This window comes from Natrix helvetica (genome assembly GCF_964273705.1).
Source record: "Natrix helvetica genome assembly, chromosome: 1".
NCBI lineage: Eukaryota > Metazoa > Chordata > Lepidosauria > Squamata > Natricidae > Natrix > Natrix helvetica.
The window spans coordinates 121,952,146-122,023,602 of NC_138548.1; the positions used below are offsets into that span (position 1 = coordinate 121,952,146).

Below are 71,457 nucleotides of genomic sequence, written 5' to 3' on the forward strand. Positions count from 1 at the left end.
TCTAGAGTGAGCTTCTCTTATCTCCCTGCTGCAAACACCCATAGCTGCTCAGTTTTGGTAAGGCTGAGTTGGAAACAAAATTGTGACAGCTTCACTTACAATACGATACAATATAATACAATACAATACAATACAATAGTAGAGTTGGAAGGGACCTTGGAGGTCTTCTAGTCCAACCCCCTGCCTAGGCAGGAAACCCTATACACTATACTTGGCTGGCCTTTGGACAAGAGCATAGTAATGATACTGAGCCCAATTGCCATATGACCTCACCCAGTGGAGTTTCATATAGATGTTGAAAAAGCGGCAGCAACAATAGGGCAGTGGTGACAACCCTTTTTCTTACGGCATGCCACAATTGTGTACGTGCACGCTATCACACACACACACGTGTGTCCACACCAATTCAATCCTCCCCACCCACCTGTCCATATGTGTATGACCCCCACCCCGAGCATGTGCACATGTTCCCTCCGGGACTCCGGAGGCTTTCCTGAAACCTGGGGACGGTGAAAACAGGAGGGGAACAGACAAGTAACATAAATGAGCAAGAAGTTAACAAGGTAGAAAAAGTAATGGAAAACAAAACTCAATGGGGCAATACTAGTGAGATTTATATAGAGGCACAAAGAGAGTAGAGAGGAAAAAAGGGAGATGGTATCTGAAAAAGAATTTAGCCCAAAATAAAGAAATAATGGGAGATGGAAAAGAAAAACTTGGGGGAGAAATATCCAATCTATCGAAAAGCGCTAGAAAAAATTCAGAAGAAAAGATATAAGATATATAAAAAGAAGAAAAAGAGAAAAGAAAATTTAGGACTAGATTAGTAGAATGATGATTTAGTACAATGAAATGAAATATTATAAACAAGGTAATAGTATGTTTTAATTAGGTGTGTGAGCTATACTAATACTTCTAAATGTGTAAAGTAATTATGTTAAATGCTGACTATATAAAAATTGAATTTGAAGATATATGTTGCTAATAGAAAAGATGGAAAAGAAATGATAAGTTGATTTATTTCTAAAGAAAAGAAAAAATGATGTTTATATATGTAAAAAATTAGAAATTGGAAAATATAAGAAAAGTAATATGGCTAAAATTGGAAATAATGTAGAATGAATTATGTGTTTGTGGAAATGTTCACAGAAGAATTTTTTATTATGTAACAAAAATAAAATAAAATAAACTTTTTTTTTAAAAAGCTGCAGAGAAGGAAGAATCATGAGGATGAATGACCATCTCCAACTCAGTTCTGCTACTCCATCAAAAACATCTGATAATCTATGACAAAGACTTCCTGAGGGTACAAGAGTTGCCAAGAATTCTCACGTATCCATCAAAGGCAGCACATTCGTGATAGCGATTTACCAATAATAGTTTGGGAATTTTCACTGTAGTGTTTTCCCTCAGCACCAATTCTTGAAAGCTTTTTGCATCATCAATTCAAGTTTATATTACTCGCTGTTCAAATTTTATACAGGAAGGTTTGCATTCAATAATGTTAAATTGTCGTCTTTGATTTTTCTAAACCCAAATGCTTGCCCAAACTATACTTTGATAGATCTTGTTGCCACCAGCTAGTATTTGCAGCAAATTACAAAACACACAATGCCGTCTCATTGGTTTCCTGGTTTAAAGTTTCTTATGAATATTAAGTTGCAAGAAACAGAAATGGAAACAATGCAATGGCTTGAGGAATCCAAAATCATTTATTGATTACATACCATGATAGAATAAGGAAATAATAAGTCGTAAATATTAAATATAAGATCAAAGTCAGGAAATTACAGTTAGACACGTAGCATGGGCCTAAGCAACTTGGAAACTATTAGAGAACCACACAATCCCTCTAGAATAGATGCTGATTGCAGATCCCATAATCAAAATGATGTCAACATAGTTGGGAACTGCAATTCAACATTTAGACTACAGTGTTCTCACCGAAGAACTATTAAATTTAAACTATACAAGACAGTAAAGTTGTGACTTTTAGTAATCTAACCCACCCACCCCTTCACTTAGCAATTTGGCTAATCAGATTTATCAATCGTTTTGAAATAAGCCAGCAAAATACTTTAGTGTATAGAATAAGCAGTTTGTCAACTGAGGGTGGCATATGGCTCCATTTCTGAGATATCTGAAGTCATTCAAGATTGGGCTGATTAAATTTTGAAGCAAAACTTCCTGAGAGCAGTTAACAACCTATCCTGCAATAAAACTCGTTGCCCTTACAGGTGAAATTTATCCCAACTGGAAAAGTTGCCAATCACTGGTGTAGATTGGTATTTAGATCATGCTTTGACCAGAATAACCTGTAAAAGTCCTTTTCCAATCCCCGTGTCAGGAACACATATGATTTACCCACTTTCACTTTCCAGATTCCAAACTGTCACAGCTTATTTCTATTTTTTCCTGAAGGTTTTAGGCAGCCTTACTGGTAACTTTGGGTCTTTTCCTAATTGCACCTAATTATGGCACCATGTCCTGGCATCATCATCATCTTTTTTCTTGAAATAGCCTTCTTCTCAGTCTCAGTCGCTTACTCACAAGTAGGGTAATGTTGAAGTCATCCTTAGCTGCATTTCTTCCCTTATTCAAACACCATCAAAGTGCAGCTTCAACACTGTAAAATCTAAGACTGTTACCTTGAAGAGAAGGCAAGCAACTGATTCTGACTGAAAGGAAAGGCAAGAAGTAAAATAAGATGGCAATTCAATTTTCTCCCAATTTAATACAATACAATAGCAGAGTTGGAAGGGACCTTGGAGGTCTTCTAGTCCAACCCCCTGCCTAGGCAGGAAACCCTATACCATTTCAGGCAAATGGCTATCCAACATCTTCTTAAAGACTTCCAGTGTTGGGGCATTCACAACTTCTGGAGGCAAGCTGTTCCACTGATTAATTGTTCTGTCAGGAAATTTCTCCTCAGTTCTAAGTTGCTTCTGTCCTTGATTAGTTTCCACCCATTGCTTCTTGTTCTTGTCCTCAGGTTCTTTGGAGGATAGTTTGACTCTCTCTTCTCTGTGGCAACCACTGAGATATTGGAACACTGCTATCATGTCTCCCCTAGTCCTTCTTTTCATTAAACTAGACATACCCATTTCCTGCAACCATTCCTCATGTTTTAGTCTCCGGTCCCCTAATCATCTTTGTTGCTCTTCTCTGCACTCTTTCTAGAGACTCCACATCTTTTCTACATCGTAGCAACCAAAACTGAATGCAGTATTCCAAGTGTGGCCTTACCAAGGCATTATAAAGTGGTATTAACACTTCACGTGATCTTGATTCTATCCCTCTATTTATGCAGCCTAGAACTGTGTTGGCTTTTTTGGCTGCTGCTGCACACTGCTGGCTCATATTTAAATGGTTGTCCACTAGGATTCCAAGATCCCTCTCACAGTTAATACTATTGAGCAAGGTATCACCTATACTGTACCTGTGCATTTTGTTTTTCTTGCCTATATGTAGCTTACTCTTTTCACCATTGAATTTCATTTTATTAGATAGTGCCCAATGTTCAAGTTTGTCAAGATCCTTCTGTATCTTAAGCCTATCTTCTGGAGTGTTGGCTATTCCTGACATCTTGGTGTCATCTGTAAATTTGATGAGTTCCCCATTTATCCCCTCATCCAAATCATTGATGAAGATGTTGATGAATACTGGGCCCAAAACAGAGCCTTGGGGTACTCCGCTGCATACTTCCCTCCATATAGATGCAGTTCCATTGAGGACTACACATTGAGTGCGGTTGGTCAGCCAGTTACGAATCCATCTGGTAGTGATACTGTCTAACCCACATTTTTCTACTTTATCTAGTAGTAGGTTATGGTCTACTTTATCAAATGCCTTGCTGAAGTCCAAGTAAATTATATCGACAGCATTCCTCTGGTCCACGAATTTTGTCAAAGAATGCAGTAATATTAGTCGAGCATGATCAGTTTTTGACAAACCCATTTTGGCTTTTGGCTATTACTTTGTTGAATTCCAAGTGTTCGCTAATTCGTTGCTTATCTTTTCCAGAATCTTCCCTCGTATCGAGGTCAGGCTGATAGGTCTCTAGTTTCCTGGATCTATTTTTTTTCCTTTTTTGAAGATGGGAATTACATCAGCTCTCTTCCAGTCCTTTGACAGTTCCCTGGTGCTCCAGGATCTCTGAAAGATATAGTTCAGTGGTTCTGAGATCTCATCTGCCAGTTCCTTCAGAACCCTGGGGTGTAATCCATCCGGTTCTGGTGATATGAACTCATCTAGAGTAGACAGGTGCTCACTTACCTTTTTCTTCCCTATTTCAACTTGTGTTCCTAATCTGATTTTTGTGGTGCTGTTTTTGATAGGTTGGACTGTTTTTTCTCTTTGTTTAAGGACAGATGCAAAAAAAGAGTTAAATAGTTCTACTTTCTCCCTGTTGTTTGTTACCTTCTTGCCACTTTCTCCCAGCAATGGACCAATTGTTTCCTTAATTTTTTTCTTATTTTTAACATGTTGGAAGAAGCTTTTTTGTTATTTTTTACTTTTGTGGCAAACCTTTCAACATTGTGAGCCTTAGCTTTCCTCACTTCCATCTTTACAGGCTCGGGCTATTTGCTGATATTCTGCCTTAGTTATGATCCCCTCTGTCCACTTTTTATACTTATCCTTTTTGTCTTTCAATTTTATGAAAGGATAGGTGGATAATGCCCTGACTCAGCAGTGAGGATCATACCTTTCTGTTGTAGCCCAGCAGGATCAAATTCAGCTGATGCTGGACTCAGATAGTGAGGGATCATTTCAGTCTGCCCTGGATGATGTGGAAGACCCTGTGCAGGTTGCAGATTCAGAGCAGGGACCAGAGGGGCTGGTTGGCCACCAGGAGGCACCTGAGGCATGGAGCAGTGGGGAAGATAAAAAGCAGTCAGTCCCCGATGTAAGAGTAAGACAGGCTGAGAAACAGAAGCAGCAGCTTCATAGGCAGGCTTACAGACGATAATAAGCACAGGTGGTTGTGCATTGGCCCCTCCCAAGAGAGCTTATAGGTGAGGTGTTGGGAGGGAACATTTGCAGGAATCAACCGTTCGAAATTAGCAGTGAAGAAAGCCGATGTCTTAGAGCCGTGTTTGAAGATCTGGTTTGTTTTGTTGTATTTTGAATTATCTGGGCCTTCGGCCAAAGGGTTTGTTATCTTGCAATTAAACAGTGGCAAACAGCCAAGTCTGTGTTTTGGCTTGTTCACAGGTGTGGAGAGAGGGCGGTCAGAACACCTTTCTTCCTTCAGCTTAGGATACAAGTGCAGGATCCGCAATTCGAAGTCCTGCTGCTGATTTCTTTCAGAAGTACTGAGCTGTCCCTACTCACAATCCGGCTCTGGCTTTTGTTTTTTAGAAGTACTGAGCTGTCCCTGCTCAAAGTCCGGCTCTGGCTGTTGTCTTTTAGAAGTACTGAGCTGTCCCTGCTCAAAGTCCGGCTTTGGGTGTTGTCTTTTAGAAGCACTGAGCTGTCCCTCCTCAAAGTCCGGCCGTGGCTTTGGCTTTTCAAGAGTACTAAGCTGTCTCTCCCCGAAATCTGAATCATTCTGTTTCTTGTTTAGATCACCACTATATCTGGCAATCTCGTTCTTAAGCTCCACCCCAATATTATAAACCTGACCTGATAAGTTGTCAACTGGAAAATTGTTACCTATGATTGTTGCACCTTCCTCCAGCGTCCAATTCTCTTCTTTCAGGAATGGCGTAAAGCGGCCATCATTGCACAGGGCATCTTTTATGGATTCTCCTTTAGGGGCACAGATACAAAGTATGCAATATTCTTTAAGTAGGCGGCGGCTTTTGATTAACCTAATTCTCTGTGCTCTACGGCTTTTAATTTTAGAAACTCTTTTATGGACATAGAACACTATACATTCTTCTTTTACATCATCATATTGGCGATACCATATTTCATTAGTTAGCTGGTAGGACTTCAATTCAAATTGTGAGCGATCAGGTACATACTTTAAAGGCATTCCCATATTGACACAGACATTCCAAGGCTTTTTCTTCTCTATTAAGTGGAACTCTTCCCCCTTCTTTCTCTCCATCCAGTCACAAATATACGTACTAGACTTGAGAGTACTAAGCAGACTGTCGGTAAGTCTGCCTCTCACTTCATGCTTCCCCTCATCTCCACTTAATGTCACCAGGAATGTCCGTTTTTCTTCGCTTGCATCTTTGCAACTTGTTGGATTTTTTTCAGGAAAATCATATTCATTGTTAACTTTTTCTTTGATCTAATAAAAGGGAACAGTTAAATATGCATTTGGTTTGATATTTTGTTTTCACTAAAACAACAGTAAAAAGACCATGTAGTGCCTAGCACCTTAACTTAACAGTAACAGAGTTGAATGTGAAACAAAATTTTGTATGGCATATTTTCATAGGTGCTTTTAGCCCAATTCAGGCATTTCCTGAATTGAATATAATTAAGCTACTTAAGAAAGAAAGAACATAATTAAGGCCGTGAGCACAAAGCTTGGCTCAATGTGTCTACAATACCAGATAGGTTTTCCTCTTGAACACAATAACCTTAAGGGCTATTGTCTATATATATATTCAAGCTGAAGAGACTTACAATCTCAATTATGGATTACCGTATTTTTCGGAATATAAGATGGACCTTTTTTCCTAAAAAAAAAAAAGGCTGAAAATCTGGGTGCGTCTTATACACTGAATACAGCATTTTTTGCCTCCCGAAGCCCCTCCCCCTTCACCAAAATGGCCATTCCCCCCCCCCCCCCGAACCCACAGCAGCACTATATAAACCTCCATAAGGCTATGCATGCAATTGTTTTGACAAAAAAACGGGCCATTTTTTGCTCATTTTTGGTCCCCCTACCCCCAGGAGCACTCTGCAAGCCCCCCCCCAAGGCTACTCGTGCCTTTTATTTGAAAAAAAACGGACCCGTTTTCATGATAAACGGGCCGTTTTGGGGAGGTTTGCAGAGTGCAAAAACTTTTTTTTTCTTTTGGAAAGCTCTTTAACTGATGGATTACATTGATTAAGTGCTGTGCCAGCAGAAACACCTACCTATCGGCTCTATTTCTCTCCCTCTCTCTCTCTCTCTTTTTATTTCTCTCTCTCTATCCCTCTATCTACCAACCTACCTACTCTCTCTCTCTTCCTACCTACCTACTGTATTTATCTCTCTGTCCCTCTACCTACCTACTTTTTTAAAAAAATTGCTTCTTCAAAATCTTGGTGCGTCTTATACTCCTGTGTGTCTTATACGCCGAAAAATACGGCAATTTAAAATATGTTCTGCTCTATCCATATCTCCAGGTGCATGTGATTCCATAATGTACTAAGAAAAGGTATGGAGATTGTGGGGAAATTAGACCATGACATCCCAACAGGAAAAGAATTAAAGGAAAGTTAGCTTGATCCATCACTCCCAGTAATAGCAGAGTCAACTAACACTTTCAAAAACCAAGCACCAAGGATCCAATCAGGAGAACTGGCTTCTCTTATGTCACATTTAAAAATAGGAAGAGGACAGACTCTATGTTTGTCTTTCAGGGGTTCAGTTTCTTCCTGTGGAGCAGGTGAAAGCCAAGTTAGGAGGGAGCCCTTAGCCAGCAGCAATGTAATTAAATGTTCTATACCGGGGTGTCAAACTCACATCATCATGGCAGCATCACGTGACGTATCGGGACTTTTTTCCTCTTTGCTAAACCAGATGTGGACATGGCCAGCATGTGATGCATCCGGCCCATGGGACGGGAGTTTGACAGCCCTGCTTTGTACCGAATTTGGATAGAATGCTAGATCAGTGGCTACTTGTGGGATGGACCAGGATTTTCAAACTGTATTCTACAGAGAACTTGAGGAGGAGCCCTCAAAGACTAAGGACAAAAAACAATAGACTCAAACTTAGCCAACTTTCTATTACTAGAGTATGATTTGACCCAGGGTCTAGAGGCTGTTCAGCTACAGCCATGGCTGTGGGTGTTTAGCCCCCTCCCATTACCCAGGTTGGTGAAGTTTTCATTGTCCCTCTTGGCTAGGGTAATACTTCCCCATTTGATACTGGAATAGCAATAGCACTTAGACTTATATACCACTTTTCAGTGCTTTCCAGCCTCTCTAAGTGGTTTACAGAATCAGCATATTGCCCCCAGCTATCTAGGTCCTCATTTTACTCCCCTCAGACAGATGGAAGGCTGAATCAACCTTGAGCCTGGTGGGATTTGAACTGCCAAATTGCAGGGAGCCGGCAGTCAGCAGAAATAGCCTCAGTACTGTACTCTAACCACTGTGTCACTGCTGCCAGATGTGCTGCGTTCGCTGCCAGTTGGTTTCCATCTGCCTTTCAAGTGCTGATTGTCACCAATAAAGCCCTGTATGGCATAGGGCTGTGATGGCTAACCTATGGCACTTGTGCCAGGGTGGCATGTGGAGCCCTCTGTGGGGGAAGGTGAGCCATTGCTCCAGCTCAGCTCCACTGCGCAGGCACCTCCCATCGGCCAGCTGGTTTTTGGGTCTCTGCAGCGCATGCAGGAGACACGAACACATGTGCGGGGGGCAGGGGGAGTTGCGCATGCATGCATGCACGGGGGTGCAGGAAAGTGTATGGGATCACACATGCATGCACACGAGTGCGGGGTGCACAAGGGGCATTGCATTATGGGTGCGGGCGCACTTTCAGCACATGAGCACAAAACGGTTAGCTATCACTGGCACAGGACCTGGTTATCTAAGGAACTGCCTATCTCCATTTTTTTTTCTGCCCTTCCAATAGATAAGCAGAACAACTAGGACCTCTCTATTAAACATTGCCATCTTAGAAAGCCAAGGAAGTGGGCTTTCTGAAATGGTCCCCCACGTTCTGAACTAGCATCCCATCAGAGATAAGGACAGCACCTTCTATGCTGGGATACAGGAAAGCTCTCAAGACCTCACTATGATTCAAAGGATGGGCTTAATGTATCTATGATGTCTGTCACTTACAAAACACTTGGATCCTCACATCTATTATGCTGATACTTTAGCAAATGAGGAGAAACTCACTTAACTGCCTCACTTATCAATGGAAATTTTGGGCACAATTGCGGTCGTAAGTCAATGGGTACCATACCAAAAAACCTTTGATGGCACTTAGAGAATCTGCACAATGACAAAACGTCCGTCACTTACAAGAAGCCATGTTGCTTGGATCCTCACATGTGCTATGCGGATACTTTAGAGCATCCTAGGTTCTCTAAGAACTTGATGTGTATGAAGACCAACCCCAGCTAAAGAATTGGCAGCCGTGATCCCACAGTTGTGTCTATAATAGGAATGATAAAAGTTAACATGTCCCACAGCCTGAAAAGGTTTCAGCAACAGGCTTGGAGTCAAGAAGAGAGCAACGAAAGGCAAGTCATGACATGCCCATGAAAAGCACACCTCACCACACACAGACTATGAGAACAGCAATCAATTCAGAAGAAGCAAGAACTCTTACTTTTGGATTTTCATCACTGGTTCCAGCAATGGAATCATCTTTCAACTGGTCCATCCTTATTGCTGCTAAAGTGAAGAAGGGGAAAAAAAAGAGGTGAAGACCCAGCCAGAGGATTATACAGCTAGTCCTTGACTTACAATCCCAATGGTGCCTATAATTTATGCCGTTACGTGAGAAATTTGTTAAGTGACTTTTGCCCCATTTTAGGACTTTTCTTGCCACATTTCCTAAGTGAATCACTGCAGTGGTTAAATTAATAATACGGTTGTTAAGTGAATTTGGTTTCCCCGCTGACTGCTTGTCAGGAAGGTCACAAAAGGCGATTACATGACTCCTGGACACTGCCAATGGTCATAAATGTGAGACAGTTGTCAAGCATCGCAATGTAAATCATGTAATCAAATGGGAGATGCTACAATGGGTGTAAGTGTGGAAAACAGTATTTAATCACTTTTCTCAGTGATGTTGTAACTTTGAACAGTCACTAAAGGAAATGTTGTAAGTTGAGGACTGTCTGTACTTAATTTCTCCTGCTATTTTCACTTTTTTTTAACCCACTCTCCCTTATTCATTTTCAGCTAGGCTAGGGCACTTTTGCTGCTTTGAGCACTAAGCTTTTCCCTTATTATCCCCATTTATTGAATAAACCAAAATTAGCTCAGCAACTCACACTAACTCATGATCAAAATATCTAGCTTGGGGGTTGCCTGGGCTGGATCAACCAACTATGGTTTCTCGTGTCCCCGCCGAGTGAAATGAGATTAAATTCGCGGGCGGGACGGTATCCCTTGTCGGCAGAGAAAGTACTGCAATAAAGGAGATCCCGATCATTTTCTCCACCCTTTGGCGTTCACGAGTACATTCAAGAACTCTTTACCTTTACAGGGAGCTTTCTATCAGCCGAGGGTTGGAAAGGGAAGGTGACAACGGGGGGACCTCAGCAAACCTTCCAGAACCCCCAAAACAAGGGAGAAATGACTCCGCAAGTTGTTGCGTTGGCTGTTCGAAAGGCGGGGACGGCTTAGACCAAGTGACTTGTTTTCTCAAACTTCTTTTCCGGGGCGGCGATTTGGGCCTTGAAAGATCCCCATAACGGACTCAGCTCGGCAAAAGAGCGATTTCGAAAAGCGGTTCCCGCCCTTTTCCTTTTGGCTGACAGGAAATGGAAAGCAGCCGCCAAGACAGAAACGAAGTTGCTGATAAATTCCTGGGCTTTTATTATGGCCTCTTGGAGCGCCCTGGGTGGTGCAGAAGTAGATTCCAGCCCCCACTGAAAGTGTCGCCGAAGCCGGGCAGGGATAGCATCGGGATCGTTCTCCTCCCATTGGAAAAAAGCGGGAAAGGACCACCGGCGGCTGGATGGGAGGACTGTCATCGGCGTGATTCAAAGATCACGAATTTAAGCCCCGTTCGCATTCCAGCCCTAACGTGAAAAATGGGGACGGGGCGGGGAAAAAAATCCGAGTTCACTTAACCTTGGCCCAAAATGTGGGCGAAGGGCCAGATATAGATACAGTTTAACAGATTTGGAAGGGACCTTGTAGATCATCTAGTCCAACCCCCCCCCCCCTTCAAAGAGTGGCCACAGAGACGAAGGGGTCAGGCTATTTTCCAAGGCACCCGAAGGCCAGACAAGGAATGATGGATGGACACTGAACAAGGAGAGATTCAGCCTGGAAATAAGGAGAAATTTTCTGATAGTGACAACAATCAACCAGTGAAACAGTTTGCCTTCAGAAGTCATGGGAGCTTTATCACTGTAGGCTTTCAAGAAGAGACTGGACTGTCATCTGTCAAAAATGATGTAGGATCTGCTGGGTGGGGGGTTGGACTAGGTGACGTAGGAGGTCCCTTCCAACTCTGTTAATTTGTATCTAGGATGTGTGGACTTAAACACCCATAAATTCCAAGGCAGTAAAGCCCTACTCCAATTCAAAGTATTTAGATGCAGCCAAGGGCTCACCTCTTCTTAGACTGATGTTTCCCAACCTTGGGATTTTAAGATATGTGGGCTTCTAAAATTCCAAGAATTCCCCAGCCAGTATGTTGACTGGGGAATTCTTGGAGTTGAAGTCCACACATCTTTAAATTTGCAAGGTTGGGCAACACTCATTTAACCAAAGAAACTTAAAAGTGTGCCAGCCAGGGGTGAAATTCTTCAGGTTCTGGCAGGTTCTAGGCCGGTACTGGAAATTTTGAGTAGTCTGGAGAACCAGCAAATGCCACCTCAGACTGGCCCCAGAGTGGGGTGGGAATGGAGATTTTGCAATATCCTTCCTCTGTAGTGGGGTGGGAATGGATATTTTGCAATATCTTTCCCCTGGAATGGCATGGAAATGGAGATTTTGTAGTATCCTTCCTCTGGAATGGGGTGGGAATGGAGATTTTGCAGTAGCCTTCCCTTGCCAAGCCTACCAAGCCTGGTATTGGGACTACCACATAGAACTGGTAGTTAAAAAATTGGAATTTCACACCTGGTGCCAACCCTGCCACATCGAACCAGCCAGGATGATGATGAGGATTTCAATTTCTAAGAAAGTGTAAAATATTCCAATGAACATAATTCTGCATAGAACAAAGAAAGTTAAATATTTCCTCCTCACCTACTCATTGCTGTAGGAATTTCTCTTTCTCAAAATAAAAGGCAGGAACTTTCAATGTTTTTTTCCTCTTTAACTCCAGCATAAAGAATTCAAATTTCTCTTTTTGCCTCAGCACTCTTTCCCAGGAGCGTAAGATAAGAATGATGTGTGTTTTTGAGAAGGGGAAGCGGTGAGATAGGAAAGCAACCATAAGACATTCACATTTTCAAGAACACGGAATACTGTACAGAATAACAGTTGGAAGGACATTGGAGATCTTCTAATCCAACAGAACATCTAGAAGATCTATGGTGTTTCTACACTGCATTTTCTTTTTTGCCTTCTCCAAATTGTGCCACTATTCTGGTCTTCAATAAATTTGCTGAAGTAAGGAAATGAAGGAAAAAAACCAGTAGAAATACAGATAGCTGTTATGTAGTAGTGTCATCTGAAGAGCTTCATAAAAGTTTCTGAAAGAGGCATAGCAATTGCACACTAAAGAGGTCACCTTAAAAGGCTTTTCCAAGAAAGAAGATCATTCCCTTCAATCCCTTTCAATGGAATGGATTGTGGGGAATAGTATATTCTTTCTTTGATGGGAAAGTTACTTGATTTTTTTCCCCACTGGAATATCATTTTAAGCAATAGATGGAAACTAATCAAGGGGAGAATCAACCTGGAACTAAGAAATTTCCTGACAGTTATAACACTCAGTGGAACAACTTGTCTCCAGAAGTTATGAGTGCTCCAAGACTGGAAGTTTTTAAGAAGAGATTGGACAATACTTTGTCTGAAATGGTATACGGTTTCTTACCTTGTAGTGGAAGGCCCATTCTACCAATTCAGGAGACAAGGCCACGAAGGCTGGAGAACACAGGTTTATTTGTGCGCACAGGTTCAGAGCATTCGCGTGACAAATTCTGAACCCCGGGGCTATGCCCAAGGGTTAACTTATATAGGTCCAATGCGTCTTAGCTTCACCGAGGTGTTGCCCTTTAACACACTTTTATCTAACTGCAGCAGGTTAAAACAGTTAAAAACAGGATACAAGAAAGGAGAAGTTATCTTTACAGCATATTCCGTATATGGTATTATCTTACACCATCTGTTGCTTTCATTGGGGGGGGGGGGATCCTTCACCTGACATTTTGTTGCAGACTAATGTGAAAGGGCATTAATTAAGCAAGTTCCCTGTACTTTCCAGAAGCTTGCTCCACACACAAGCAGTTCGGGGTCACAACACTCAAGCCTTTTATATTGCTTTTATATCATTCATTCCATTCTACCTCACCCTGAGCAGGGTGTTGGACTAGAAGACCTCCAAGATCTCTTCCAACTGTTATTCTGGAATGGTATGAGGACTGATCAATTAAAAAATACTTGGTGGAAACACCACCTCATCAAGAACTTTCAGAGAACAGTATCTTTGGAAGAGGGTAGTTTTCTATTTTTTATCCCCCCCCCCCCAGAAGATAGTTTGAAAAATAGATGCAATGGAAATTCATGGCTCAGTGGATCTTATTACTGTAGGGTTAAAAAAAATGACTTTTCTTCCTTCCCTGCTCCTCTCCTAATTTTTCCACTTAGCAACGCAAGTCATTTAATGGTCAGAAGAAGAAAAAAGCAGAAGGAAAGCAAAGAAAATGTGGCTGAGGTCTCAAGGTGGATTTATATATGGTAGCTAAGAGGAAACAGTGCCGTCATGACAACAGTATCACATAAGAAGTTTACTTAACGATGTTGTCTGTTTATTTCTCACCATCAAAGACAGCTGGTGAGCTTTGAAAGAGCACTGGAAGCATTAACACAAGTGCCAATATAAAGATAGTCCTGAGTATTTTTTTTAGACAAGTGTACAACCTGAAGCAAATAATTGCTCAGCTAAAGCTTGACCTATAATACCTATCCATCAGCACAAATATTTCGCCAAGGGAGGTCTAAAAAGCAAATGCGCAATAAAATCTCATTCAAGTTTACTCAGAAGTCCCTGCATTTAAATAAGATTTATTCCGGTACACACCATAGAATTGTAGGCTACATAGCACAAATACATATATTAACAATTTCTAATGACTCAACTATATATCTATACCCAACGCTGAGTATTGGATTATCTATTTCTGTTCCTATAGTGGTATGGAACAAAATAAAAATTAAATCTGTTTGTATTTGTTTGTACCATGACAAATAACACCTGTAGAATTAGTCCCAATAAAAAATCCAATAATCTAATAAAAAAGAAAATTTACGTAAAAAATATGGCAAGTTTTTTCATTGAATCGTGAAAAAATTAGCAGTGTCATACATGTAGTCCTTGATTTATGACCACAACTCAGCCCAACATTTTTGTTGCTAAGCAAGATGCTTTTTAAGTGAGTTTTGCCCCTTTTGCAACCTTTCTTGCCACAGTGGTTACATGAATCACTGCAGTTGTTAAGTTAGTGTAACACAATAGTTAAGTGAATTTGGCTTCCTCGTTGACTTTGCTTAGCCGGAGGTCCCAAAAGGTCATCACTTGATCACGAGACACCATAACCATCATAAATACATGCTAGTTGCCAAGCATCTGAATGTTGATCATGTGACCATGGGGATGCTGCAACAGTGGTTAAGTTGGAAAATGGTCATAATTGCCTTTTTCAGTGCTGTTGTAAGTTGGAACAGTCACTAAATGAAAGTTGTAAGTCGAGCACTACCTGTATACATCTCAATAATTAGGGCCAAGGAACAGTAATTTAGTAGTGTACTAATTTTAATAGAAAAGTAATATGTGTGTGAAGTAAATGAGGTCTTACAATGCAGATAAAACTAAGATCCAGGTTCAGAGAAAGCTGCCTCTAAATAAGGGAAGGTGTTAAGTTGCTGTATTAATGTATCTTCTAATAGCCATCTGGGGCCTTTGACTTTAACTTTTAAAGAATTATCATGAAGTAGAAGCCAAGACTTTTAACAACCTTTGAAACTCAACTTGTAAATATATCATAAAATCATGTCAACCTGTAGTAAAGTGCTGTAATGCATATTAAGTACCCTAGGCATATGTATTGGACCTGTAATAATTAGATTATTATCTCCTTTTTAAAATCCAGGAATTACAATTGCCATCTTCAACCCAGCTGACAAACAGCAGGTATTATTTCTACATGCCCAAATAACTTTGCTTTGTTTTGTTGAAAGAAATGTCCTTCTGGGTTCAGCTCCAAGTGGGGAAAAAGACACTGGAGAGATGGAGGCTGCTTGGAAAGATGGTTTTAACGGTGGACAGGACCACATGGCTTGAGTCCTGAACAGAAAAAGTGATCACATGCTTCAATGTTGGTGGAGATAAAGAGAAGGAAGGCTGAGATGCTGAGTCCCTGGTTTTATGCCCTCTCTGCCCTTTGATCTTGAGCTTGTATTCTGATTGGTTGTCAGACTCCCATGGGGCCATGCAGGGGCAACTCTGTAGGCTGCGTTTTGAATCCAAGTTTGGTTGAGTTCTCAGATGCCATGTGGTGAGTTGGGTAAAGGGCCAATATTATCATGCCTTAATCCCATCCCCCTGGATCTGAAGGGGAGAACTCTTTATTATGTAAAGGGACTGGTTTGGCCTTCTTAATGGCCCATTGACAAAGTGAGTGGGGGCAGGAAGCTGCAGGGAGCTATTCTCTCTTTAAAACATGTTTCTTCCTTTTCACATCCAGAGAAATGTAATATTCTGCCATTTCAATATTTCCTAGGATATTTCATTTTTCTGGAAGAGGGCTGGGTGATAACTTTCCAGAATCCCTACTTTTTTTTTAAACAAGTGAGTGGGACACACATGTTCTTGGCAAAAGATTAAAATTGGTCAGGTTATTTTTTTTTTCCTGATGGAAAGTCAGTGAGAGAGAGACAGCAGAAGGATCCCTTCAGTGGCTCCCAGAGAGCTTTCAACCATGAAGGTCTAGCAGCCAGGGCACAATTTTTGGAAAGAAATTTACAGTATCCAATTTTCCGTGCCAATTAATATCAGATATCACTTTCTGTGAGCTTCCAGACAGGTTTCAAGCAAGCAGAAGTCCCAAAACTCTTCACAGTCATGCTTTTTCTTTAAGTTACAAGCTGCCCATTTCGAAGGGATTGAACCTGCCCTAGCTCTTATTTTAGTGAGGCCAAATTGAGTTTAGCTAGTGTGCACTCCAGGCTATCTAATTGTTTAAAATTACACACAATGAGCCTTGGGACTCCTACTCATGAGACCACCAGTGCAACATATCCTGCTTTACTTGGCAACCGGGGCAGCATCATTTTTGAGTCAGTCAGGGCTTGGGTTTTGAAGATCCTTTCTGCTACTCTTCAAGTGGGGGAATTGCCTGAGGGGAATTGACCCTCCCCCATGGGATTAACAGGGAGATATCACTGCTTAGGCTTTTGTGTCAAGGCAAAAATCAACCTACACACATTTTGGACAAAATTTCCCTCCCACTAGACAGAAATCTAAGGTGTTCAGAACTTGCTGTGCTATCCATTCTCGAATACAATTCTTACATGAATACATTAAACTGATTATAATATAAATGAGACAAGAAAGAAAACTTTACAATGAATTTCTGTGAAGAAAGCAAAGAAAGAAAACTTTACAATCAATTTCCGCCCTCCCCCATAGTCTTTACAGCTGACTTCTGAGGATTGAAAAGAGCCTTTTGGTCTTCACTTGTCCATCTCAGGGCCCCTTCTTTCATGTCTGCTGGATGGCATTAGGCTTGGCTTGCTGGTAAGAGTGGTCAGTCAGGCATGGTAGAGTCTGTCCCAGGCTTGGCTACTTTTTTCCTCATGTCAGATTTTATCAGGACGCAATCACCAGCAGCCAATTCGAGAGTTATGGTTTGAGCTAGCAGTCCTTTGTTTCTGAGGTAAAAAAGAGGAGAGGCCAAGTATACAGTTCTTTACAGACATACAGTATCTTTATTCTCATGTTGTGGAATTTCCCCCATTCTGTCCAAGTGTGGAAATCCAAACATTATTTCAGAAGGCAGACGATGTACATTTCATGAAACATGACATTCCCACTGCCTCTATGATTGAAACACTTTTGAAATGATGAGTAAATTTCCAAGAGGGACAACAAATTGTGTTGCAAACAAACAAACAAGCAAAATATCATAGGATAGAGCACCTTGACTCATAAGCATTTAAAAATGCACTCAGGCATAAAAGAGGGAGGGAAGAAGAACAGCTTCAAAAAAATACCAAAAATTGCAATAAAAAAGAGGTACTTTGAGTCAACACTCCAAAATATCAGATTCCATTCAGATGGAAGCAAATTCTCATTAAGTATGTTAAAATATTTACAAATGTAAGCAAAATATCTCAAAATCATTTCTTTTTATAGGCTTAATTAAGCATTTTAAACCTCACAAAATTCCAGAAGAAAAAAAATCAAAATTGTATTCAGAGCAGACAAGGAACTGTAACTGCATAACTTTTATATGCAGATGAAAAGATCACACGAGTGAAAGGTAAAGGTGCAGGAGCAGGTCACCCATTTACTCCAAATTTCTCAGAAGAGAGAGAGAAAAAAGTGGTTACAGTGAGCAGAAAAACTGCAGCCCCCTTTAATGACCCAGAAGGAAGGAGGGAAAGAAGGAGGGGGGTGCACAGAGACATTCACAGGTATCACTGGGGGCATCTCACACACACACTCATGATAAAAATGAGCAGACACTCACAATCACCACCTTTCCTGCTTCCCTCCAAAGAATGACCCAGAAGGAAGAGTAGCGAAATACACACAGGCAATCACGGGTCTCTGGATCCCTTCAGTTATCACTCTCTGGGGCGTTGGGGACACATACTCACATTCATACTGCAATAAGATCTTGGCTTGCTCATGCCAACCAATCATTATAAGTATTTTAGGGAGCTTTTTTCACAAGCCACCAAGCTTCATTTTCTTCTATTAGAGGATCTCACCCTCCCTTCAGGTTTGGAAATGGTAATACACATACATACGCACACATACCATTAAACAACCTTGTAACTTACTGTTTCTTTATATGAAAGGAAATCAAAGTACATTCACACCAACTTTTACCATCAACATACCCACATTTGCACTGCAATCAGATTGCTTGTGTAAATTAATTTCACATACAAAAATCCCATTTCATTCTTTCTTCATGCAAAGCAATTATTACAATTATTTCATGGAGCTGTACATAAGCCAATGAGGTCCATTTTCTATTATTAAGGGATCTCAACTTTCCTCCAGGTCTGGAAATGATTACACACACACATACATGCACAAATACCATGGAACAACACTTTCAGGCCTGGGGGAGGTCCTGTCCCTTTAAATGTTCAATTTTCTTTCCTTGGGAAACATGTGGCTCATTCTCCAAGCATGGGAAAACTCAAAGAGCAGTTTAAATCCTAACTACTCTCCCCTTCCCCACAGCTTCAAGCCCAAGCTGAGAAGCTTACTTATTTTGCCAGCTGGTCAAACATATCACAATCAATTCAATGCCATTCAATTCTACATGTTATTAGTATAGATGCACACCTAAGAATTTTAACAGACATTACAGCAAATTAATCAAGTCCAATTATCTAGGTCTTCCCATTTAGACAGGCTTTACCTTTTTATTACCTGCTAAATTTCTTACTTTTGCTCGAAGTTACGCCCATTGTTCTATCTCCTTAAGCACTAGATTGTTAATGCCTGTCTCTGCCCTGGGATGTTCCGTGTCCTCTTCCTAATTTGGACCTGCCAGCAAACGCTGGCTACTTTTTACAGATCCAAACTCTTCTATCTTGCTCTCCCAGCAAGTGCTGGCATATTTTTAAAGATCAAGATGTATAGAGACTATGTATAGAGACATTTGTTCACACATTGTTTGCATTCAGGGTTTTAGGTTGAATCTCCCAGCAGGCGCTTGCTGAATTTTTAAAGATCCAAACTCTTAGATCTCCCAGCAATTGCTGGCATAGTTTTAAAGACCAAGATGTATGGAGACTTTCATTAACACATCGTTTGCATCTGGGTGGGGCTCTTGAGCTCTACTTTTCTTTTTAAAGATAACTATTATTGCTGCAACAGCTTTTTAACGTATCCCTGTGGACTCCTCAGTCACCTTGGGAAAGAAACTCAGGTAGAGCTCCTTTTCAGTTCATCTGATGGTGGCCAGAAAATCAGCAAATTTGTTGACAAAATCTACATCAAACTGCCTTCTGGAGGCCAGGTTTCTACCTTAGGACCAATAGAGTAGATTGGCCAGATAGGTGTGCAGAGAGTTTTTACTCAGGTCGAAGACAAACCTCTAGTAGAAATTTCCTTCATCTCATACATTCACACACAAGGCAACACTCCCCTCCACCCCCCCAAAAGAGAAAAAAAAACTACTCACCTCGCAGAGTACAATCTTCCAGAGCTGAAAGACATGAGAACAAGGTCTCCTCCCCCACAGAAAAGGCATTGTTGGAGGATTAGAGGTAAGGGTGGTGGTGGTAGATAGCTTGCAGGCAGAGTTTGAAAAAAACCCACCAGTATTGCTGGTAATATTATTGGGATATCACAGATGAGAAATGGGGTCTGGATTCACATGCTTCGGGAAAGAGATGAACAGGTAAAATCATTTAAACACACAATACATGCAAGGATGAGACTTCTCGTAAATGAACATAAAACATTCTCTGGGTTGTTACTTTAAGGTACAAGGAAGGAAGGAAGGAAGGAAGGAAGGAAGGAAGAATACTTCTCTTTACTCTGTTCTTGTTGGCCAAACAAACACAAAGTAAAGACTCCCCCACCTTCACTCAGTTTTCTGAGCCCGACAAACTGAGCGAAGGCAATTTCGGCCAGTTTACTCTTTTCTTTCTTTGAACAATTTAAAATTCTCGTCTTTTTGGATTGGAGACATTTTATAGTTACAATTACCTTGAGGGTGCACAAAGATTTAGACATACATATACACAAGGACAAGGAGAAAATAAGAGGGGAAAAAAAGAGAACTCTCAGGTTTACACACCCTAGTCATTCCCAGCACAAATCTGTTAAATTAGGGAAGGCACAAATCTTAACAAACAAACCACGTGGTTGCATAGAAGACAGAGAAAGAGACAAACAGACAAGAGGGAAAAAAACAAACCCCAACATTTTCCATTTTCTTTTAAGTACCTTTATGTAGCCAAATTAGTTTTCCTGTTTCATCTTTCAGCAAAGCCCATTTGCCACACAGTTTCCTTGCTCTCCATACCAACCAAGATAGGCATGTGCCTGGCGTCCCAGGCTTCAAGGAAAACTCAAAGAGAAATTTGTGTCACCTATGAGCTAACGCTTCCCATGACCCTTTACGTGTAGGGCTCATTTTGGCCTAGCTGGGTGACCCACTGTAGGTTTTCGTGAGAAAAAAATTCTGGGAAGGGCTTTGATTCCCTCAACGAAGTATTCGGCCTCTTTCCTCGTAGGGAATTCCGCTAAAGCAGTGGTTCTCAACCTTCCTAATGCCGTGACCCTTTAATACAGTTCCTCATGTTGTGGTGACCCCCAATCATAAAATTGGTGTCTTGGTTCCTAAGACCATCGAAAATATGTGTTTTCCGATGGTCTTAGGCGACCCCTGTGAAAGGGTCGTTTGACCCCCCCAAAGGGGTCCCGACCCACAGGTTGAGAACCACTGCGCTAAGGTTTTCCCGATCCAAAAAGGCAATCTGGGGAGAACCACTGCCCCTCTGCAGTTAACACCAGCACCTCCTCTCTTTACACACAATGGGTTTTTGCTTTTTTGCTTTCAGAGAACTAAAGCAACAACAACAAAAAAAATTATTCACTTTTCCATCCATTTTCACACACAATCTCCTTTCCCTAACAGAAGGTCCTGTGCTCTGGCCTGACCCTAATATTTTCCAGGCTCTCTCGGTAAAACACACAAAGGAACAAAGATCCAGCTGTGATCAGGAGAAGGATCCCATCAGTCACACACATTCAGGCATACACACATTTCCCACGCTTTGCCATGCTTAAAATGAAATTTTAGAGAAATAAAATTTAGAGGTACTCACCTTTTTCCGGGCAGCCTTTGAGCTCAAACTCAAAACCCCTTTAAAACCTAGATCCAAATGGCCAAGGCCAAGATAAAGTCCATCCACAGACTCAATGGGGCCTGTGCCGGCATGGGAGGCTTACCTGGACCATATCCATTGGTTAGGCTAGCTTGGAGTCCCATCTGAAATGCCAATTGTTGAAAGAAATGTCCTTCTGGTTCGGCTCCAAGTGGGGAAAAAGACACTGGAGACATGGAGGCTGCTTGGAAAGATGGTTTTAATGGTGGACAGGACCACGTGGCTTGAGTCCTGAACAGAAAAAGTGATCACATGCTTCAATGTTGGTGGAGAAAAAGGAAGGCTGAGATGCTGAGTTGCTGGTTTTATGCACTTTCTGACCTTAGATCTTGAGTTTGTATTCTGATTGGTTGTCAGACTCCCATGGGGCCATGCAGGAGCAACTCTGTAGGCTGCATTTTGAATCCAGGTTTGGTTGAGTTCTCAGATGCCATATGGGGAGTTGGGTAAAGGGCCAATATTATCATGCCTTAATCCCATCCCCCTGGATCTGAAGGGGAGAACTATTATGTAAAGGGACTGGTTTGGCCCTCTTAATGGCCCATTGACAAAGTGGGTGGGGGCAGGAAGCTGCAGGGAGCTATTCTCTCTTTAAAACATGTTTCTTCCATTTCATATCCAGAGAAATATAATATTCCGCCATTTCAATATTTCCTAGGATATTTCATTTTTCTGGGAGAGGGCTGGATGATAACTTTCCACAGTTTCTTTAAACCTCATTTAAAGAAGTTCTTATACTCTCTTCTAAGAGACAGCATCTTAATTTCTGTCTATGTATATACACAGGTAGATGCCTCTGTGTTCCATATAGCCCCAACCCATTGAGCTTTCATAGCACCTTATAAAACCTGCTCTTCCAACAAGCTTTGGATGGCAAGTAGTGATTGGGCTCTCTGATGCTGCTTGACTGAAAAGACTACAATTAAACTCTTTGTTTAGTTATCCTTTTTCTAAAGGCATGCCAAAATTGTGCATGCACCCCAAATTCAATGCATCCCACCCACCCCAGTATGGCGGGGGGAAGTTTTTGCCCTCCCCAGGCTTCAGGAAAGCCTCTGGAACATGGGGAGGTAAAAAACGGGCCTAACAAGCCAACCAAAAGTTTGTTCCTGTTGGGCCTGTTTTTCATCCTCCCCAACCTCCGGAGGCTTTCCTGAAGCCTAGGGAGGGCAAAAATGGCCTCCCCCCCAGAGGCATTCCGGAAGCCAAAACGGATGATTTCCGAATTTTCAGTTGGCCCGTTGGGGGCATTTTTCGCCCTCCCCAGGCTTCAGGAAAGCCTCCAGAACATGGGGAGGGAAAAAAAAAACAGGCCCAACTGCTTTTCACCATCTCCAGCCTCCGGAGGCTTTCCGGAGGGCAAAAATGGCCTTCCCAAGCCCTCCGAACGACCAAAAATCAGCTGACCGGTGCACTGGAGCTGATGGCTGGCATGCCAGCAATTATGCCTCTGCGTGCCATCTATGGCACGTGTGCCATAGATTTTACATCACAGCAATAGGGCAACATAGCAACACTCAACACAGGAGCGGCCTAGGGACTGATCTCTCCCGAAAATCGACACCAATGGAGTATAAACATGAAACCATGCCCCCCAATCCCCAACCCTGCAGAGAAGAATCACGAGGATGAATGACCATCTCCAACTCAGTTCTGCTACTCCATCAAAAACAATCGATAATCTATGACAAAGACTTCCTGAGCGTACAAGAGTTGCCAAGAATTCACATGTATCCATCAAAGGCAGCACATTCGTGATAGCGATTTACCAATAATAGTTTGGGAATTTTCACTGTAGTGTTTTCCCTCAGCACCAATTCTTGAAATCTTTTAGCATCATCAATTCAAGCTTTATATTACTCGCTGTTCAAATTTTATACAGGAATGTTTGCATTCAATAATGTTAAATTGTCGTCTTTGATTTTTCTAAACCCAAATGCTTGCCCAAACTATACTTTGATAGATCTTGTTGCCACCAGCTAGTATTTGCAGCAAATTACAATACACACACAATGCTGTCTCATTGGTTTCCTGGTTTAAAGTTTCTTATGAATATTAAGTTGCAAGAAACAGAAATGGAAACAATGCAATGGCTTGAGGAATCCAAAATCATTTATTGATTACATACCATGATAGAATAAGGCAATAATAAGTCGTAAATATTAAATATAAGATCAAAGTTAGGAAATTACAATTAGATACGTAAGTAGCATGGGCCTAAGCAACTTGGAAACCACACGATCCCTCTAGAATAGATGCTGATTGCAGATCCCATAATCAAAATGATGTCAACATTGTTGGGAACTGCAATTCAACATCTAGACTACAGTGTTCTCACTGAAGAACTATTAAACAATACAAGACAGTAAAGTTGTGACTTTTAGTAATCTAACCCATCCACCCCTTCACTTAACAATTTGGCTAATCAGATTTATCAACCGTTTTGAAATAAGGGAGCAAAATACTTTAGTGTATAGAATAAGCAGTTTGTCAACTGAGGGTGGCATATGGCTCCATTTTTGAGATATCTGAAGTCATTCATGATTGGGCTGATTAAATTTTGAAGCAATTAAAAACAATGTTAAGCCCAGTAAACTAAAAGTAACACCAGTATCTCCCATTTAAAAACACCACCATCACAATCTATCCTGCAATAAAACTCTTGCTGCCCTCACAGGTGAAATTTGTCCCAACTGGAAAAGTTTCTTTGACCAGAATAACCTGTTAAAGTCCTTTTCCAATCCCTTTGTCAGGAACACAGATGATTTACACTGCCCACTTTCCAGATTCCACTGTCACAGCTCATTTCGATTTTTTCCTGAAGGTCTTAGGCAGCCTTACTGGTAACTTCTGGTCTTTTCCTAATTGCCCCTAATTATGGCACCATGTCCTAGAATCTTTTTTCTTTCTTTCTTGAAATAGCCTTCTTCTCAGTCTCAGTCGCTTACTCACAAGTAGGGTAATGTTGAAGTCATCCTTAGCTGCATTTCTTCCCTTATTCAAACACCATCAAAGTGCAGCTTCAACACTGTAAAATCTAAGACTGTTACCTTGCAGAGAAGGCAAGCAACTGGCCAGTGACGTGCAGTCAGGTGAGGCAAGTGAGGCACAGCCTCACCTCTCATCATGAAAAGAAAAAAAATGTAAAAGGAAAAAATAAATTAAATGCTTGTATTTATCTACTGATCTGTACCATAGTTATTTTCCATTTAACTTCACCAGTTTTACATTATTTGGCATTAAAATTACAGAATTTTCACATTTACCGTTCAATTAGTTAGCCGAGAGCTTGTGGTGTGGCTGAGCTAGCTGCTGCCTCACCGTGGATGACTCTGCTTAACTGTTTTACATTATCTGTAATGAGACCGTATTGCTGTCTCTCTGTAGATCATTTTTAATAGTTTAGCTGATATATGTAATATAAAATGGAGTGTTTTTTGTCAACAACTATGTGTGGAATGTGTTTTTTGTGCTGAGCAATCATAAAACACCTAAAAAGTCAGACTAGGGGAGACACACAGTTCTCCTGCCTCATAGTAGAGGGCGCTTATTCTTCCTGTGACTCAGCGGCAACAGAGTAAGTGACAGCCGACAACATCAAGGACGACTTTCTTCCCTGGCTGTGATTGCCATCGAGACAGAGAGACTTTTAAACTAAAAGACAATGAAAAATTCTACCAACAAGTTATAGATGCTTTTGTTCAGAAGGAGCGGCGATGGACTTCATTTATAAGTAAAAGTAAGACCCATAATAACTTCAATTTTTTTCAATTAAATGTGTTTTTTGGTGTGCTACAGTATGTGTAAAGAATGCTGATATGAGACTTTAAACATAACCAGTTAACTGCTGCCAATCAAATATTGGATAAGATAATTTGTAGGATTTAAATATTTGTAAATCTGATTGTGATGACGTCAGTGCCTCACCAGCACTGACGTCATGGCACGGCACTGCAACTGACTGTGACTGAAAGCAAAGGCAAGAAGTAAAATAAGATGGAAATTCAATTTTCTCCCAATTCAAGGATAGGTAGATAATGCCCTGACTCAGCAGTGAGGAACATACCTTTCTAGTATCTTTTATAATCACCAAACCATTGTTCTGCCAAAATAATAGTAAAAAGGACAGCCTTTACATCACCACATTAATGACTGGATATAACTGTGATTTCACTTTAGTTCCACTCTTCTTCTCTCCCAAATAATATAAGACAGTGTTTGCATAAAAGAAGTACAAATAGACAACTACAAAAGAATGTATGCTACCGGGAGCTCTAAAAATGCCATGGACACTAAATTTGAAGCATTGGTTGAAATATTTAATGTAGAGTGGCAGCAATGTTCAGCCTATATATTTGAAAATAAATGTACTGTATCTGTCACAAACTGTTATAAATCCAAAGAAAGCAGAATCTTTGCAGATCTCAAGCAATTTCATTTTTGGGAGAAGTGGCCTGAACTTTAACAATATAATATTAATTACAATCCATTTCCTCCCGTGCCTCACTCACAAATGCACCCACATGTGAGCTATCTTCCCTTGCATCAGGAGCAATTGTAGCATCATGCCAAGATTTAAATGTGGATTTAATTTTTAAAATAATTGAGTGAATTGAATAGCCCCATTCAATTATGCTGCAGTCTTTGTTTTTCATTTCATAAGCAAGTCCAGCAGCGTGCAAAGCAACAAGCTGCCCATCTTGGTTGAACACCGGTGAACCCGATGACCCCTCGAAAAAACAGCTATCATAAGTGACAATATTAGGATTACTTGAATCTATCTCAATATTATACCTATGGATGCATTTCTCTGGCCTGTAACCACACACACAGATGCAATGTTCAATTTTCAGGCGTTTCTGCAAATGATCGCCAATTGCCTCATCACGTTCAGGTATACTGACAACAAGACAAACCTCCATAGACTTGATTCCTCCTTTTGGGTGACCTATGATAAAAATGGGACCATTTGATGGTGGTGGGGAATTTAAATGCAACAGTCCTGGTGGAGGATGACTTTTACTTCCATTTTCTTCCAATCTCAGCACAGCAAAATCAAGAGCCTCATCTGCTATTTCAAACCAGTTCTCCAATGAGAACCATGTTTCCATACGATGAGGTTCTTCATAAGAGAACGTTACACGGGCTAACTCCTTAATTTTATTTCCCCAGTCCTTTGCTTCAATTCCTTCTCCAACTATGTTCCTTATTACATGGTGACATGTTAATATATATCTACCGCGGAGAACAAAGCAAGTTCCAGCCCCTCGAAAGAATCCTGAGGTTTTCCTCCCTATATATCCAACTGAATCCATATAGTTAACAAGAGTCCTCACCAACTTGCATGAAAGAGAGTCATTTATCTCCTTGCCAAAGTCTCTTTTATGAGCTTCAAGTGTAGCCTTTTTACATCTCAAAAATTTGGCAATGTTTTCTCTTTCTTCCTTCAGCTTTGGATACAAGTGCAGGATCTGCAATTCAAAGTCCTGCTGCTGATTTCTTTCAGAAGTACTGAGCTGTCCCTGCTCACAATCCAGCTTTGGCTCTTGTCTTTTAGAAGTACTGAGCTGTCCCTGCTCAGAGTCCGGCCGTGGCTTTGGCTTTTTAAGAGTACTGAGCTGTCTCTCCCCGAAATCTGAATCATTCTGTTTTTTGTTTAGATCACCACTATATCTGGCAGTCTCTTTCTTAGACTCCACCCCAATCTCATAATGAACCTGATCTGATAAGCTGTCAACTGGAAAATCGATATTTTTGCTTATTGCACCATCATCCAGCGTCCAATTCTCTTCTTTAAGGAATGACATAAAGCGGCCATCTTTGCACAGGGCATCTTTTATGGATTCTCCTTTAGGGGCACAGATACGAAGTATGCAATATTCTCTAAGTAGGTGGAAGTTTTTGATTAACCTACGTTTCTGTGCTCTGATGCTTTTCATTCTAGAAACACTTTTATGGACATAGAACACTATACATTCTTCTTTTACATCATCATAATCGCGGTACCATACTTCATTAGTTGCCTTGTAGTTCTTCAATTCAAATTGTGAGCGATCAGGTACATACTGTAAAGGCATTCCCATATTGACAGAGACATTCAAAGGATCTTTCTTCTCTATTAAGTGGAACTCTTCCCCCTTCTTTCTCTCCATCCAGTCACAAATATATGTACTAGACTTGAGAGCACTAAGCAGACTGTCGGTAAGTCTGCCTCTCACTTCATGCTTCCTCCCATCTCCACTTAATGTCACCAGGAATGTTCGTTTTTCTTCGCTTGCATCCTTGCAACTTGTTGGATTTTTTTCAGGAAAATCATATTCATTGTTAACTTCTTCTTTGATCTAATAAAAGGAAACGATTGAAAATGCATTTGGTTTGTTATTCTGTTTTTCATTAAAACAACAGTAAAAAGACCGTGCAAACAGTTAAAGTGCCTAGCACTTTAACTAGCAGTAACAGAGTTGGATGTGAAACAAAATTTTGTATGGGATTTGTGTTTCTTCCTGTGGAGCAGGTGAAAGCCAAGTTAGGAGGGCGCCCTTAGCCAGCAGCAACGCAATTAGATGTTCTATACCAGGGTTGTCAAACTCACATCATCATGGCAGCATCACGTGACGTATCGGGACTTTTTTCCTCTTTGCTAAAGCAGATGTGGACATGGCCAGCATGTGATGCATCCGGCCCATGGGACGGGAGTTTGACAGCCCTGCCCTGTACCGAATTTGGATAGAATGCTAGATCAGTGGCTACTTGTGGGATGGACCAGGATTTTCAAACTGTATTCTACAGAGAACTTGAGGAGGAGCCCTCAAAGACTAAGGACAAAAAACAATAGACTCAAACTCAGCCAACTTTCTATTACTAGAGTATGATTTGACCCAGGGTCTAGAGGCTGTTCAGCTACAGCCATGGCTGTGGGTGTTTAGCCCCCTCCCATTACCCAGGTTGGTGAAGTTTTCATTTTCCATCTTGGCTAGGGTAATACTTCCCCATTTGATACTGGAATAGCAATAGCACTTAGACTTATATACCGCTTTTCGGTGCTTTCCAGCCCTCTCTAAGTGGTAATACTTCCCCATTTGATACTGGAATAGCAATAGCACTTAGACTTATATACCACTTTTTGGTGCTTTCCAGCCCTCTCTAAGTGGTTTACAGAATCAGCATATTGCCCTCAACTATCTGGGTCCTCATTTTACTGCCCTCAGACAGATGGAAGGCTGAATCAACCTTGAGCCTGGTGGAATTTGAACTGCCAAATTGCAGGGAGCCGGCAGTCAGCAGAAATAGCCTCAGTACTGTACTCTAACCACTGTGTCACTGCTGCCAGATGTGCTGCGTTCGCTGCCAGTTGGTTTCCATCTGCCTTTCAAGTGCTGGTTGTCATCAATAAAGCTCCGTATGGCATAGGGTTGTGATGGCTAACCTATGGCACGTGCCAGGGTGGCACGTGGAGCCCTCTCTGGGGGAAAGTGAGCCATCGCTCCAGCTCAGCTCCACTGCGCAGGCACCTCCCTTCAGCCAGCTGATTTTTGGGTCTCTGCAGCGCATGCAGGAGACACGCACGCATGTGCGGGGGGCAGGGGGAGTTGCGCATGCATGCATGGGGGTGCGGGAAAGTGTATGGGATCGCACATGCATGCACAGGTGTGCGGGGTGCACAAGTGGCATTGCATTATGGGTGCGGGCGCACTTTCAGCACATGAGCACAAAATGGTTAGCTATCACTGGCACAGGACCTGGTTATCTAAGGAAATGCCTATCTCCATTTTTTTCTGCCCTTCCAATAGATAAGCAGAACAACTAGGACCTCTCTATTAAACATTGCCATCTTAGAAAGCCAAGGAAGTGGGCCGTGATCCCACAGTTGTGTCTATAATAGGAATGATAAAAGTTAACATGTCCACAGCCTGAAAAAGTTTCAGCAACAGGCTTGGAATCAAGAAGAGAGCAACGAAAGGCAAGGCAAGACATGCCCATGAAAAGCACACCTCACCACACGCAGACTATGAGAACAGCAATCAATTCAGAAGAAGCAAGAACTCTTACTTTTGGATTTTTATCACTGGTTCCAGCAATGGAATCATTTTTCAACTGGTCCATCGTTATTGCTGCTAAAGTGAAGAAGGAAAAAAAAAGAGGTGAAGACCCAAATAAGAGGATTATACAGCTAGTCCTTGACTTACAACCACAATGGTGGCTATAATTTATGCCGTTCCGTGAGAAATTTGTTAAGTGACTTTTGCCCCATTTTAGGACTTTTCTTGCCACATTTCCTAAGTGAATCACTGCAGTTGTTAAATTAATAATACGGTTGTTACGTGAATTTGGTTTCCCCACTGACTGCTTGTCAGGAAAGTCACAAAAGGCGATTAAATGACTCCTGGACACTGCCAATGGTCATAAATGTGAGACAGTTGTCAAGCATCGCAATGTAAATTATGTAATCAAATGGGAGATGCTACAATGGTTGTAAGTGTGGAAAACAGTCGTTAAGTCACTCTTCTCGGTGATGTAACTTTGAACAGTCCCTAAAGGAACTGTTGTAAATTGAGGACTGTCTGTACTGAATTTCTCCTGCTATTTTGACTTTTTTTTTAACCCACTCCCTTATTCATTTTCAGCTAGGCTAGGGCACTTTTGCTGCTTTGAGCACTAAGCTTTTCGCTTATTATCCCCGTTTATTGAATAAACCAAAATTAGCTCAGCAACTCACACTAACTCATGATCAAAATATCTAGCTTGGGGGTTGCCCGGGCTGGATCAACCAACTATGGTTTCTCGCGTCCCCGCCGAGTGAAATGAGATTAAATTCGCGGGCAGGACGGTATCCCTTGTCGGCAGAGAAAGTACTGCAATAAAGGAGATCCCGATCATTTTCTCCACCCTTTGGCGTTCACGAGTACATTCAAGAACTCTTTACCTTTACAGGGAGCTTTCTATCAGCCGAGGGTTGGAAAGGGAAGGTGACAACGGGGGGACCTCAGCAAACCTTCCGGAACCCCCAAAACAAGAGAGAAATGACTCCGCAAGTTGTTGCGTTGGCTGTTCGAAAGGCGGGGACGGCTTAGACCAAGTGACTTGTTTCCTCAAACTTCTTTTCCGGGGCGGCGATTTGGGCCTTGAAAGATCCCCATAACGGACTCAGCTCGGCAAAAAAAGCGCGGTTCCCGCCCTTTTCCTTTTGGCTGACAGGAAATGGAAAGCAGCCGCCAGCCCAGAAACGAAAGCGAAAACTGAATCGAGTTGCTGATAAATTCCTGGGCTTTTATTATGGCCTCTTGGAGCTCTCTGGATCGATCCCTCGGAGGTGCAGAAGTAGATTCCAGCCCCCATGGAAAGTGTCGCCGAAGCCGGGCAGGGATAGCATCGGGATCGTTCTCCTCCCATTGGAAAAAAGCGGGAAAGGACCACCGGCGGCTGGATGGGAGGACTGTCATCGGCGTGATTCAAAGATCACGAATTTAAGCCCCGTTCGCATTCCAGCCCTTATGTGAAAAATTGGGACGGGGCGGGAAAAAAAATCCGAGTTCACCCAATGCAATCACTTAACCTTGGCCCAAAACGTGGGCGAAGAGCCAGATATAGATACAGGTTAACAGAATTGGAAGGGACCTTGTAGATCATCTAGTCCAACCCCCCCCCCCCCTTCAAAGAGTTGCCACAGAGACGAAGGGGTCAGGCTATTTTCCAAGGCACCCGAAGGCCAGACAAGGAATGATGGATGGAAACTGAACAATGAGAGATTCAGCCTGGAAATAAGGAGAAAGTTTCTGACAGTGAGAAAAATCCACCTGTGGAACAGCTTGCCTTCGGAGATTGTGGGAGATTTATCACTGGAAGCTTTCAAGAAGAGACTGGACTGTCATCTGTCAAAAACGGTGTAGGATCTGCTGGGTGGGGGGTTGGACTAGGTGACCTACGAGGGTCCTTCCAACTCTGTTAATTTGTATCTAAGGTGTGTGGACTTAAACACCCATAAATTCCAAGCCAGCAAAGCCCTACTCCAATTCAAAGTATTTAGATGCAGCCAAGGGCTCACCTCTTCTTAGACTGAGGTTTCCCAACCTTGGGATTTTAAGATATGTGGGCTTCCAAAATGCCAAGAATTCCCCAGCCAGTATGTTGGCTGGGGAATTCTTGGAGTTGAAGTCCACACATCTTAACATTTGCAAGGTTGGGCAACACTGATTTAACCAAAGAAACTTAAAAGTGTGTCAGCCAGGGGTGAAATTCTTCAGGTTCTGGCAGGTTCCAGTAGTGGAAAATTTGAGTAGTTCAGAGAACCAGCAAATGCCACCTCAGACTGGCCCCAGAGTGGGGTGGGAATGGAGTTTTTGCAATGTCTTTCTCCTGGACTGGGGTGGGAATGGAGATTTTGCAATATCCTTCCTCTGGAGTGGAGTGGGAATGGAGATTTTGGAATATCTTTCCCCTGGAATGGGGTGGGAATGGAGATTTTGTAGTATCCTGGAGTGGGATGTGAATGGAGATTTTGCAGTATCCTTCCCCTGCCACGCCCACCAAGCCTGGTACTGGTATTACCACACAGAACTGGTTTTAAAAAAATTGGAATTTCACCCTGTTGCCAACCCAGCAAGATCGAACCAGCCAGGATGATGATGACAATTTTAATTTCCAAGAAAGTGCAAAATATTCCAATGAACGTTATTCTGCATAGAACTAAGAAAGTTAAATATTTCCTCCTCACCTACTCATTGCTATAGGAATTTCTCTTTCTCAAAATAAAAGGCAAGAACTTTCAATGTTTTTTTCCCCCTTTAACTCCAGAATAAGGAATTCAAATTTCTCTTTTCACCTCAGCACTCTTTCCCAGGAGTATAAAATAAGAATGATGTGTGTTTTTGCATCACCACTTTCAATTGTATATAAGATCACAGATTATCCATCAAGCATACATAAGATACATTATTATCTTTGTACATCATATTGTTCAGTTATGATTGATATTCCTTCATTTTAAACAAATATTCTAGAAACTAGATTCACATATATACCAATATTCCATTGCATCCTTATTTGTCTATTTAATAATAATATGTCTTTATAGAATCACCTATCTTATTCTATTATTCTTACAATATGAAAAACTTCTCCAACATTTTTCATTTCCGTATTTTTTTATCTAGCCACTGATAAAACAAGTCTCACTAATAAAACAAGTCCCATATAAAATTGTACATCTTCTTATTCTCTAATTTCAAATGTCAATTTACTCATTTCAGCAGATTCCATTATTTTTTGAATAACTTCCTCCTGCGTTGGTATGTTCTCATTTTTCTAATTTTTTGCAAATACAATTCTAGCTGCTGTTAAAACATTTACAATCAAATATTTCAAATCTTTGTTATATGTTTCTGGTATAATTCCCAATTAAAAAAATATCTGGTTTAAGGTCTATGTGTTTTTGTATCATTTTCTCAAACCACGTGTGGATTTTAGTCCAGTTATCTTTTAGCTTCTATGCAAGTCCAGCACATATGGTGATACGAGCCCGGTGTCTGATGGCATTTCGAACACTTTTCCGACTTGTTCTTGAACATTCTTGCTATTCTCGTTGAGGGTAGGTGCCACCTGTAAAACATCTTATACAAAATTTCCTTGTATGCTATTGACATTGTCATTTTATAATTTTGAGACCACAATTTCTGCCATTTCTCTAATTAAATCTCATGTCCAAAATTTTCCCCCCAAGCTATCATGGTTTCTTTGACTTGTTCTTCCTTTAGCTTAACCTCTAGTAGCCTAACGACATGCTATATGTAATTGATGAGGGTTTTATGTTTCATGTTTTGTTTGTCTTTGTTTGTTTAAAAATAAAAAACTTTTTAAAAAAAGAATGATGTGTGTTTTTGAAAAGGGGAAGCGGTGAGATAGGCAAGGCAACCATAAGACATTCACATTTTCCAAGAACACGGAATACTGTACAGAATAACAGTTGGAAGGACATTGGAGATCTTCTAATCCAACAGAACATCTAGAAGATCTATGGTGTCTCTACACTGCATTTTCTTTTTTGCCTTCTCCAAATTGTGCCACTATTCTGGTCTTCAATAAATTTGCTGAAGTAAGGAAATGAAGGGGGAAAAAAGTAGAAATACAGGTAGCTGTTCATCTGAAGAGCTTCATAAAAGTTTCTGAAAGAGGCATAGTAATTGCACACTAAAGAGGTCACCTTAAAAGGCTTTTCCAAGAAAGAAGATAATTCCCCTCAATCCCTTTCAATGGATTGGACTGTGGGGAATGGTATATTCTTTCTTTGATGGGAAAGTTACTTGATTTTTTCCCCACTGGAATATCATTTTAGGCAATAGATGGAAACTAATCAAGGAGAGAATCAACCTGGAACTAAGAAATTTCCTGACAGTTATAACAATCAGTGGAACAACTTGTTTACAGAAGTTATGAGTGCTCCAAGACTGGAAGTTTTAAAGAAGAGATTGGACAACACTTTGTCTGAAATGGTATACGGTTTCTTGACTGAGCAGGGGGTTGGACTAGAAGACTTCCAAGATGCCAACAAGTTGTTTTTTTTTAACTTGTTTTAATCCTCTTTTGCTAGGTACCTGGAGTCATTTCGTCAGTATACATCTAATAAATATTTTGTGAAAAATATTAAAGGAGTCAAGTAAAAGATATAATGATTTTGATGAAAAGAAAAATTGTTCTGGATGTGGATGAAAAGGGCTAAATGAGAAGTCTCCCGCAGCATGAAAGGATGACACTGAAATAAGGAAATGCTCAAACTGGTACATTGGCATGGAATGATAGTGATAGATTAAAGGCTGGAATTGAAACCAAGGATAGAAATGTTACTGTATGAGAAAAGTTGCTGAAAAGTAAGCAACGAGTGCTCTGAGAAATGTTGAAAAATGGTAAAATTGCAGTGTAGATAGTGTGATTGTGTGATAGTGCTGCTAGAAAAAAGGTTAAATTATGAACATGATTTGAGTAACATTTCCAAGATAATCTGTCCATCCGATCAACAAAGCTTTCCACTGAATCAACCAGAAAAAAAATCCAGGTCTCATTTCCAATCCTATTCCTATTTACTAAAGGTGGATAATTATGCATTGTGAGCCATTACTGTTGGCTCTGTTGTTGTAGACAGAATTTATAGTGGATTAATAAAAATCACAAGGAATTTCTGGTTTGGATCTCTATTCTTGATTACATTGCCCATTAGATGTTCAATGAGATGTATGTCAATGCTTGCAGTGGGAAGTTAGACTGGTTTGCCTAAGGCTACTTCCATACTAATAGTCTAGTCCAGAGGTCTCCAACCTTGGGAACTTTAAGCCTGGGGACTTCAAGTCCAGGAATTCCCCAGCCACTGGCTGGGGAATTCTGGGATTTGAAGTCCATCAGGCTTAAAGTTCCCAAGGTTGGAGACCTTGGTCTAGTCCAGTAATGGCGAACATTTTTGTAAAGGTGTGCCAAAATCATGAATGCACCCCACAATGCAATGCGCCCCACCAACCCCAGTATAGCGGGAGAAGTTTTCACCCTCCCCAGGCTTCAGGAAAACCGGAGCATGGGGAGGGTGAAAAAGAGGCCCAATGGGCCAACCAGAAGTTTGTTTCTGAACTTCTGGTTGGCCCATTTTTCACCCTCCCCAAGCTCCTAAGGCTTTTCTGAAACCTGGGTGAGCAAAAATGGCCTCCTCAGACCCTCCGGAAACCCTCCAGAAATGGATCGTTCCCAAACTTCCAGTTGGGCCCTTTTTCCCCCTCCCCAGCCTCCAGAGGCTTTCCTGAAGCTTGGGGAGGGCAAAAATGGCCTTCCCCGGAAACCCAAAAATCAGCTGGCTAGCACGCACATGCGCACTGGTACTGAGGACTTGTGTGCGAACAGATATGGCTCCACATGCCATCTGTGGTATGCATGCCATAGGTTCTGTTAGATCGGGTAATGAATAGGCACACACAGGCTAACAGTAACAATAGCTCTTTATTAAATGCAACAAGTGAGAACAATCCAGCGAAGGTTGAGTCTGACAGCAGCCCTTTTATAGGGAGCTGTCAGACCCTTCGATCAATGAGATTAAACCTCTGTTCCCGCCGGAACAGAGGATCTTGGTGGAAACCACTATAGTTGAAGCTAGTATGTAACACCCCTCCCCCTTAGATGGAACAATCCTACCAATCACGTAGACACGCAGGTAGGTGGGCTTTTGAGTAGCTCTGCCTGACCTGCGCAGTTCAGTTGGAGGGCGTTCTTTGAGCAGGTCGGACGGACCTGTTTGCTCCGCAGCTCCGCTTGGTGGAAGCTCCTGGAACCTTTCACAGGCCGTGGTTGGAGCTTCTAGAGCTGGTTCGCTCGGAGCTCACTGCAGGCCTGCAACTCAACCAGATAAGTTCCCTGGTACCCTCGGGCTTGAGCTGCCTGTGGAAGGAGTGGCGTATTGCTCCCTTTGGGTAGGGCTTTGGCTAACTCGTGCAGGAGTTACCTCTGGTTGTCTAAGAGTGGAGTTGGAGAGGCGGCCACACAGTTGGTCAACATGCCTTCTCCAATTCCAATCATCCTCGAGCTCTACGAGATAAGAGCGAGGCCCGGTGATACCTATCACTGTGGCAGGAATCCACAGAGTTCCCCCGGTGTAGTTGTGGGCGTAAACTGAATCCCCTATGCTAAAGTTCCGAATTTTGCTTGTGGAGTCAGGGGGGGATGCGGCAGAATAGTTTGGGTGTAGCCGGTCTAAGTGGGACCTTAACCGGCAACTCATGAGAAGCTCGGAGGGGCTTCTCCCTGTAGTGGCACTGGGTGTGATGTGCTGAATTAGCAAATAGTGGTCAACCCTTGTTTGTCAATCTCCCGAGCCCATCCTAGAGAGGGCCTCTTTTGCAGATCTCATCATTCTCTCCGCCTGACCATTGGAGGCCGGATGGAATGGCGCAACCAGGGCATGTCTGATTCCCTGTGCTGCTAAAAGGTCTCGAACTGCATGGCCCTGAATTGGGACCCATTGTCAGAGACCAAGATGTCGGGCAGGCCGTGTGTGGAGAAAAGTCTCCGTAGTACCTTGATGACCGCCTCTGCCGTAGTGGAGGTCATCAGGACTACCTCTAGCCATTTTGAGTAGGCATCCACAACTACAAGGAAAGTCTGGCCAGGAACTGGGCCAGCAAAATCAATGTGTACCCTAGACCACGATGCTTGAGGTCGCTCCCACTCCTTAGAGGGCGCCTCTGGGAGAGCTGGTCTGGACTCCTGGCATGGTGTCCAGGTAGCCACCCATTCTTCGATCTCCCTGTCCATGTTAGGCCACCACACATAACTCCTAGCCAAAGACTTCATCCTGGCAATTCCAGGATGCCCTACGTGTAAAGCCTCTAATACTGCAATGTGCAGTTTGGGTGGAACAATGACCTGGTGCCCCCACAGCAAACAGCCATTTACAATAGATAACTCATCACGTTTACAATGGTACATTTTGAATTCAGACCCAACAGGCCCCTTGGGCCACCCCCTCCACACCCAGTTCAAAATTTGTTTGATGGTGGAGTCTTTGCAGAGTGACTGGCAACGTCACTGGCAAGACAGGATCTGTCACTGCGTTAAATGTTTGCTAGTAGAACTGAACTGAATAGTTACTGAAAGAGTTACTGCGCAGGTCATAAGCCTTATCTGACAATGATTTATTGCGCATGCTTAACATGTTTATTACATCACACATTCCAGAGACTTCTTTCTCTTTTGATCTTTGTCCGTCTGCCAGGAAGCTGGTAGACAAACTGCTCTTGCCAAAATGTAACAATTAGATAGATTTGTTTTATTTTCTATTTTATTATTTTTGTATTAAAGTTTTATTTTTAATTAGAACTTGTTATTGGACTTCATTTTCACTTCTTAAAGAAAATGCTGTTTGGAAAAGCCGCGATCAAAGCCTCACTAGTTCAGGGTGAAATTTTTCCCCTGACAGGATCAGTCTCTAGGCAGTCAATGACAAGGACTGGCATCTTGGGGGTAGGGTCAGCAAGAAGTTTGGGCAGCGGGCAGCGGGCAGCGGCCCAAGGTGTCGGCTTGCCCCAAAGTGGAGCCTGGTCAGTGGATGAGACGGTAGGAGTAGGCAGCAAGGAAGATGATCCACCTGGTCATCCATGTTGATAATGACACATGGGTAGGACGTTCCCCAGCCAGTAAGCCCAGTAGCAGTTTGTGATCCGTAATGAGTTCGAAATCACGGCCGTATAGATACTCATGGAACCTTTTTACTCCGACCTCTGCAGCCAAAACTTCATGGTCCAGCTGGCTGTAGTTCCTTTCAGCAGCGGACAAGGTCCTAGAGTAAAAGGCTATTGGAGCCTCAGTTCCCTTGGGCATGCAGTGGCTGAGGACCGCTCTGACGCCAAACGGTAAAGCATCACAGGTCAACACCAGTGGCAGGGTCTGGTTGTACTGCACCAGGAAAGTGTCCGCCGAGAGAAGTCTTTTTACCATGGCAAATGCGGTGGCTTCAGCTCTGCCCCATGACCACTTTGCGTTCTTAGCCAGGAGACAGTGTAAGGGCTCAGCAATGGTGGCTTTCTGTTTAAGAAAGATGCTGTAGAAATTAAGGAGCCCAAGGAATGCCTGTAGCTCGGTTTGATTGCGAGGTGTAGGGGCGTCCTGCTTTAATTTTTTTCAAGGTCAGATGAATCCCAGAGCCATCGATTAGGTACCCTAGGAATTCAACCCAACGTCCTCGGACTCCTTAAAAATCGCTTCAGCGCTTTTGTCTTTGAAGGCGTTGATACCGGTCACTCCTAGGCCTAGGGCTTCGAACCAGTCAAGCCCCAGGAGGCTCTGCAGGTCGCCGCTGACTACCGTCACTGGGAGTTGGCGGCTGTATTTCTTGAATTGCACCCGGAAGGTGCCCTGGCCCACAACGGGGACTTGGTTCCCCTGGTAATCGCGAAGGCGGATGTCAGGGGCACGTAGTTGCTGCTTCTTCAGGCTAGGGATCTCCCGCTTGAGCGTAGACCACGGCATGATAGTCAGTGATGACCCCGTCTCGATCTCCATCTCGCATGGAGAGACCTCAATGAGGACTGTGACCTTCAGCTTTTTTGGCCGCCTAGTGCGGACTTGGCCGATTGAGGTGTGGTAGGTGACTCTGGCATCGCCCTCTGAGTGCCATGGTGGCTTCTGCCATGTTCCTTGGTTGGGCCTCTGCTGGCGGTTATCTCGGTTTCTTGGCTGCCAGGTCGTTGTGGAGTGCTCGCTTCTGCACACCTTGGAGATGTGCCCCTTTCGCTCGCAGCGCTGGCAGGTAACGTTGTGGAAACGGTAAGCCGATCGGGCATGGTCTCCTCCACAGCTAGCCCAAATCAGGAATCTTTGTTCGAATTTGCGCGCCAGCTTGGTGCAGCTACTGCGCATGCGGAAGCTGTCATCTTCTTCACCTTCAGAGCTCTCGGCCTCTGCAGCTTCGCGGTGAACGAGTGTATTCTTCCTCGCGTCTTGCGGAGTGTTTTGACTCTGCAGTGTCTCTGTGGACTTGACGGCCGATTCTTACGCCCTGGCCTTGTCCAAGGAAATTGGTAGATGAAGTTAGACTTGGCAAGTTACCTCCTCTGTAAATTAATGTCCCGCACACTGCAAATTATGCGGTCAAGAATGAGTTCGTCTAGATCTCAGAACTCGCAGTACACTGCGGCCTTTCGTAGCGCTGCAATGTACTCATTGATTGATTTGCCTTCCCTCTGGTTGCGAATGTTAAATTCATGCCGGCGAACATGCTTAGACGGCTTGGGAGCGTAGTGGGTCCTTAGCATCTGCTGGAGCACAGACCATGCAACCAATTGTAGCGGCATTGGTTCTGACAGGTCTTTGGCAGTTTTGAACACTTCTTGTCCACAGTAACAGAGGAACATGTTCTTCTTGCGGCCTTTAGAAAGGCCCACGAGGAAGCAGTCAAACCGTAGCATATATGAGTTACAGTACTCGGTGACTGGGTCATACGGAGTCGGTGGGGCATGCATGGCCATTTTGTGTCCTGAGGGCGGTTTGAGTTTGCTGCTCAAAAATGGCTGCTCGAAGCCACGCTGAGCTCCGGGCTGGATTGCTACGCTCTTTTTGGTTTGCCTAGTTGCTTTCCAATCCCGCCTTTGTCACCAGTGTTAGATTGGGTAATGGATAGGCACACACAAGCTAATGGTAACAACAGCTCTTTATTAAATGCAACAAGTGACAACAATCCAACGAAGGATGAGTCTGACAGCAGCCCTTTTATAGGGACCTGTCATACCCTTCGACCAATGAGATTAAACCTCTGTTCCCGCCGGAACAGAGGACCTTGATGGAAACCACTATAGTTGAAGCTAGTGTGTAACAGGTTTGCCATCACGGGTCTAGTCTATAGCATTATCAGTTTAAAACAATATACATTCATTGTTTGTGTTATTAAGTATTTATTTTTAATTTCACTCTTTACACAACATTTAGGCTTTGCTGTATTAAGAGATGCTTTTATGGCCGTGGCTACTACTTTCATCAACACAACCCATCCATTTCAAATTGCAAGCTAGACATTAGACAACACTCTGATTGTTCCATGAGCTTGTGGGCAGCTCTGGAAAATGTAGCAGAACAGCCTGTTTTAGTATCTGGTAACAATCTGCAAGAACATCGGATGGATACCAAGAGTGCAGCTCTTGAGAAGGTCAACTTGGGACACAGAGGTTGCCTTCATCCACAGAATCCAACTCAACATTCTGCCTTTTGTGCGAGCGAATTAATCATTTTGGGGAAGTCCAGCAGCATGACTTGGTAGCTCTGGATCTGAAAGTGCAGTAGACAGCTTCAGTAAAGTATTTCTTTGAATGGCGCATGTCAACACCGACTTTTTTATTTTTCCAGTAGAAATCTGCTACAATGGAAAATCCAGTACAAACACAAGCAGAAGAGTTACATAATAGGGTCTTACACTTTCAAACAAAAAATGTTACTGTCCCATGATGTCAGGTCATTTCGAAATAATAACCTCCACTCACAAAATGATGGCATAGTGAGTGGTTTCTGATCCAGAAGCAAAAAGGCCAAGCCAAGAATCTAAGGGGGAAAAGGGCCAAGAATAAAATGATATTGAAAAGGAGACTTACTTATTATTACAATGCAGGTATCCACAGCCAATGCAGAATCAGGAACAAAAATGTCAGACTGTGCAAGCATAAACCACATCTTCACTTTTTACATCTTGAGAACCATTCCTTATTTTTCAATTGACTTTTCTAATATAAGCGTATGTGACAATAACTGCTTGGGATTTCCATTCCAATACTAATAAACCAATCCAATGCATTTACAGGTAGTCCTCGACTTACAACTGTTCATTTAGTGACCATTTGAAGTTACAATGACACTGATAAAAGTGACAAATTACTGTTTTTTACACTTACGACCATTGCAATATCCCCATGGTCATATGATCAAAATATGGATGCATAGCAAGTGGCTCATATTTATGACGGTTGCAGTGTCCCGTGGTCATGTGATCCTCTTTTACAACCTTCTGACAAGCAAAGTCAATGGGGAAGCCAGATTCACTTAACAACCAGGTTACTAACTTAACAAAAAAACTTAGCAAGAAAATTCATAAAACGGGACAAAACTCACTTAACAAACATCTTATTTAGCAACAGAAATTTTGGGCTAAATTATGGTCATAAGTCGAGGAGTAGTTATATTTCCTATTCCTGCTGGTTAACATAGAAAGCTGTTTGGTGTAGTAGTTAGGATGCTGGCCTAGAAACCAGAGGATGGTGAGTTCTAGTCTCACTTTAGGCATGAAAGCCAGCTGGGTGATTATTGGCCAATCACAGTCTCTCAGTCAGCCCACCTCACAGAGTTGTTGTTGTGAGAAAAGTTGGAGGATGGAGGAGTATTAAGGTACATTTACCACCTTTTCTTATAAAGTAATAAAGTGGGATTAAAACTCTAAATAATAATATACAAGAATTATTATATTATGCAATTCCAATTTAAATTAATCTAGCCCAATTTCAGTTGGAACCTCTAACCATGTGATAAAACTATTCTGCCCTACCTGTTCTTTTCTAGACATGTTGGATTTCAGCTTTCATTTAATGGACTTAACTTTGTTGTCAGAAAAATAGGAGGAGGAAGCCATATTAATATGTTTCACACTTGAGCTATATATAAAGTAAGATGGGATTTTTTTTAAAAAAAACCTTTTTGAATGGCCATGATGATGTCCAACATATTCAAAGGTTAGGAAAAATTGTAATAGAGAACAGTTCTCAATCATAGGGAATGTTCCGTCTGTACTTAGGAAGGAATTTTGTGCAGATAACTAAACTGGATTTTAAAATAAAACATTTAGTTTTGTAGAATCTGCCCATGAGCATAGTAAGAGCCTTGATTATGCCCTTTAATTGATCATTTTCATTTCTTACTATACCTAACTGATAGTTCTAGGAAGGTAAAAAAGACCTCACCTCTGTCCCACTGTTGTCTTTCCCAAACATTTGTTATTCAAAGGGTGTCAAACTCACATCGTCATGGTGTTGTCACGTGACGTATCACAACTTTCCCCCCTCCTTTGCTAAACCGGGTGTGGGCGTGGCCAGTGTGTGGCGCGTCTGGCCCATGGGCCGTGAGTTTGACAGCCCTGGCATATTGGATACCATTAATGTTAGCTCTGACTTTTGTATAAAATCCTCTAACTTCATTCTCGCAGCTTTTGTATAAAGCTGTTTGGTCAGCTAACGTTTCTGAACATTGTGGCTGTGAATTCAAGACATTAATTATGCCTAGTTTGAAGATCAAAGACTTTTTTAGATATTTTTTTTGTAAGTAAATGCACAGTTTTATTGGAGAATGATTGAATAATGCATGTGATGTGTTCTGAAGCGAATCGCTTGACAGGTTTATATGAATATTAAATCTCAGGATGGTGATTTCCTTCAGAAATCCAATTCTAGCAGCACTTTTGGGCCAAGGAATGTGTGGATGTCTGCTTCTGAACCTCTCAGCGCATGGTAAATATTCCATACTTACCATATTCCAAATCTACAGATAGATCCTGCAGTGGGGTGGCCTTAATTCTTTGAAATAAACGAAGACTTCCCAAATGAATTCACCACAGGTAGTTCTCAATTTACAACCACAATGAAGCCCAACATTTATGTTAAGTGACTTTTGCCCCGTTTTACAACTTTTCTTGCCACGGTTGTTAAGTGAATCACTGCAGGTGGAAATCCATTAACCTTAGTTGTTAAGAGAATGTGGCTTCCACATTGGGTTTGCTTGTCAAAAGGTTGGAAAAGGTGATCACGTGACCTTGGGACACAGCAATGGTCATAAATATGAATCAGCTGCCAAGCATCTGAAATTTGATCACGTGATCATAGGCATGCTGCAAAGGTTGCAACTGTGAAAAAAGGTCATGTCACATTTTTCAGGGCCGTTGTAATAGTCACTAAGCGAACTGTTGTAAGTCAAGGACTAGCTGTACCTGTACCTAAATTTGAGTGGACAACAGTTTTGAAGTTCAAACCCTTCTGACACCATTTCTTAGTGGACAACAGTTCTGAATGAGAACAATATAGATGTGAATCTCACTATTTCCATAAGTAGTTGAAGTGGCCCTTCATACCCACAAGTCAACTGTGTCAGCCTGATCTCCAAAGTTTGCAGAGCTGTAGATAGAGGGGGGAGCAAAGGAAGAACACCTGAAGAGCAGCCTAAAAAGTAGGTGAGTCATTGGCTTAGAAATGCTGACTACCACAGTATGACCTGGGAAGATATCGAAGGGCAGATAAAACCAAAGAGCAAATATTTGCTAAACAAATCTCTGAAGCTGAACTGACTGATTTCCAGGGGCAACCAGGCAGAAATTTTTTCAGATAAGCACAAGGAGGTATCACATGCGAGCTTTCCAGAAAAGGGACCCTACTTGCCAAGTTCTTTTGGGCATTTATACTTGTCCTGAGTAGCTTTTACTCTCTAGGTTTTTACTCTTCTACTCTCTTCAGGGTGGTTTGGATACCATTAATGTAAAAATAAATCCAAACATCTATTTCAGCGATGGCGAACCTTTTTTGGCTCACGTGCCACAAGTGGGGGGAGCGTAGAGGGGTCGTGTGCGGGCGTGCTGCAACCATAATGCAGTGCGCGACCCCCCCAGTGCGCATGTGCGCACAACAGGCGCTACCCCCATTTTTACATGCTTTTTTTGCCCTCCCCAGGCTCCAGAGGCTTTATAGGAGCCTGGGGAGGGCGAAAAGAGCCTCCTCTGCCCCCCCAGAGGCCCTCTGGAGGCTTCAGGGATCATCCGAAGGCTTCCCTGAAGCCTTCGGAACGCTTAAAATGACCCTCCGAGCAAACCGGAAGTGACTTCCGGTTTGTTCGGAGGGTCGTTTTAAGCATTCCGAAGGCTTCATGGACCATCCGTAGGCTTCCCTGATGCCTTTGGAATGGGGGCGGGGGGCTCTTTTCACCCTCCCCAGGCTCCTATAAAGCCTCTGGAGCCTGGGGAGGGTGAAAAATGGCTTTTAAAAATGATGAACTCAGCTGGCCAGCACGCGGTCGCGTGCCCTGACAAATGGCTCCGCGTGCCACCTGTGGCACACGTACCCATAGGTTCGCCATCACTGATCTATTTCATTACTGCTGGGAACTCAGTCATCTTTTCAATATCTTAAGCAGAGCTTATCTGTGCTCATGCTTTTGTTCATCTCCAATTCCAGCCCTTTCTTGGATGTCTTATTAAGTACAGGTAGTCCTCGACTTAGGACCACAATTGAGCCCAAAATTTATGGTATGTTGTTGAGTGAGCATTTGTTAAGTGAGTTTTGTCCCATTTTACAACATTTCTTGCTACAGTTGTTAAGTGAGTCACTGTGATCGATAAGTTGGTAACCTGGTTGTTAAGTGAATGTGGCTTCCCCATTGACAGAAGGTTGCAAAAAGAGGAGCACATGTCCCTGGGACACTGCAACGGTCATGAGTCTGTCAAGCATTTGCATTTTGATCACATGAGCATGGGGATGCTTCAAATATTGCAACTGTGAAAAACAGTCCTAAGTTCCTTTTTTCAGTGCTGTTGTAACTTTGAATGGTCACTAAATGAACCATTGTAAGTCAAGGACTACCTATACATAAATATGGTTCGTAAACTCTGGGGGAAGAAAAAGGGAGAAAAAGAGAAACATATACTTTGCAACATATAACATTTCTGTAGAGCAAGAGATTCTTTTGGTTAATAATTCCTCCTTATCACAGATGGATGAAATTTGTGCCCAAGGCAGGAAATATTTACACTGAAAGCAATATCAAAAGGAAAGTATGCAAAAGAAGGGGGGGGGGTAAGGAGGTGAAGGGGAGAGAAGGGACTTTCCCAAGAAAATTTCTGTTTCGATTTTGCTTGGAAACTTCTGCCTGAAAAATCATATGATGCATGATTCATCCTCAGTAGGGACACTCCCCTCATGTTTCAATTATCCAATCCTATTGCTTGAGAAAATCAAAGTTCCTCTAATCTTTTTTCGTCGACTCTTTTCTGTTTTTTTTAAAATCAGTGATAAACTGAGCAAAGTAGCTGAGAGTTCCTTTGGTGGACAGAAAGAAGCCGTGGTATCCTGGAGAATCAAGCAAGGTAAGCAATGAATTCAGATGAATTTTCCAAAGTTCAGAGGCAGCCCTACTAGGGCCAAAGAATTCAGAAGATTTGCAGAGTTTTAAATGTGTCCAACCTTTTGTCATTTTGATTGCTTATTTGTATCCTTTGACTACCATTAAGTGTTGTACCTTCTGATTCTTGATGAATGTATCATTTCTTCTTATGTACACTGAGAGCATATTCACCAAAGACAAATTCCTTGGGTGTTGAAACACACTTGGCCAATAAAGAATAAAGAATTCAAACGTGTATAGGATAATAGATATACGTTTATACAAGATTATGAATACATGAAATGGATACGAATAAATGGGGTTGTTAGGGCAGGGACGGCAGGCACCTTGGTGTGCTTATGCATGGCCCTTGGAGGTCAAGCCGCTACAGATTTTCTACTAATCAAAAAATATAGAACCATAGGGCTGGAGTTTATCTAGTCCAACTGCCTGGTCAAGGCAGAGGAGGACCTTACACCATCCAGATCAAATGGTTGTCCAGTCTGTCAGCTGTTCCACTGATTAATCGTTCTTGTTGTCAGGAAGTTTCTCCTTTGTTCTAAGTTGGATCGCTTTTTAATGACCTCCCCCCCCCCCCCGTTGCTTCTTATCTTACCCTCAGGAGCTTTGGAGAATAACCCGACCGCCCTCCCCTTATCTCAGTGACTTTCTGCAACTGTTTCATATTATCTCTGTATGTTATCATTTCATTCTGCCCCCTCAAGTAAGAGAAGCTGTTGTGGTTACATCTGCTTCCTCTTTGCTGCTATTCCATCCCCACTCTGCCTATGCCATGTAAAGAGGGGGGCTAATTCTCAGCAGAAAGCCAGAATGAGGTCGTAACTTGGGTTCATCATAGTTTTTCAACTCAAAGTAGCAACCTGGTTGATTATGTATTGTAAAAGCACGAGTGATGGTCTATTATATGTGCACTGCAGTCATTTTGTGTGTGTGCATTGTGTGTGTAGCAAAATGTTATTTGAAAGGATTGGATTATATATTAACTTTTACAGCAACACTAAGCCAGTTTTTAAATCATTCGGTTATGTCTACCATGGGTAGACCTATTTGAACACATTTCTCCTTTTACTGAATTGCCAGGAATTGTACTTGTAACATTTGATTGCTATCTTATCTTGCTTTCTCCCACTCTAGCAGCTTTGGCTTTGATGATGCTGGTTATGAGTTCTTGGAGACTTAAACAGGCTGGTTTAAGTAATAATAAATAGTCTTTTAAATGATGAAACTTTTCTCTTTTTTTAGGACCGTGCAAGTAAAGTGGCCTTTTCCCTTCCCTGACCATGGCGTTTTGGCTTTGGCCTCTCTTGGTGTTGCTGAGTACCGAGAGTGCAAGAGCTGAAGATCCAGGATTCAAAGCTTGTAGACTTCAAGGTCTCAGTGAAAAGGTACTAGAGGTCCTACCTGGAGGTGGCTGGGACAACTTGCGCAATGTGGAGATGGGCAAGGTCATGACCCTCAACTACTCCCAATGCCAGACCACTGAAGATGGTGAGTACCTCATTCCCAACGATGTCTTTGTGGTGCCCCTCAAGAAGAGCACAGTGGAGATCCACTCTGAAATTATTAAAGACTGGCTGTCCTACACCGATGCATTTTCCGAATCCATCAATGCCGAGGCTTCCTACCTCACCGTGCTCAATGGCAGGTTCTCCACTGGTTCCCAGGAAACGAAGACCCACAATGTCTATGATGACACAGTCACCACAAGAGTGCAAGTACGGCATCACGTTTACTCTGTGAAAGCTCAGCCGTCCTTCACTTTCCACAAGGATTTCCGTCATCAGCTTGTGAGCATAGGCAACCAGCTAGAGAATAACCAGAGTCGGATTGCTGAGTATATGGCAGAAATGCTGGTATTAAGCTACGGCACGCATGTCCTCACAAGCGTGGAGGCTGGAGCGTCCCTCATACAAGAAGATCAGGTGAAAAAGAAGTTTTTGCTGGACAATGATGCTCAGAAAGCAAGCATCACTGCCTCTGCCTCTGTTACTTTTTTCCACAAAGTCAATGTGGGAATTGGGGCCTCCATGGAAGCTTTGAGTAATATGACTAAGGCCTATTTGGCGAATACAATAAATTCCAAATTGGAGAGCCGGGGCAGTGAGCCCTTCTATCCTGGCATCACCCTCCAGAAATGGCAGGAGAGCATCCCCAATGGTTTAGTGGCAATAGGCAAGTCAGGGCTTCCTCTGCCATTTTTCATCACCCCTGATGCCTTACCTGAATTGCCAGAGCCTACAGTTCATCGAGTGGCCGCCACAGTGGATAACGCTATCCGCCTCTACTATGCAATCAACACCCATCCAGGCTGCGTTGAGCCCAGCTCAAAGAATTTCAACTTCCAGGCCAATGTTGATGATGGCTCATGCCAAAATCCCAGCACCAATTATACCTTTGGCGGAATCTTCCAGGAGTGCCACGGGGTTTCGGGCCAGGACCTAGAGGAGCTTTGCCAGGCTTACCGTGTCCAGAACCCTTTGACTGGCAGCTACTCTTGCCCACAGAACTATTCTGCTGTTCTGCTGCATGAAGAGCAACGTACAGCCAACCAGCCCAAGATGGAGTGTCATGAGCAGTGCCATAAGTGCTGGCTTGTGCTTAAGTGCTGTAAGAAAGTGTGCGGCATCCGCTACTACCCCAGCACAGTGAAGTTCTTTACTTATTGGTGCGCTGCCACAGGTCCAATAGCTCAGAGCTCAGGATTTCTCTTTGGAGGACTCTACAGTACTGGGAATGAGAACCCAGTGACTAGCACATATACCTGTCCGGCCTACTTCTTCCCCTTGGTCCTGTTTGATAATCTGAAGGTGTGCATCAGCAATGACTACGAGATGGGCTCCCGCTATGCGGTGCCCTTTGGTGGCTTCTTCAGCTGTCAGTCTGGCAATCCTCTGGCGGGCTTACGGAAGGGGCAAAGCCCTGGAATCCTCCAGGATTTTTTCTACCAAGATTCTCCTACTAAATACCCCATGAAATGTCCCCCGGGGCATAGTCAACATAAGGCATATCTGAGTGACGGCTGTGAAATTCTCTATTGTCTGCAAGCGGGGACACTTTTTGCTCAGCAATTGGCTCCCATCAAGCTCCCCCCTTTTCTGCGCACCCCGTCCCCCAATGGCAGCTTTTCTGAAACGGTCCTGGTGAGCACCGAAGGTAGCCAAGCCTGGGTCAAGATACGGCAGAGTGGGAGCTGGAGGTTGGCTAATGGCACAGAAGGGAAGGAAATAGCTCTTCTTTTCCAGGGAAATGACAGTTCGGCACTATCAAGTGGGGCCATTGCGGGGATTTGCATCGCAGTGATGGTAGTCTTGGTTATCTGTGTTTTTATTGTGTTCAGAATTCGGCGCTACAAGATGAGAGGCTACCAAGAGGTGACAAATGAATACCTAATCAATGACGGCAGAAACTATAGAACCACAGAAACACCTCCAGAACTTAGTGCTGCCTAAAAACATCTTTTCATCTATTCTTTAAAGTCTAATTCCAGTTGTGGGGAGCTGAATCTGGAAAGCCAGAGAGGCAGAATAATAACGGAGCGCTGCGCAGGGGTAGGGGAAGTAAGAATTAACTATAGGTGTACATAAAAATGTTTGACCAAATGATGATAACCCCCTTCCAAAGCAAAAATAATTCGCTTTGAATTGAGTGAATACCGGTAAATAATCATTCACTTACCTGAATACAGGTAAAATAAGCAATCTGAGAGAAATGAGTTGAAAGATCTAGACTTTATCCTGAATGTCAAATTACCTCAATGAAAGGAAATTAATTCAGATGTAACATTATAGCTTTTTGTTTGAGCAACTGTAGTTCTGTAGCTGAAAGAGAATAGATTACACTACAAGGCAAGATAGGAAAGAACTTAAAAGTAATTTTAGCAGACTGAGACATGATTTAGAGCAAGAACAGCTCTTTCTGTAGTGTACTGAGAATTCATTTATATGTAAGGGGATTTATTTTACTTTTATTGCACCTTGACAGCCATCACTTGATACATTTATAAAAGGGGATGAGAAACAATACCAAGTAGAAGCAAGCTTCCTTTGGCAGTTGCTCAATAATTCTTTGTCAGTCTAATAAATTCTGTGTTGTTGTTGTTTAGAAAAAAGACTATGACCACTTAAGTGATGATTTTTCATCACTGCCTTATGAAATTAGCCCTAATTAGTAAGATGAAGATAACGGCTTTAATTCCTGGAAACGAATTGGTTTGTCAACATATTAAAGTATGACAAAACTCAACATATTGGAAAATAGAGATCAATTTTGCCTTAAATATATGTGACAGTATTCTGAAATGCTTTATTGCTGAATACTTTTGATTATTCCCTTTGTTTATCACAATAAATTGATATATTTGGATGTTTATGGTTAGTTATTCTTCTATAAGCGGCATTGTGGCCTAGCGGTGAAGACGCTTGCTTCCCACTCGGAAGGTTAGGAGTTCAATCCTAGGTAGCGGCAGATGTTTCCTAGGGCACAAAGGAAAAATACAAGCTGCGAACTCCATGCTGCGAAAAAATATCTGATGCAAACTCACGTGGCGTCAGGAAGGACATCTGGCCAGTAAATGTTCAACTCCATCCATCACCCCAACTTTAGCCTGAGTTAAGGGATTACAGGGTTGAAAAAAAGAGGTTTTTTAATGGTTAATTATTCTTCTCTCTTTTCTGCCAACGAATTCAAACTTCCCTCCTCTAGACACTAGCTTTTTTTCTTCTTTGGGCCATGGCCGAAGTCCTGTCATCTCCCGTTTTTTACCTTGCAAAAAAACAACAGTTCCAAAACACCAACCAGAGTCATGGCAATTCATCAGGATGCCAGCATTTCTTCTCTAGCTCCGTTCTGGACCTCTGCTGTGGAAAGACTCTTAGATAAACAGCTCAGACATTATATTATGCTACGAATTATCGTGTTCTGCTATTTGGACTGAAAGAAGTATTTCAATATACATACAGAGGGATGGGACACTACCCACTCAAGCACTACACATTGCCCATTGAGCAGGCAGACTTGAAGAGCAGGAATGGAATTTGGCTCATTAGAAATAATAATCTCCTTAATTTGGGTGCATTGAAATGTTGGGGTGGCTCAGGGGTGGGTTCCTGCCAGTTCTAACCTTTTCTATAGAAGAGGTTCCACAAATCTACAGTGCCATTTAGAACCGGTTCCAGCTCCCTCCCCCTGCCCGTCCGCACATTATCAAGATGAAGAGCGAGAGGAGGAATTCTGGGAGTTGAAGTCCACAAGTCTTAAAGCTGTCAAGTTTGAACACTGGGGGGGGGGGTTTCTAAAGGATTAGGGGTGCAAGGGTCTTGTAACTTGACAGCTTTAATACTTGCACACTTCAGTGCCAGAGTTCCTGAGCCAACATGACTGGAGGAGGAATTCTAGGAGTTGAAATCCACAAGTCTTAAAGCTGTCAAGTTTGAACACCCCTGGGTTTTTTTTTCTAAAGGATTAGGGGTGCAAGGGCCCTGTAACTTGACAGCTTTAAGACTTGTGTGCTTCAAATGCCAGAGTTTCTGAGCCAACATTTTGTTTCACCACATTTTACAAGTTGGCCACGCCCAACCCAGTCACATGGCTGGTAAGCCACTCCCACCCAGTCACATGGCCAGCAAGCCACTCCCACAAAGCAGGCCACACCTACAGAAGAGGTTCTAAAATTTTTTGAAACCCACCACTGGGATGGCTGTGCCTGGAGAACCATATGAGTCTTAGCACCTATTGATGTGTCCAGTTCATGTCAAATGAGTGAACAGGACAGGGCTGGCAACAATGAATTGTTCAAGACTACCTACCAGGTTTCACAGTTGAGAAAACTCCCATCAAGTATTTTCTTTGTAAAAGTTCCTCATTCCAGCTCTTCTGATATTTTTCTTAACAAAGTAGAATAGAATTTAACACTATGACTCATGCAGGCTTACTTACACATTGCTTCTTAATTGACATAAAAGAAGTTCTTTATAGCAAATCCTATAATTGGAGCATTAAATTTAGTACAGATAATTCTGGGCTTATGACCACAATTGCGCCCAAAATTTTACACTGCTGAGTTTTGCTTCATTTTACAATCTTTCTTGCCACAGTTGTTAAGTGAATTGCTACAGTTTTAATATTAGTAACAAGATTGTAAAATGAATGACTTCCTTTTTTCAGTGCCCATTGTAACTTTGAACGGTGACTATACGAATGGTTGTAAATCCAGGACTATTGGGTATTATGTCACCATTTTCCTCTTGGATGTGTTGAACTAAAAGTCCCATCATCCCCAACCAGCATGTATTTCTTCTCTTTGGGCCAATTAGGTATGCTATGCAGTGTAATGTTGGAATTTAAGGCTCTTCTTTTGCAAAAATTGACTTTGACAGAATCTCTCATACTCTACTCCCACGATGGCGAACCTATGGCACGTATGCCAGAGGTGGCACGCACAGTCCTCTCTGTGGGCACACAGCCGTCGCCAGCTGGTCTTCCAGTTTCCAGCATGCCAGCTGGTCTTCCAGTTTCACGCCAGCTGGTCTTCCAGTTTCCAGCACGCCAGCTGGTCTTTGCGCATGCTGGAGTGCCAGAAATCCAAAGACTTGCTGGCTGGTGCACATGTATGCACTGGAAACAAGAAGACCATGTGCATTCACATCAGCCAGCTGGTCTTTGGGTTTCTGGGCTCCTGCGTGCATCCACATGTTCCCATTTTGGCACTTGGTGCCAAAAATGTTCACCATCATTGCTCTACTCTATCTTACACATCTCACGCATTTTACCCAAAACCTGTTCAGCCTCTTCAGATCAGAAAATAATGGAGTTGTTCCTTTATTTTAACAGCTAGACAATGGGGGGAGGTTGAATTATCCAACTATGAAAGCAGAGAGTTTCTAGATTCATGACATTTTTAGCAAGGTAGATGACTCATTGTTTGATGTAGCTGTACTTGCGCAAGGCAAAACAAATACACACATACTGTACTTCACTAAAAGCCAAAATCACAAATGAGCTTGTCTTGATGTTGGAACTGTCCAGAATTATATTCATACCTCATTTATTTGCAACTTGAGTCCTGGCAAGAACTGGGTCAGAAATAAGATAGCATTCTCTCTTTCCAGCTTCTTCAAATATAATTTCATCCATATGTCTTTTGGGATTTAAATCCATCTTTAGCTTTAGCCTAAAAGACCCCCAGTATTGTTTAAAAAATACTTTATATTATTATTTTCAAATTTAAAAAAGATCCCCTGATTTGATTTTTATGGGACTTGTAAGACTGTTGCTCACTCAAATAGCTTTTAGCTAAAAGGTGATTGGCAAACATCTATTTGAAAGATTATCCAGAAACAATAACAACAATTCTAGACAGCTGATGGCCCTAGGGACCCCTCCTGTAGGGGTAGTATTCCAGGCTCCATAGAGATATAACTGATCCCTCAATTGCTGGATAGAAAGGTAGCCTCCCCATACCAGTGGCTGAATGATCTGCCATACTTCATTTCTTTGCCATTGGTGCTCCAATAATAGAACGGTTGAACACAAATTAGTAGGGTCTTTAGGATCAGTAGGCAGAGGAAAAACATCTGTCCAATGATTGGCCTATTATCTAGTTTGGTAATGAAACGTGTGCAAGCAAACAATCAAACTTGTCTGAAGAACACCAAAGATTACATAGTTCAGCCCCGAGTTACAAATATTCTCTTCTGTCAGTAAATTCAACACTTCGTTTACACTTCGTTTACACTTGAGCAATCCTTACAAAAGTAGTATAAGTAGATAGTAGGTATCTCTGTTTTATTGGAAGGTCCTTGGTTTTCCTCAACTTGTCCAGAGTATAAAGTAGTAAAATGATACTTGTATAGCTTCTGAAGATAAAACTCAAATATTTTGGCCATCTAATGAGAACAGCCTAATGCTGGGAAAGATTGAGGGCAAAAGAAGAAGGGGATGACAGAGAATGAATTGGCTGGATGGAGTCACTGAAGCAGTAGGTGTGAGCTTAAATGGACTCCAGAGGATGGGAGAGGACAGGAAATCCTGGAGGAATGTTGTCCATGAGGTCGCGATGGGTCAGACACAACTTTGCAACTAACAACAACATAGCTTCCGAAGCATAGAGCTTTCTTTTAAAGTATAGTTTGAAATGAACCTCAGTTATGCTGAGAATATTACATAATCCCAGATTCAAAGCTTTAAATCCCTTGACATGTATAGTTTTTCATCAAGTATTTAAAAATGCAAATACCTAAGATGGACAGAAACCGGTGAGGTGGGAACCAGCAATTTCAGGCCAGCGACGGTCATTATATAACCACAGCTCAACCATGACCATCAAGTGACCCAACAAATGTCTATTAATTCAAAGTGGCAGGAGGAAAAGAAGTCAGGTGTTCAACACCTCAAGCATCGATACAGAAGACTCCAATTTCTTTGGACTGATGTGGGGAAACACTGTATTTGAGTCTTCATTCTTATCTGCAACATACATTCTACTCTAACCAAGTCTGACAGTTTTCTGTCATGTCTAACCAAGAGTTCAATTATAAGGTTAAATGAGGTCTGCTATTTAGTGCCAACTATACACGGGGAAACTGACACATCCCATTTACAGAGATTCAATTGCACACTTCAACTTATCTGGGATCCTTGGTGCTCTCTGAGTTTGCTTCTTTTCTTGAAGACGTTTCATTACCCAAACTAGGTAACATTATCAGTGATAGTAAGGAGTGCAGTTTGCTGTCAGTTTATATTCTTGCTCTGTCAGTTTTGGTGGGGATGGTCTTAGACATTCTTTGGTTGAGCTGTTTACTATTGGCTTCAGCCTACACCCGTGAATGTCTGTGCCTGTTCAATATAAACCAATGGTGGGTTTCCAATTTTTTTTACTACTGGTTCACTCATACGTGTAATGCTTGCACACATGCGCAACGCTTCTGCACGTGCGCAGAAGCATCCGGGCAGGTGGGCAGAGCCTCCTGCCATCGCTACTACCAGTTTGCCCAATCTGGGCCGAACCGGGAGCAATCCACCTCTGATATCCGCCCACCCACCCGGATGCTAAAAATAACAGGGGTTGCCACAAAGAAGAGGGAGTCAAGCTATTCTCCAAGGCACCTGAGGACAGAACAAGAAGCAATGGGTGGAAACTAATCAAGGAGAGAAGCAACTTAGAACTGAGGAGAAACTTCCTGACAGTTAGAACAATTAATCAGTGGAACAGCTTGCCTCCAGAAGTTGTGAATGCCCCAACACTGGAAGTCTTTAAGAAGATGTTGGATAGCCATTTGTCTGGAACGGTATAGGGTTTCCTGCCTAGGCAGGGGGTTGGACTAGAAGACCTCCAAGGTCCCTTCCAACTCTACTATTGTAAATTGTGTATATAAACATAAATATATCTGACATTTTATGACCCTAAGGAGAGGAAAAAAAACATATTACTACACAGAGAACTTATAACTCAACTATTCTTATTGGGTTTATTGAAGAGAGATTGTAGCAACTTTTAAATGGTACCAAGCTTACCTCTTACACAGAAACTGTTATCTTGTGCCAGAAACCACTTTACACTAGATAGAAGATTAAAACCCAAAGATGCCAGTGGTAAAGTTGATGCCAGTATTACATTGTTGGACAGCAGAGCAATATATATGCCAAATGGCCTGCTGTAAAGAATCCCTTTACAGTGCAAGATGCCATCTTCTGAGCAGTGATGATGATTTAGGGGCAAGTGGTTATTTTCTACTGCATAAGAAGTGATTCCTCTTTTCCCAGCCCTTCCAATTTTCTTGCTTCTGTATCTTATGTGAGTGCATTTTTTTTTCCTCTGCTGTTTTTGATCCACTGACATCAGGAGCCTAATATATGAAAGTCTACAAAATACTGAAATAATTGTTGAAGTTTTATTTTCACAAATGTGGCTTATCATCTTGAGTTGAAAGTCTGTCGATGCATTTTGAATACTGAAACAAACTTTAGATGGTGCTTCCATGTACGACACTTGAAACAATTGGATCCATTGAATCCCACACAATTTTTTTTTAAAAGAGCCCATTAAGGCAGTGGTGAAATCCAAATTTCTTTACTGCCAGTTCTGTGGGTGTGGCTTGGTGAGCGTGACAGGGGAAGGATACTGCAAAATCTCCATTCCCAACCTACTCTGAGGCCAGCCAGAGGTGGCATTTGCCAGTTCCCCGAACTACTCAAAATTTCCACTACCGGTTCTCCAGAACCTGTCAGAACCTGCTGAATTTCACCCCTCAGTTAAGATTTTGGCCTACAAACCAGGAGACAGTTCTAGGCCTCCATTAAGCATGAAAGCCAGCTGGGTGACTTGGGCCAGTCTCTTTCTCTCAGGCCAATCTACCTTTGAGGATTGTTGTTGTGGGGAAAATAGGAGGGGGAAAGAGTATTAGATTATGTTTGCTGCCTTGAGTTGTATAAAAGTAGGATAAAAATCTTTTTTTAAAAAAAAAGAGAGCTGAGCTTCTCATTTCCTTCAGGCAGTATGACTTAAATCTAAAACAGTATAGATTTATAATGGAAAATAACATCATTGCAGATTAATTCTATTACACATATAAAGCCAAAGGCATATTAATATTAATTCTTCATTTATCATTCTTGCAACTCTGCCACCGGCTGATATACCCTAAGCCAGGGGTGTCCAAACTTGGGAACTTTAAGACTTGTGGACTTCAACTCCCAGAATTCCCCAGCCAGTTGAAGTCCACAAGTCTTAAAGTTCCCAGGTTTGGACACCCCTGCCCTAAGCTTTAAGTAAATTGGGGGGGGGGGAATTTAGCTTTACCCCTCCAATTTGTGAAGACCTTTGCATTTCAATGTGGCAAATTGAGACACAAACAGAATTATGACTAGAAAGGAGCTACAATTCATTTTACAGTCTAGTAACTGAGGTATAGATAGACGGGAACTCATATCGAAAGAGGAAGCTGAGTTTATTCAAGTGTCACACCCAATCAGGCATTTATCCATAGTTGCAGTCTGGCTTAAACAGTCACCTGTGATCAGAATATGAAAACATTCTACTCAGCACAAGACTAAATGTGACTATTCCTCTTTCCCTAACATTTTGCTATGTGTTCAACACATGCAGGTAGCCCAAATGCTTTAATTACTTAGCCTCGATTATAATAAAAGTTAAGTGGACTTGCAAATGAGAAACATTATCTATTAAATAGGAGACAGTGCAGCAGATGGCAGCAATGAGCTGACTGAAGCTATTTTTTTAAAAAAAAAGCTAAGCAGGGCCAGGCTAGGTTAGTTTTTGGAGGCCCCCCCCCCCCCCAAATCTAATTTGCACAAGGAAGTTGAAAAAGGGTCCTGAAAGAGAACAATGGCAAACTACCTCCATGATTGCCAAGAAATTAAAAGGCTAAGCTCAATGCAAAGGAATCTTGATCTTTACTCCTTTATAAGTCCTTAGCTTGCCACTGCAACAGCATTTTCTGTCCAAAACTAAATGATGAAGTAAAATTAAAACACCACAAATGTTCTCCTGTTGCAATGAATCTAGGGAAATAATGCGGAAACCAAGGCTAAAACTGCCTGATGCAATTGTTGGACAAAGATGCGAAGACTTTACTTAGTTAGCCAAATTTATATGGCTGCCCAGTTCACACAAGCTGGTTCTGGATGGCACACCACAAGATTTCCCATACCAAACCAATTAATAAAAAGGCAATTCCAGGGAAAAGGCGAAATGTTGGAATAACAGTGTATTTTTTTAAAATAATGACATAATAATAATAATAATAATAATAATAATAATAATAATAATAATAATAATAATAATAATAATAATAATAATAATAATAATAATAATAATAATAATAATAATAAACTAATCCTGGCTGCACAAGAACAAGCTATCCGAACAAATGCCATTAAGGCCAAAATCGAAAAATCCTCTGATGATGCCAAATGCAGACTCTGCAAAGAAGTTGATGAAACTGTTGACCACATACTCAGCTGCTGTAAAACAATCGCGCAGACTGACTATAAAATGTGGCACAATTCAGTGGCACAAATGATCCACTGGAATTTGTGCAAAAATTATAATATTAAAACAGCAGCAAACTGGTGGGAACATAAGCCTGAAAAAATCGTCGAGAGTCAGATGGTCAAGATCTTGTGGGATTTTCGCATACAAACGGATAAAATACTGGCGCATAACACACCAGACATCACACTGGTTGAGAAAAATAAGGTTACAATCATAGACATCGCAATACCAGGTGATAGCAGGGTCGCCAAGAAGGAATATGAAAAAATCGCGAAATACCAGGACTTAAAAATCGAAATCCAACGATTATGGCACAAACCAGCAGTGGTAATTCCAGTGGTAATCGGCACACTGGGTGCTATTCCAAAAGCACTGGAATTACATTTAAAACATTTAAAAATTGACAAAATCACCATCAGTCAAATGCAAAAGGCTGTACTGCTTGGATCTGCACACATATTACGAAAATACGTTACGACGTCCTAGGCCCCTGGGTGGGGCCCGACTAGTAATTAATGCCAAATCTGGCGAAACAACTGGCCGCTGTGATACACTTCTGTTGATGCAATAATAATAATAATAATAATAATAATAATAATAATAATAATAATAATAATAATAATAATAGGTTACTGTACTACTCCCATACTTTTGTCTCTAGAATTTTGCTTCTGAAAAGACAGAAGGAAGAAGTGCTTTTCATGAGAGAGGAACAATTCTGTCTCATTATTGAGGGATATGCTGATAGGAATTAACCCTGCCCTTTTGTAAGGGGAAAATAGGTAAAATGTGTACTGTACAGCCTAATGAAAAGCATATTGCAGTCTCTAGTACACACATCAACCTGGGACAAGAAATTGAAAATTCCAGATCCGACAGTTTGCAACCGCTCCTAGTCTGCATCACGAACCCATCATTTATGGCCGTCAAGCCCTTCCCCAGAATTAAGTGCGGTCTTCAGCCACAAAACTTTCCCCTGATTCTGCTGCACAGTCACAACTGAGCAAGAATGAAGCACCAAGTTGAATGGGAAATGACCTATTTAATTGAATCAGATTCCTTACCATGGGAACATTTACAGAGTTAATCAGATTTAGGTCAATGCTATGTTATTTCCCAAATTGCCTACTTCACAAGCAGATAGTCATTCATTGTTTTATCAGGTTTCTCGGCAAAGTTCACCATGTACTTGGCTCTGACTCAATGCTTATTTCAACTCATTTTTTAATCAATCAAGACTATCCTGTGCTCCAGTTGCTAAAGAGAGATGGATGGGAACTGAATACACATAAAGTGGGCAGTGGATAAAGCGCCAGAAAGCTCAGTTTCACTGTTTTCTTCTCTGTCTTCAACATGTTGTTCCAGACATTATTCTCTACTACAAACTACTATTAATGTGTAAGAAATTGCACGCCAAGCGCCTATCACTATTAACTTGTACACACGCATAATTATTTATGGAGGAATTTTGCTAAGAAATGCTACTGTAATTCATTTTTGTTTTGTGAATGATCAGATCTGCTACAGGCCATTTTAAGCAATTCCCATGCAGGGGATGTAAGCTAGTTAAGAGGTGCGTTTTCAGTGAAGCCTCTTCAGAAGCCATAAGAATGGAAATTGAGTGATGTAGAAAATTTTTTAAAAGTATGAGCAATGAACAACAACATTACAACAGAGCTTTGATATTTATTTTCCCCTGCCCTGTCCTGCACACACACACACATACTCTCTCTCTCTCTCTCTCTCACACACACACACATACTGCTATTAAATTACAAAATAGAATTATTTCTTAATTTTAAAAAATATTGAAAGGAAATCATATTTAATGCTATCTGAGATAGATAGATAGATAGATAGATAGATGATAGATAGATAGATGATAGATAGATTATGATGATGATGATAGATGATAGATAGATAGATAGATAGATAGATAGATAGATAGATAGATAATGAATGAATGAATGAATGGACAAATAGGGAAATAGCCAGTAATACTGTGGCAGAGATTTCCAGTTAAAATTGTGAATGCCCTTTACTGAAAATGACTTTTGTCTGAAACATTATGAAGAAGATCTTGGATAGAATGGGTAATTTACAGAATGGCAATAGCTCAAAAACACTGAGGATTCAAGCACAGCCGGAAACAAACCAACATTGGAATTTCCCATATTGAATAATCTTCCAACCATAAATTTTTGACCTTTTTGTTCTCCCAGTTCTTTTGCCTGATTTGCATTATTTTTTTTTTTGCTGCACACTTCCCCAATTGAATATTTTCTAGAACAGTGTTCTTCAACCTTGGCAACTTTAAGAAGTATGGACTTCAATCGTCAGAATTCCCCAGCCAGCATGTTGAAGTCCACCCATCTTAAAATTGCCAAGATTAAGAACCCCTGTTTTTGGGTAACTGAAGATGAAACTATCAACCTCTTTGCTGCCATCTGGTGGTCATCTGAATTTTTGTAGCTCAGTAATAGAAGATAGGAAACACAGGATAACTTGACTACAGTAGGAGAGGATTCAGCTTCTTTTGTAATTGTTATAAATTCTTAGGAAACATAATTGCAGCTATAGAAACCCCTCTCCTAAGCAATGTTTTGCAAGTGCAGATATTTCCACCTAGGCACGAGCCTCAACCCATTCTTACTTACTTTCACACTTTCAAAGTCTAGTATCTTCAGAGACAGAGTGAGCTGTTTTGTGGTATATCTCTCACAGGCAACTGAAATGGGTTGACCGAGCTCTTATATTAGAATCTGATAAATTGATCCCTGATTCCTCCTCTGACTGATCCATTTTGAAACTATTTGGTCTATTTTGAACCAATCAGGGACTAGCTTTTTTGGATTCCTATGGCGTGGATCAACCATAGATCTGCTTGCCAGGCAACCAATCAGTTCTTTCCTGTGTCTCTGAAGATGCCAGGCGCAACTGCTGGTGAAATGTCAACAGATCACTGTCGTTTGGTCCAAAAGCTCACCAGTGATTCCTTGAGCAATTTTTGATTTGGACTATAATGTACAGGAAACATTATCAAGCATTATAGCTGTTCAGGAAGGATGAAATTCTAAAAGTAAAAAAGGTGAGCTTGAAAGTTTTTGTTATCACTGCTCTCTGCTGGTAGTAGCATTATCTGCATTCCTGTTTCCTTCTCCCAATGCTTATAATTGAAATATTCCATGTTTTGAATTTATTTTACCATTTGAATAATTACTACCAAAAAATGAAGAAAATACTTTGTTTTAAAATAACACGCTTTATTTTCTTTAAATCTCTGAACAATTTTCAATACAATTCGATAAATAGCTCTCTGATTTGTCCAAAGAAAACCTTTTTGATAATATGAGTTAATCACGAAGTAAATGTCCATATCTATAAAATTATCACTCTGAGACAAAACAAAACATCCATTGGTAGTCATTAACTGACACACAAATGTGCCACAGCTAGCATAGTCTGAGAAGAGGCATTCCTTCCAGTGCATGTAAAAGCAGAATGCCTCTTCTAAGGTGACATTTGCTTTCCACAATTTTTAGAATACCGGAATGAAAAGAAATGCATTCAGCAGTATCCAAACATTAATTTTCTTTTGGTTAAAGGAATTTCTCCATCCTCTCCTCTTCTCTGGAATCACCACAGATTTGCTGAAGAGAGCGAAGGAATTCGTTCTACAGGCAATTATTGATAGAGCTGAATATAATTAATTTAAAATAATGTGTTACTTGATTATACAGCATCCTCTTTAATATTTTAATAAAATACCGGTATTAATTTTAAGCAATCAAGCTAGATGTACCTTTATGTTACAAGTGAAATCTGTCAGTATTATTTCCATTAATCAAAGACATAACCTTTGACATTTATTAGACATTTTCTTCCATCAGAAATTTAGCTCACAGTACAAAAATAAGCAATCACTCATAATGATTACATTTCACATATTTTGCATATTTCAGTAGCTGAACAAGCATGCCAAATGAAGCACTTCACATTGTTTTAAAAGAGGATAAATAAACATTCAAGTTAGTATAGAGATAAGGCAGACACCGTTATGAAAAAAAATAATTATTTCTCATGTTTCTTCAATGTACAAGTTCTAGATCTGCCCAAGTTTCACAGTTCTGAAACTGGGTATTCCACCTGGCAGAAGAGGGAGGAGTATTTATCATCAGTTCCTTATCCATCTTCCTCTCTAGGTTGGCTGGAAATCTCTTCTGGAAGATTGTGGAATCATTTCAAAATCATATGGGAGGCAGCTTTGAAGACTGCAAAAGGGGAACGATTTTTTAAAAAAAAATTCTCTCCATTTTTTTTTAGTGGGAGCTTCAGCAGAATCTGAGCCAAAGAGCCTTTCATTACCAGAAGAGCAAGTCTGGATTCAACCCAATAAAAGAAAATTAAGTATAAATTGTAAGTAGGAAGCTGTGATCCCCTCCCCCAAGAGTCCATAGTTTAGATGACCGAAAAATAAATAGAATTGTTTGCTCCTTCCCCCCTATCCTACATACCCAGCCATGCGGTAGTGAGGAGTCTTACTTTTGACAAATTTGGTACAAAATCTATTCCATTGTACTGATTTTGGATGTTCATCTTCATGACAATGAGGAGAATATAAATGTAAACCAGTATTTGCAATAAGGACAACTATTCAGAGAGTGGCCTTTCGTGCAATTTGGCTTTTCTTCATAATCATTATTCACAGTAGCAAACAACTCACAACATTTAAGGGAATTACACTTCCCAGAAAACTAAACGCTCTTCCAAATTTTTTGGGGGGAGTGGGAGGCAGACACCATCACCATCTTAGATAAAATAGTTACTCCTTTCTCCAGCAGTCATTCTGTGTCTTTCCAGAGCCTTACTACACTTCTATATTCTGGAATCTTCTGCTGTAACCTGACAGGTCTTGTCAAAGAAGGAGCTCCCATTTCCAATGTTGCTGAGCATTATGGTATATAGGGCATTCCAAGCAGACATTATGGAGGAGATGCCCTACTTCCCAATCTGTAGTCTTGTGAACTGTAAAGTGGTTAAAGATGGCAGCATAAAAAGCTTTCCACTGTCATGAGATTAAATACAGGGTTTTTAAAAATACATTTTCCAGAGAAAGAAGATCCCGCCCCCCAAAAAACATAATTGAGTGCACAGACAGCAAATTAATCCTGATCAGCTGAGTCATCCTGATGCTCATCCTGTTGCCAGGAAGGACACCTTTCTGTTTGCCATCAATTGACTGCTAGCTCTGCAGACTTGCCATGACATAAGCATGCTCATTGTGTCCTAAAATAACCAGCACATTCCTGTACGGTCAGTACAGGCCAATCCCTGCTTTTTCATTTTAATCTGGAAATCAGAAGACTTGGGCAATGAAATAAATGGTTGCCTCAAAGTACAATACAAATGCAAAACTGCCATAGCCTTTATTACAGTTCTCTATTCACATTCTTTCTATTCTTCCTCTCTTTTTCTGTCTTCATTTTTGTCACCAAAATGCTTAATTTCTCCAAATTAAGGTTGATTATGTTCATAGAACTGGAATTTTTTGCTTAACAATTTGCTTTCTTTTTGCTTAATGATTTCTTTTTTGCTTATTTATTTTATATGGGGAAAAAAACATAGCCACAAATTACTATATTACAGAACAGCCTAAAAATAATTTGTTTGACCATACAAAATAACGTCCATCGTTTTTTGCAATGCACCAGTGTTGATACTTAATTCTATTTACTCTTACTCCGGAAAGCAATCCTTGGATTACTCTGTTACAAAATCCTGAGAGATTATCACAAATCCATACTCCCTTCTACTACATGCATAAATCAATTTCCATAATCTTCCTTTTGGGAAGAGATGGAGACAAAGAGATGGAGTTCCTTCCCAATTTATTTTATGCACTAAATACTCTAAATACCCTATATTTGTCCAAGGTCACCAAACAGAGATTTCTGTGCCAAAGAGAAAAACAGCCCTCAATCCTACACTACATACTTGGTTTTTAAGATTTTAAGCATGTAGAGTTATAAATACAATAGAATCCTATTTGTTTTGTTATAGTTGTCTGAAACTATATATCTGCATATAAACTTACAGAAATGATTTTTGGGCTAAATTCCTTCATACTAAATACTATAACTTGGAATAATTTAACATCCTTAAAAATACACCTACCGGTATTTCTTTTGTGCCCCATCTGAGCACCATAGCCTAATGCTGATGAAAATGGAAAGGAGAGGCCCAAAGGAACATTCCTGAATGCCAACCTTGGCAGTATTGTGTTATACATTTAGGATAGCTAAATGGGGGGAAAAAAAGAAATGTAACTATATACTTTGATTGCGTTGGCTTCAATAATAGCATTAATCTGTTCTGCCTTAAGAAAAGGACTTTACTTTTTGTTCTTTACAATAAAAATAAAATCAAATAGGCTGAAAAACAGCTTCATCCCAGAGCAGTAACTATACTGAATTCTATTGTATAGTGTAATATGAATGCAATATCATGGGTTTCAATTCAATGTATGGAATGTGAAGGATGTGTGTTTTTGTTTTATTTTTATAGTTTTCTTATGTATAATGTACACCAGGGGTGTCCAAACTTGGGAACTTTAAGACTTGTGGACTTCAACTCCCAGAATTCCCCAGCCAGCCATGCTGGCTGGGGAATTCTGGGAGTTGAAGTCCACAAGTCTTAAAGTTCCCAAGTTTGGACACCCCTGATGTACACTGAAGATGGCATTTACATCTGCCATGTACACTGAAGATGGCATGCTGGCTGGGGAATTCTGGGAGTTGAAGTCCACAAGTCTTAAAGTTCCCAAGTTTGGACACCCCTGATGTACACTGAAGATGGCATTTAATTTCGTTGTACGAAGGGCAATGACAATAAAGTAAACTAAACTAAATTTACCCACTCTCGGAGTTTCAAAAAAAGAAATTACGTAATGAAAGCAAAAGAAGGTTAATCTGAATACAATTACTTCCTATTTAATCACAGTTTGTTTAATCCTGGTTTATTAACTAGTCCACAATTGGTGGATTCAAATGCCATTGGGAAAAGCTTATAAACTACAATGGCTTGTTTACCCAACATGCTAAACCAAAATCTAATGAACCACATGAAGGTTTCGCAGGATAGCACTTAGACTCATACCTATACCACTTCACAGTGCTTTTCAGCCCTCTCTAAGTCAGCATATTGCCCCCAACAATCTGGCTCCTCATTTTACCAACCTGGGAAGAATGGAAGGCTTGAGCCTGGTGAGATTTGAATTGCCAAATTGCAGGCAGCAGCGGGTAGCAGAAGTAGCCTGCAGTACTGCACTCTAACCACTGTGGCTCATCACTGTGCATGTTTGAATTCTGCCTGTAACTTTTGAGTAACTTTAACTTGACATTCCCCACCCATCCACACATTGATTTAGGTCAACTGACTGACCACCCAATTACTGAAAAATAGACAGACGCCCGGCTGAAACAATACTATGGAAAGGGTGGGAGAGCAATCCACCCCCTCCCCCAGGTAAGACACATGGGGAGGGATGCCAAAGATGACAAGGAGGCCAGCCGCAGATGAGGATCTGGGTTACTGTTCCAACATGCTAATCTGATAAATAACAATTGGCAGGTGCAATAGTGATGAAGAAAAAGGGTGTGCCTTAAAAGTCAGATTTTGACAAGTTCCCTTTGCAGTTGTGTTGCCAACATTTTCAGAAGTGGTTTGCCAGTGCTTTCTTCCTAAGGGTCCCAGAGAGTGAGTGGCCCAGCCGGCTTCATGCTTATGACAAGACCCTACACCAAAGTAGTTCTTGGTGACAAAGGAGAGAGGTGATAAAATGATCTGCTTTGGGCATCAGACATGCTAAGTACACCACTGGGCTGAAGTGGCACTGGGAGGTTGCAACACACTACCACATGAACCTCCGTGGGCCACACTTGGAAAATCACGGCCCCAAGGCAGTGGTCCTTAAAAGCTAACCTAGGGGCTTTTGCTAGTCATGGTTAAGTTCTCAGCAAAGAAGGCAACCAGAAACACACTGGCAATAACTTTGAGGATGAGCCTTTCCTCCTTGAAGAATCACGGGGAGGAGATTAGTGAATGGTATGTACGGAGCACAGAATTAGTCTAGGTTGGAACTAGACAGAGGCAAAGAGAGTTTCCTGGCAGAACTCCCAGGAAACAGGAATCCATTGGAGTGTTAATATTATGAATACCCATCGGGTACTCAGCCTGCATATATTTGCAAATAAACCTTAGAGCACAACAAGACTACAAGCCTAGAGTCACCAAGCAGCACTGGTATTCTTGAAATTCTTCACTGTTCAGGAATGGGCTGCATCCTATATAGACTAATATGGATGGGAGGGGAACTCATTCCAATCTTCTCCGCATGCTCATGCTGGCCATATACTGCTTCAATCTAAACACCACAAACGAGGGAGAGACGTTGTTTTAAAGAAGCTTAAGAATCCAACAGAATCCTTATTTTTCCAGGGCCTGAGTCACGTTGTCACTCTCAGCGGTGGGTGATGCCTGAACAGACGTAGAGATTTTGTGGAGGTCTCGGACTGACCTGACGGTCCATTGGGCGAGCTCCTGTAGCACCTTCATGCCCCTTATTTTCCTTTCAAATAAGCTGTTTTCATCAGGATTTTTTGTATTTTTTTCCTCTTTAGCTGGCACATTGTGCTTCAGCGTTACCATCAGCTCCTCCAGTTGGTAAGCTAAAGCAGAAACTTGCAGCAAAACTGATTGGATGGATTCATGGAAAGCTACATCCTCAGGGGTTAAATCAGTTCTCTGCTCTTCCAAGATTTGATCCAACAGAATCTGAAATGCCCAATAAGCTTGTAAGTTGCTCCCCAGACGCTCAGCATCTGAAATCTCACTCCATTCTTCAACATCAGCTAGAGGTACTCCATCGATCAAATCAACATCGATCAGATCAAAGTTGAAGGATTCTACCAGATCTTGCTTCACAGCCTGAAACGATGGGGAGTAGTGAGAGTGAGATAGGAGGAGAGAATGGTTTTAAATAGTAATTGTATTAAAAATTGCAATTGCAATAATGATAAAAAATACAAACTAAAAAAATAAATAAACAAAGAAAACAAAAGACAGGACATCCAAGGAAGAAACCGTGTACTGACAGTTGCAGTGGAATGAAGAGCCAGCAAGTGGACAGGCTCTTTGATAATCCCTCTCTGGACCAGGAGAGGGCTTGAGATCACCCACAGGTGCTCTGCACAGTTGATCCTCATGAAGAGACTTGGAAGACAGTAGTCTCTGGTGGGATTTTATCACTAGGAGGTAAGGAAATCTAGCTGAAACCACAGTTGGATCTTTAAAAGGATACAGTTCCTTTTTAAAACCACTCTTATAAATTTCTTGTTAACTGCTTTTCAGCTATAAGGAACCTTTGGATCAACAGATTTTACAACATAGGTTGAGTTTAGCAAAATAAGTTTCAAATACAAGTATAAAGACTTTAAAAAATAATGGTTGAAAAAATGTCAACAATTTGAAGACTATCTCCAAACACCCTAAAATTGCAGCACTAAGATTTGGCGGCAGAACTGCTCGCTTGCTTATTATTACTATTTTATTATTTTAAGAAAATATTTTATTTTATTTTATTTTAATTTATTTTATTATTTAAAATTTTTGAATTCCTATATAGCCCATCTCTCCTAAATGACTCTGGGTGATGTACAACAATAATTGTAGGTCGCCTGATTTATGGATGAAAAAAATGTAAAATAGAAATGGGAATGAAGGCCTCATTCTCAGTATTAATTCCCAAAGTCCAAAGAAAATGGGTCCTAAATTTTTAACTCTGCTAGTGAAAGACATACCTACTACCTACTACCTCCTGCGTCCAAGTTAAAAATGCTTCATGATCCTCTAAGCCAGGGGTGTCTAACTCGCATCGTCATGGCATCATCACGTGACGTATCGGGACTTTTCTCCCCTTTGCTAAACTGGGCGGAGGCGGGGCTAGCATGTGACGCATCCCGCCCATGGGCCATGAGTTTGACACCCCTGCTCTAAGCCATAAAGTTTGGGGCAGTTGGTCTGTAAAGTTGCATAAGCCAAGCCATTATGTTTTACTGTAGAGCCAGCAGCTTTATCATTCAGAGATGGTTAACCATCCAAGGATTAATTAGAGCTGAACCAGCTTAGCTTCCAAAATTAGCTGAGTCAGCTAAGCGCTGCCTCCTGATGAGGCTATATTCTGAAGGAAAACATTGTTTCATTTATTATTCATTTGTAATATTTGTAATCTGCCCCAATCCTGGAAAAATCTAAACAGCATAAAGTGAAAATACATAACCATAAAACCCCAAACTCCATCACTGCCAGCCCTAAATCTTTATAACAAAGGAAGAAAGTTAAGCATTGGTCTAGCAAACTAAAATGCATTTTTTTCCCCTGTTACTGAAATGACAGATGCAATTAAATGAGATCTGATCACAACAGGTGGAGAGCAATTGTTGCCCAATATGCTGGACAACACAGATGGAACTAAGTTGAAGTCTAACTAATAACATAGCAATATTAAATACAGATGTTCCACCATCCCATTTGGAACCAATGGGGGCAAAACACTTGTTGAAATTTCCATGAACTGGAGTATTCCCCCAGAAGTTGGTTCCTACTGGTTTGGACCAGTTCGGCCAAATAGGTAGTAACTCGGCTGGACACCTGATCATGCTGGTTCTAAAATGCCTGTTTTTGTGAAAAATGGCCTGTTTTTTGCCCGTTGTTTTTTTTGCAAAAACGGAGGTGTTTTTGCCTTCCTTCAGTCACCAGAAGCACTCTGCAGGCTTCAGCAGGGCTGAGGGGAGGCAAAAACGGGCCTGTTTTCCGCCCGTTTTTCGCAAAAACTGGGCCAGCCTTGCTGAAGCCTACAGAGTGTTCCTGGGGGCCAAGGAGGAGCAAAACTTTTTTTTTCTTACTGGGTAGTTTGCAGGTGCTCTCTTAGCTCCGCCGAGGCTGGAGCGCCCTCCCCCCCTCAAAACTTTTTGCAACCATTTCGGTGGGCATGGCTTGGTGAGGGGGTCATGTGACCGAGTGTGTGTGAGTGATGTCAAGTTGGCCACGTCCACTCAGTCACATGCCCCCCATCTAGCCACGCCCACTGAACCGGTAGTAAAAAAAATTGAAACCCACCCCTGGTTCCCCCCACGTGGCCACTCAAGGGAAATACCAACTCAAATAAGAGCAGAACCATTGTAAAACGGATCCTTCTACTCCCAAACCTTAGATGTTCCAAAAGGATAAAGTTAGTGGTATGGAAAGCCACAGAAAGCTTTAAAAGGACCAAGAAAGGTGTACTAGCTACATCTAAGTCCTGAAATAGCTACCTACTAGAGGAACCAATGCTATTTCTAACCTATACTAGGCCTGAATCCTAATTGAAAAGTTTCCAAATCACCAATGTCCTCAATAAACTTCTATAGCTGATTACCCACCAAATTCTTGACAAATACGCCCCAAAATTGCAGGTTGAAGACCGATTGAACTTTGTCAAATACAAGTCGGTCCCTGCTGCTTCCTTCAAATGAGGCAGTGTTATTCCTTCCCTTGAAAAAGCATTGATAATCTCCCAGAGCCAATTGCTCACATCCTGCCTAGCATCTGAAGAATCCAATACCGTGACATACAATGACAGATTTTTCTTAAAGAATGGGTCAAGTGGAATACATTTGGTAATATTAATTGTAATTTTCTGTCATCCCAATATTGAAATCAGGCAAAAAGAAACGTCACTGTTGCTCCCTAAAGAAACAAGGAAGCACTTGGAATAATTAATTGTTTGCTGCAGATGGGATTATTTCATATCTTATCATCTATTTTTCAGATGAGCCCTTGAGGATGGGCACCTGATACCCTAACTCTAACCCTGATATAAGTGGGGAAAGAACTCATCCTCATCCTGTGTGTCTTCAAGAGTGCAATAGACATTTATTGATAAGAGTTCAAACTTGCTAAATGATCATGCAAAGAAATTGATCAGCTGATCACTGTAGCAAAAGAAGTAGACCAAATCTAACTAAAACCAACCCATCCATCCTCTAGGAGTTACAATGCAGGTATATGGAGATCTCTTTTCATTACCATGCCACCCATCATTTTTGGGATGATGGTTATGTGAAATTAGTTTGGTCAAGACAGTAATCTGTGTGACTGTTAAGACTCCTTAAAATAAATATTATGTGGTCATGGTTTAAAAAAACCATGTCAAGTTATACATATAGTCTCCCACAAGGTGGCATTCTATCACATAATTTTACCCCCCCCCCCATTTCTTTCCTGACAAAACAGACCCACCTTAAAATAAATAAAATCAAGCCCTTAATTCATTTCTATCTTGATCTCTAATAAAAAGTAGGTTCTCCATCCCTTTTGGAAGAAGCACTTTATGATTTTTTCACACATGCCACATGGGTACACACACACACAGAGGGAGGGAGGGAGGGAGGGAGGGAGGGAGGGAGGGAGAGAGAGAGAGAGAGAGAGAGAGAGAGAGAGAGAGAGAGAGAGAGCTTGATGGGCATGAATTCTAGGACATTTGAAATCTCTTTAATTTGTTAGTTATTGTTTAACAATACAACCTTTTACTCTGTGACTTGAGCGATTTGTTTTCTGCAGTTCAGCATCCAGATGGGGGTGGATGACTCTGCCTGTGGCAGGAAGAGCCGGTATGCATAATGTTTGTCCATTCCAGTGATATGATTCAGTATACTAATAATTCATCCCCTAATATTAGATAGCTTTTTAAAGGGAGTTGGTGTAAAGAGCTGATGGCAGTCTTCAGATTTAAGCACCCCACCCCACCCCAAATACAGCAGCTCATGCTTGGTTTGGGAGCTGCATTTACCACTGGCACATATTTCCTTCAGGCGCCAGTGGGGTGATGAAAAATCTTACTCAGGTATCATCACACTTGTGTACAAATCACAGAATGGGTTGCTTAGGTATTATACAATTTTCTAACAAGTGCATGGTGTTCCTTAATTGATAACATTAACAAAACTCCATTTGGGATTTTAAAAAAAAACAGTGATGGAAGCAACAGCACAAGGCTCTCTTCCCTCCCAATTATATCCTATCCTCACCAAACCTGGACGCCGGCCCTAAAACACACATCTCTCTTGCGCGCACGCAAACACGCACAGAGGAACGCGCGCAGGAGAGAAACTCACGTAGCATTCCAGGAGGCTGCTGACATCGGAGCGCATCTTCCTCAGGAGAAGAACGATCTGACGCCACGAGTCCCGGTGTGGAGAGGTGCCGGGCTGCCGCTCCGAGGTAGCCATCGCCCGCAGGGGAGAAAGCAGGAGAGAAACCAGGCGCCGCTCGCGTCAAGGAAAGCGATCTGGAGCCCCGGAAAAGCCTCGCTCAGCTCCTACATTCCAACCCAAGCGAGAGAATTCCTCACGGGTGCGCCTGACGTGCTTCACCCGCCCGCTCGCTCGCTCGCTCCGTCCCCCGCGGCCTGAAGAGAAACTGCACATTCCAGGCGCGGGAGCTTAACCCTCCGAGAGCAGCAACGCGGCCGTTTGGGTCACCCTTTGGCCCCGGCAATTGGCTCTCTTTCTCTGCTCTCAACTTTGTAACGCTTTGCTCCGGGTTTGAGTTTGATTGGCGGATTGAGCCCCGTCGGCGGCCCCGCTAATCCTTGCAAATACAACCCGGGGAGATCTAACCCTTCCAAGAGCAGGAGGCATCAAAAGGAGTTCGGACCTACCTTTGGAGCCCCTTCTAAGCAGGATTTATTTTCCCGTTGTGAAACGAAGCTGCTTCGTGTCAGCGAACCCATCAACAACCTTGGTGTTTTGGAAAAGATCGGTCATGTGAATCTCGGCCGTTTAGGTGCAGCTTGAGAATTGATGCTGTTGTTGCAATACTGTATTGGCTTACAGTCTTCTCCAGTTTCCCGCTTCTTGGCTCTCAAGACAATTAATTCAGCTCGGCAGGTATTAAAGTTTACTAAGTTTAATAATTAAACAGAGGAGCTAGCGCTTTCCCCGCCTTACAGCCTACCTGAAACCACGGTGCTCAGGTGTGGAGTTTGCAGGAAAAATGCTTCCTTCGATGTAGACATTTCTGTTTTGCCAAATCAATGTAAAACATAATCGCTGCCGAAGTCCCCTCAGCTTCCCACCATAACCAACCCAACCTGTAAAAACCACCACCAAACCTCACCCATTGAGCTACTGGTTTTGAGAATGGAAATTGAGCCTTGGGAACGTCAGCCCCATGCAAGATCAGTTCGGCCACTGGGTCACACACATTTGGACATGAGGCTGCCTTACAAACTAACTGGCACAAATGTAGCATTCAACTACAGTAGAGAAGAACCAGGACACCTGATTCCTTTATTACAGCACACTACAAGCCCTGTGTTTATAGATCACAATGGCTAGTCTAAACGGAATAGATTATGCCTAGATATTCTGTGAGGTTTGTTCTACGGTAAACCACGCTGTCATTTGTTTTAGCTTAACATGTTGCTGGAAGGAACACCGCCATTGTTCTTTGTTATTGGCCAGCATATTGTGCAACTCCAGCCCTTTGCTGGCTATTGAGCCATTTCAAGAACAATCCAATGCCATTAATAACTTACAGTGCCATACATTTCTTAGGATCAGGTGATTTGA

The 71,457-nt window shown here is 41.7% G+C and overlaps 4 protein-coding genes across 12 annotated transcripts; 1 reads left to right on the forward strand and 3 right to left on the reverse strand.

Moving 5' to 3' along the window:
* Positions 1–1,642: 1,642 nt before the first annotated feature.
* On the reverse strand, positions 1,643–30,800 carry LOC309384492 (serine protease FAM111A-like). Of its 4 annotated transcripts, none has more exons than XR_014174067.1 (4): positions 30,044–30,800; positions 29,170–29,231; positions 23,426–27,461; positions 1,643–1,910 (listed from the first exon to the last, which is right to left on the reverse strand). XR_014174067.1 is itself a non-coding variant. In XM_081938118.1 (3 exons), exons 2-3 carry the CDS (start codon positions 29,221–29,223, stop codon positions 25,596–25,598), a joined length of 1,920 nt encoding a protein of 639 aa, XP_081794244.1. In that variant the 5' UTR covers positions 29,224–29,234; positions 30,044–30,799; the 3' UTR covers positions 23,231–25,595. The 4 variants fall into 4 exon arrangements, 1 of the variants encoding a protein (XP_081794244.1); XR_014174068.1 differs by having other exon boundaries at positions 1,644–1,910; positions 29,170–29,234; positions 30,044–30,799; XR_014174069.1 differs by lacking the exon at positions 1,643–1,910 and adding an exon at positions 17,957–17,968 and having other exon boundaries at positions 23,355–27,461; positions 29,170–29,234; positions 30,044–30,799.
* Positions 1,904–13,019, reverse strand: LOC309384493 (serine protease FAM111A-like). 6 transcript variants are annotated; one of them, XR_014174070.1, is made up of 4 exons: positions 12,854–13,019; positions 9,458–9,522; positions 2,307–6,244; positions 1,904–2,272 (listed from the first exon to the last, which is right to left on the reverse strand). XR_014174070.1 is itself a non-coding variant. In XM_081938123.1 (4 exons), the coding sequence occupies exons 1-4, from the start codon at positions 12,870–12,872 to the stop codon at positions 2,608–2,610; spliced, it is 744 nt and encodes a 247-aa protein (XP_081794249.1). In that variant the 5' UTR covers positions 12,873–13,019; the 3' UTR covers positions 1,904–2,607. The 6 variants fall into 6 exon arrangements, 5 of the variants coding, with proteins under 5 accessions (XP_081794249.1, XP_081794246.1, XP_081794245.1 ...); XM_081938123.1 differs by having other exon boundaries at positions 1,904–2,678; positions 5,656–6,244; XM_081938120.1 differs by having other exon boundaries at positions 1,904–6,244; positions 9,458–9,519.
* A 13,766-nt stretch (positions 30,801–44,566) lies between the features above and the next one.
* Positions 44,567–49,146, forward strand: LOC309385140 (macrophage-expressed gene 1 protein-like). Its single transcript, XM_081939258.1, has 2 exons — positions 44,567–44,740; positions 46,021–49,146. Exon 2 carries the CDS (start codon positions 46,059–46,061, stop codon positions 48,225–48,227), a length of 2,169 nt encoding a protein of 722 aa, XP_081795384.1. The 5' UTR covers positions 44,567–44,740; positions 46,021–46,058; the 3' UTR covers positions 48,228–49,146.
* Positions 49,147–64,234: 15,088 nt separating this feature from the next.
* CNTF (ciliary neurotrophic factor) lies at positions 64,235–70,200 on the reverse strand. The gene is made up of 2 exons (XM_081938451.1): positions 70,000–70,200; positions 64,235–65,773 (listed from the first exon to the last, which is right to left on the reverse strand). The coding sequence occupies exons 1-2, from the start codon at positions 70,111–70,113 to the stop codon at positions 65,273–65,275; spliced, it is 615 nt and encodes a 204-aa protein (XP_081794577.1). The 5' UTR covers positions 70,114–70,200; the 3' UTR covers positions 64,235–65,272.
* Positions 70,201–71,457: the final 1,257 nt, after the last annotated feature.

Bases quoted from the DNA above. Each gene is read 5' to 3' on its own strand.
- LOC309384492 (XM_081938118.1), bottom strand. From the start codon at position 29,223: ATGGACCAGTTGAAAAATGATTCCATTGCTGGAACCAGTGATAAAAAT. The intron at 27,462-29,169 runs GTAAGAGTTCTT...TCCTTTTATTAG, and splicing joins CCAGTGATAAAAATCCAAAA to ATCAAAGAAGAAGTTAACAA.
- LOC309385140 (XM_081939258.1), top strand. From the start codon at position 46,059: ATGGCGTTTTGGCTTTGGCCTCTCTTGGTGTTGCTGAGTACCGAGAGT.
- CNTF (XM_081938451.1), bottom strand. From the start codon at position 70,113: ATGGCTACCTCGGAGCGGCAGCCCGGCACCTCTCCACACCGGGACTCG. The intron at 65,774-69,999 runs GTGAGTTTCTCT...CCATCGTTTCAG, and splicing joins GCAGCCTCCTGGAATGCTAC to GCTGTGAAGCAAGATCTGGT.
- LOC309384493 (XM_081938119.1), bottom strand. The intron at 6,245-9,457 runs GTAAGAGTTCTT...CCCTTTTATTAG, and splicing joins CCAGTGATGAAAATCCAAAA to ATCAAAGAAAAAGTTAACAA.